Source organism: Bombina bombina, chromosome 1 (assembly GCF_027579735.1).
Source record: "Bombina bombina isolate aBomBom1 chromosome 1, aBomBom1.pri, whole genome shotgun sequence".
In the NCBI taxonomy this organism is placed as follows: Eukaryota; Metazoa; Chordata; class Amphibia; order Anura; family Bombinatoridae; genus Bombina; species Bombina bombina.
Window position 1 is genome coordinate 693,740,458 of NC_069499.1, and position 72,089 is coordinate 693,812,546.

Here is a 72,089-nt window from a genome sequence, read left to right on the forward strand (position 1 = left end):
TCCCTCCCCCACCCCACAATTGTCCCCGCCATCTTAAGTACTGGCAGAAAGTCTGCCAGTACTAAAATAAAAGCTATATTTTTTTTTTTGTTTTGTTTTTTAAAGCATATTTACATATGCTGCTGTGTACTATCCCCCCTTAGCCCCCAACCTCACTGATCCCCCCCAAACAGCTCTATAACCCTCCCACTCTAACTTAATGGGCGCCATCTTGGGTACTGGCAGCTGTCTGCCAGTACCCAGTTTAGAAGAAAAAATGTTTTTTGTTTTACATTTTTTAAACTTTTCTGTAGTGTAGCTTCACCCCCACACAAAAACCAACCCCCCACCCCTCCACGATCTCTTTTTGTGCTTTTTTTTTTGTGCTTAGGCCACTTTTAACTTTTTACTTTTTATTCATTTTCCGTAGTGTAGTGGTTCCCACCCGCTCCCGCCCCGTGCACGCGCCCGTCCGCCACCCTCCGTGCATGCGCGCGCGTCCGTGCACGCCCCCGACGGCCCCGCCCCCGATTCCACCCCCTCAACGTCACACGGCACACCGATGGCCGCCCACCCGCCTCCCAAGTCGGCTCCCACCCACCAACGATACTGGCCATCGATGTCCGGCGCAGAAAGGACCACAGAGTGGCTCTCTCTGCATCGGATGGCCATGTAATGTTATTGCAGGATACGTCCTCAGGCATTAACTGCCTTTTTTTTGAGGACGTACCCTGCACGTCCTCGGTAATAAAGGGGTTAAGAGAAGCCCAAACCCTAAATTACAAAAACCCCCACCCAAAAAAGTTTAAAAAATCCTAACACTAACTCCTCTTTAGGTACTCACAGTTGTTGAAGTCCCGCTTGAACGATCTTCATCCCGGCGGCTCCATCTTCATCAAGGCGGCATCTTCATTCAGGTGGGTCCATCTTCACACCTGCGGAGTTGGAGTAGCGATGCGCGGAAGCGGAGGTCCAGGCGAAGGTCCAAGGCTGAGGTCCAGGTGAAGGTCCATCAAACTGATGTGCAGGACCCCTTCATGCAATCGTCCACCGCACACTGAAGATTGAAATGTAAGTAACCCCTTTTATACTGGGGTTACCATTGCATTCCTATTGGCTGAAAATAATAAATCAGCCAATAGGAATTAGGGCTGCTAAAATCCTATTGGCTGTTCAAATCAGCCAATAGGATGTAAGCAGCTCTCATTCTATTGGATAATTCGAACCAGCCAATAGAATGAGAGCTGCTTAAATCCTATTGGCTGATTTGAACAGCCAATAGGATTTTAGCAGCCCTAATTCCTATTGGCTGATTTAAAATTTTCAGTCAATAGGAATGCAATGATACCCCCAGTATAAAAGGGGTACCTTGCATTTCAATCTTCAGTGTGCGGCGGACGATCGCATGAAGAAGACCTCCATGTTGGATCAATGGACCCCTGCCTGAACCTCTGCCTTGGACCTCTGCCTGGATCTCCACCTTGGACTTTCGCCTGGACCTCCGCCTCTGCGCATCACTGCTCCACCTCTGTAGGGATGAAGAAGATGCTGGTCCCGCTATGGATGAAGATGGAGCCGCCTTGATGAAGATGCCGCCTGGATAAATATATGGAGCCGCCAGGATGAAGATCGTTTGAGCGGGACTTCAACAACTGTGAGTACCTAAAGAGGAGTTATTGGGGTTTTTTTAGATTAGGGTGGGAACTCTTATCAGGGCAATTCCCATACAAATTCCCTTTCAAGGCAATGGGTAGATTAGTTTTTTTAGATAGTTTTTTTATTTTGTGGGTTTGGGGGGGTGGGGGTTTGTAATGTTAGTGGGTCTTTGAATTTTTTTAAGGTAAAAGAGCTGTTTAATTTAGGGCAATGCCATACAAAAGGCCCTTTAAAGGGCTATTGGTAGTTTATTCTAGATTAGGTTTCTTGTATCTTGGGGTGTTTGTTTTTTTTTTAAATGGGTATTAGAATAGGAATATTTGTTATTATTTTGAATAATTCGTTTGTTATTTTGTGTAATGTTTTCTTTTTGTTTTGGGGTGAGTTTTTATTTTTAGATTATGGGTTGGGCATTTCATAAAAGAGCTGAATGCCTTTTAAGGGAAGGAAAAAGAGCTAAATGCCCTTTTAAGGGCAATGCCCATACAAATGCCTTTTCTGGACAATGGGTAGATTAGGTTTTACTTTATTTTTATTTTGTGGGTGTTGGGGGTGGTGGGTTGTACACTGTTAGGGGGTGTTTGTTTTTAATTTGTAGGAAAATAACTGAATTCTTTAGGACAATGCACTATTTATTTATTTTGGGGTGGATTTTTTTTTTTTTTTAAAGGGTATTAGAATAGGAATAAATTTTATTATTTTGGATCATTTTGTAATGGTAGTTTTTTTTATTTTTTGCAAGGTTAGATTTTAGTTTAAGGCAGTTTAGGTTTTATTTCACAGGTAAGTGTGTATTTATTTTAACTAGGTAGTTAGTAAATAGTTAATAAATATTTACTAACTAGTCTACCTAGTTAAAATAAATACAAACTTACCTGTGAAATAAAAATAAAACCTAAGCTAGCTACAATATAACTATTAGTTATATTGTAGCTAACTTAGGTTTTATTTCACAAGTAAGTTTGTATTTAGGTTTAAATTGGTATTATTTAGTTAATAATTGTAACTTTAATTTAGCTCTATTTTAATTATGTTAAAGCTAGGGGGTGTTAGGTTTAGGGTTAGGGTTACGGTTAGGGTTAAGTTAGGGATAGGTTTTGGGGTTAGAAGTTTAATTTAGGTTGTTTTGCGATGTGGGGGGCTGGCGGTTTAGGGGTTAATAGGTTTATTTAGTGGTAGTGATGTGGGAGGCCAGAGGTTTAGGGGTTAATAACTTTATTTAGTGGCGACGATGTCGGGGAGCAGCAGAATAGGGGTTAATAGATTTATTATAGTGTTGGCGTTGTTGGGGTACGAGGAAATAGGGGTTAATAACTATAGTATAGTGATATCGGGAGTGGCAGATTAGGGGCTAATAGATTTATTTAGGTGGCAGCGATATTGGGAGCGGCAAATTAGGGGTTAAGAACATTATGTAGGTGGCACGATGTTGAGGGCAGCAGATTAGGGGTGTGTAGATGTGGGGTTTATGTTAGGGTTACTTTTTTTCCCATAGACATCAATGGGGTTGAGTTACGGAGCTTTTCATTCCGCGATTGCAGGTGTTAGTTTTTTTCTAACCCACTCTCCCCATTGATGTCTATGGGGAAAGCGTGCACGAGCACGTCAAAACAGCGCTTGTATTTTGTGCGGTATGGAGCTCAATGCAACCATATCACACGCACAAGCCAGCTGTTTCAAAACTTGTAAAGGGTGAAAATAGCAACTTTTGTTTCGTTTGTTAAATTACCTATAGCGCTCATAACTCATAATCTACCTGACTGTGCATTAGATAATAGAAGTAAATAATAAAGTTATTTGAAATTGTGTGCTGTTTCAGAATAATAAACTAAATGTTTTGGATTGTATGTCCCTTTAACGTATGTGAGGGGAAAAACACCTTTATTGGATATGCTTATTTTAGATATTCAGAAATAAATTAACCTTTATGGCTAGTAAAGCTTAAAATAAACACTCATTAGTAGAGAGGTAAACACTGGTGGAAGCCAGAAACATTCTTAATTGGTTAGGGGACATCTGGGTGGTTACCATGCCAGCTTTGAAACTTTCCTTTTATGTCTGGATTTTGGTGATGTTTGTGTACAATAGTGGTAGTCGAGTCTGCTCCAGCATACTTTTCTGTGTGGAATGAATACAATATTTTTTGTTATTAGCCCTGTTCTGGGACTTTGAGGATATTTCTAGCTTGTCTTTTTACACTCCTCCATAGACATTAAAGTCTGTACATATGGATGAAAAGATGAAGATAAGGAGAAATGGTGACAGATGCAGTTGACTAGTGTGGAGGTAAGTTGATAGATCTTGATCCAACTCCTCTGCTTTATTGGGTTTTAAATAAGTGGCGAGGGTTATTTAAAAAAATGAGACACTACAATAGCATCAGTTTGTCTGTTGTTTTTTTTTTTTTAATCCTAGGTTGTCTTACGTCCAGCAGAGAAATACTGTCAACAAGGGTGCAATGAATATGCAACTAAGAATAATAATGTAGGAGTGAGCTGACTGAACATGGTTCACCCACTGCATTGTGTGAGGAGAAGTTCCTCTTAATGGGAAGTATTGGTGTTTCCGTTGTGTGGTATTGTTCTACAACTCAAGAAGGCTTTCTGGACAGTCCTGGTCATGCATAGAAACAATGGTTGGATATGTGAGATGGTAGATAAGTTGAGTCAATCGTTAAAAGCAATCTGTTAAATGTTTGAATATACACTAAGTAGATTGCTTTCTCTTCTTAAGTTTACTGTTGAACCCTCAAGACTAGAGAAGGTTAAGCCTTTTAATATATAATATCAAAATTCACCCCACTCTGTCTTTAATTTTGTTGGTCACTGCAATGTAAAGTTCAGATTAAACATATACAGCTTGTGGGAAAATAAGGGAGCATAAAACAAAGCTTATTCCATAACAGACATTTACATTAGTCTCAGTAACTAAATATGTAACATTTCTCTATATTCCATAATTGTAAATAATTTGCTTGAAACCACAGGCATCATTTTGGGATAATAGAATATGTACTTTTAGCCTAGAAGTGACCAGGTATATTGATACATCTAAAATTCATACAGTAGTTAATAAACTTGGTTATAGAGCATGATAAAAATGTGTGTATTTTTAGACTACGTTAATGATTGGTGCACATTTTTGGGCATGGGAACTTGGCTTGCATTGCTTATATTTGATGGAATTGGTTACTAGTAGACTGTCTTGAGGTATAGCTAGAGGCACTGGTCAAGGTGTTGTGTGTCCCTTTAAGAATTAAAAAATGTAAACTCATCTTATCTAAACACAATTCTGGACACACTTAGAACAATTTGGAATTGATTTATACAACTATAGAACATGCTAAAAGATTAATGTTTAGTTTTATTTATTTCTGTAAGAATGTCTAACTGCAATTAAACCTTTTTTTTTTATTGTGCTTTCCAATGTAATCTATATTATTCAGTTGATGCTGTTTCTGTTATGTTTTGTATTGTTTTTAAACTAGATCTTACTGTCCTTAAAAAATGTAAAATCAAGTCCCTGTCCACCTTATAAACTCAGAAGCAATGAATTTGCAAAACATAACGCACACTACCTTGCTAGCTTTAATATCTCTTTATGTAGCTTTAACCCAATATTTTTAAAGAAAAACATATATAAATGTGTCAATTTGCTTCTTTTTGATATGTATCATAGTAAAAGTGTAATTTTGTAGTAGCATTAGTCAGTTCTAAACTATTACCCCAAAAATTTGAGTATACAGACAATTTTTGCATTGAAACAAATCTGCCAGCTTTAGACTGATGTTAATACATGGAATAAGAGACACCAGACATATTAATTTAAAAAAAAAACTCAAATAGATGTATGTGTATTTGCCCCTTTGCTGTTAAAGAACTCTAATAATGCTTAATGATGTGCATGCCCATGAGTGTACCTTTATATGTTGTCATGGAAAAAAGTCCTTTAAGAAAAGGATAGCATGAGAAAGAGGTAAAGTTATAAATACATTGGAAAATACACTCTGAGCCTGATGACCAACAATTTGCTGGCATGGAAAGAAATCACATGAAATCTTTTTTTTAGCATTATATTGTGATGTAGGTGTCTCACACCAAGAACCCTGTATAGAAAGATAAACAGCTCTCAGGATAAAATGTGCCTTTCTAAAATCCGTTGAGAGACTTTACAGTTCTGACAATACTTACATTATCTCTTCAGAGAGGAGAGCATTAGAAATTTGGGCTCTATATCTGAATCATGAAAGTTTAATTTTGACTTGCATGTCTCTTTAAAGTGAATGTCAATTTTCAGCAATGAGTGTCCAGTTTTTAAAAACACTTTTAAAAACAGAGGCACTTTCATTGATGAAAGTTTACATTGCACCTGATTTGAAAAAATACTTACCTTTTACTTCTGCAAAGCCGGATCAATGATCTCCCGCCTTCTTCTTCCTGTCGTACAACCACAGCAATGACGAAACTGGCTTCCTCCAATCACAGCCGGGCATCACTAGATGGATGCTCTGGGGTACAAGCCATGATTGGACGAAGTCGGTTTTGTAATTTCTGACGTCAGTACAGAGAGAAGAACTGAGGCTGAGATCGGCGATCCGGCTTCTCAGAAATAAAAGGTAAGTATTTCTACAAATCCGGTGCAATGCAAATTTTCATCAATGAAAGTGCCCCTGTTTCTCCAACATTGGTGTGTCCGGTCCACGGCGTCATCCTTACTTGTGGGAATATTCTCTTCCCCAACAGGAAATGGCAAAGAGCACAGCAAAAGCTGCCCATATAGCCCCTCCTCAGGCTCCGCCCCCCAGTCATTCTCTTTGCCGCTCTGAACAAGTAGCATCTCCACGGAGATGGTGAAGAGTATGTGGGTATGTGGTGTTTAGTTGTAGTTTTTTATTCTTCTATCAAGAGTTTGTTATTTTAAAATAGTGCCGGTTTGTACTATTTACTCTAAAACAGAAAAAGATGAAGAGTTCTGTTTAAAAGAGGAGTATGATTTTAGCAGCAGTAACTAAAATCAATTGCTGTTCCCACGCAGGACTGTTGAGCCCAGAGAACTTCAGTTGGGGGGGAACAGTTTGCAGACTTTTCTGCTCAAGGTATGACTAGTCCATTTTCTAACAAGACTGTGTAATGCTAGAAGACTGTCATTTTCCCTCTTGGGGATCGGTAAGCCATTTTCTTAGACTCTTAACAGAATGAAGGCTTATTAATGGGCTATATACTGGTTGACACTCTTATGGGCTAAATCGATTGCTTTATTCAATATTTATATGAGGTTTGAAGTGTTTTTTCAAAACTTGTGAATTGGGGAACGTTTTTAGGCGCCAGGCAGTAGTTTAGACACCTTCCCAGTCAATCCTATGGATACAAAATTGGAGGGTTTGCTTAAAAAGATTTTTGTTCAGCAAGGTTTCCTCCTCCAACCAATTTCATGCATTATTCCTGTCACTACGGCGGCGTGTTTTTGGTTCGATGAACTAGAAAAGTCGCTCAATAAGGAGACTCCATATGAGGAAGTCATGGACAGAATTCACACACTTAAGTTGGCTAATTCCTTTATCTTGGATGCCGCTTTGCAATTGGCGAGATTAGCGGCAAAAAATTCAGGGTTTGCAATTGTGGCGCACAGAGCGCTCTGGCTAAAGTCTTGGTCGGCGGATGTATCTTCCAAGACAAAATTGCTTAATATCCCTTTCAAAGGTAAGACCCTTTTTGGGTCAGAATTGAAAGAGATTATTTCAGACATCACTGGAGGGAAGGGCCATGCCCTCCCACAGGATAGGCCTTTTAAGGCTAAGAATAAGTCCAATTTTCGTTCCTTTCGTAACTTCAGGAACGGACCGTCTCCAAACGCTGTAGCCTCTAGACAAGAGGGTAATGCTTCCCAGGCTAAGCCAGCTTGGAAACCAATGCAAGGCTGGAACAAGGGTAAACAGGCCAAGAAGCCTGCTGCTGCTACCAAGACAGCATGAAGGGCTAGCCCCCGATCCGGGACCGGATCTAGTAGGGGGCAGACTCTCTCTCTTTGCTCAGGCTTGGGCAAGAGATGTTCCGGATCCCTGGGCACTAGAAATGGGGTTGCTGTGGCATAGTGCTTAAGTCTAATGCCTCTTAACCCAAAGGTTGTGAGTTCAAACCCGGCCTCAACTGCTGACAAGGTAACCAGAGAATCACTCAGTTGGTGGTTGACTCAGAATCACCTGTCCCAGGGAATGAGTTTCCGCAGACCAGAGTGGATCATTGTCACGACCGACGCCAGTCTATTAGGCTGGGGCGCGGTCTGGGACTCCCTGAAAGCTCAGGGTCTATGGTCTCGGGAGGAGTCCCTTCTTCCGATAAACATTCTGGAACTGAGAGCGATATTCAATGCGCTCCAGGCTTGGCCTCAACTAGCGAAGGGCGGATTCATAAGATTCCAGTCGGACAACATGACGACTGTAGCTTACATTAACCATCAGGGAGGAACAAAGAGTTCCTTGGCGATGAGAGAGGTATCCAAGATCATCAAATGGGCGGAGGATCACTCCTGCCACCTATCTGCAATTCACATCCCAGGAGTAGACAACTGGGAGGCAGATTATTTGAGTCGTCAGAGTTTCCATCCGGGGGAGTGGGAACTCCACCCGGAGGTCTTTGCCCAGTTAACTCAATTATGGGGCATTCCAGATATGGATCTGATGGCATCTCGTCAGAACTTCAAGGTTCCTTGCTGCGGGTCCAGATCCAGGGATCCCAAGGCGACTCTAGTGGATGCATTAGTGGCGCCTTGGTCGTTCAACCTAGCTTATGTGTTTCCACCGTTTCCTCTCCTTCCCAGGGCTCGTAGCCAGGATCAAACAGGAGAAGGCCTCAGTGATTCTGATAGCTCCTGCGTGGCCACGCAGGACTTGGTATGCAGACCTGGTGAATATGTCATCGGCTCCACCATGGAAGCTACCTTTGAGACAGGATCTTCTAGTACAAGGTCCATTCGAACATCCAAATCTAGTTTCTCTACAGCTGACTGCTTGGAAATTGAACGCTTGATTTTATCCAAGTGTGGGTTTTCAAATTCAGTGATAGATACTCTGGTTCAAGCCAGAAAACCTGTGACTAGAAAGATTTACCATAAAATATGGAAAAAAAATATATCTGTTGGTGTGAATCCAAGGCATTCTCCTGGAGTTTCTGAATTATCTGCTTTGCAGTGTGATCCACCCTATCTGGTGTTCCATTCAGATAAGGTCGTTTTGCGTACCAAGCCTGGTTTTCTTCCAAAAGTTTTTTCCAACAAGAATATTAACCAGGAAATAGTTGTTCCTTCTCTGTGTCCGAAACCAGTTTCAAAGAAGGAACGTTTGTTACACAATTTAGATGTAGTCCGTGCTTTAAAGTTCTATTTAGAAGCAACAAAGGTTTTTAGACAAACCTCATCTTTGTTTGTCGTTTACTCTGGTAAGAGGAGAGGACAAAAAGCTACTGCTACCTCTCTTTCTTTCTGGCTGAAAAGCATTATCAGATTGGCTTATGAGACTGCCGGACAGCAGCCTCCTGAACGAATCACAGCTCACTCCACTAGGGCTGTGGCTTCCACATGGGCCTTCAAGAACGAGGCTTCTGTTGATCAGATATGTAAGGCAGCGACTTGGTCTTCTCTGCACACTTTTGCCAAATTTTACAAATTTGATACTTATGCTTCTTCGGAGGCTATTTTTGGGAGAAAGGTTTTGCAAGCCGTGGTGCCTTCCGTTTAGGTAACCTGATTTGCTCCCTCCCTTCATCCGTGTCCTAAAGCTTTGGTATTGGTTCCCACAAGTAAGGATGACGCTGTGGACCGGACACACCAATGTTGGAGAAAACAGAATTTATGCTTACCTGATAAATTTCTTTCTCCAACGGTGTGTCCGGTCCACGGCCCGCCCTGGTTTTTTAATCAGGTTGGAAAAATTTCTTTCTCTATACACTACAGTCACCACGGCACCATATAGTTTCTCCTTTTTTTCTCCTAACCGTCGGTCGAATGACTGGGGGGCGGAGCCTGAGGAGGGGCTATATGGGCAGCTTTTGCTGTGCTCTTTGCCATTTCCTGTTGGGGAAGAGAATATTCCCACAAGTAAGGATGACGCTATGGACCGGACACACCGTTGGAGAAAGAAATTTATCAGGTAAGCATAAATTCTGTTTTTTAAAAGTATTTTTAAAAACTGGGCACTCATTGCTGAAAATTGACATTCACTTTAAGAGCAACAAATAACATATTTTTTGTCTTTATATAAACTATATCAGTTATCTTTAATGCACATCTCAATTTTTTCAGCAACCAGCAATTATTTCTAGGTGCTTATTCAGTTTTTTACTTCAAAATTATCCTAAAATATAAAAAGTATTTGTTCTTATATTGCAGTCATATTTTTAAAAACCCCTAGAATGAATTAATGATAACAATCATTGTTCAACATAAGATAAGGTTGTCAAAATCTATATAGGCATTTATATAATAGTATTGTAAGATCCAATTTAGGTACTCAGAACATGAATTGGCTTGTTAGAGATTTAGACAATGTTGTATTTTTAGGAATTTGTGTAACTTTTTTTTTTTTTTTTTTTTTACCTATCATTACTTCCCCATAGTATTTCAATGTCCTTGCATGTACCTCATATGGCATCTGTTTGGCAACTCAGGGAAAAATAAACAGAACTTTATCATTTATATAAGACAGCATTGTGCTATAAATTAGTCCATGATAGCCCATCCTCTGCAGAGAAGATTCGGGAGAATTACTGTAATATGTCTCACATTATGCTGACAGCTTCTGAGTGCAAGATTGAGTCATTATCTTGGGAACTATGTAAAATGTTGCTGCCAAAGTAATTAGGTGTTCTGGAATATTTTCCAGAAATCAGAATTTAACTCATTGTATACATTTCACATATGCTAGTGTTGAACTATTTAAGATATAGCACATGCCCTTTTAACATGGTTTTAGGTAAACTAAATAAATATTTATAAGATAAACTAAATACATATTTATGGATGTAAACTTATTGATTTCTCTAGGTTGGACAAAAGGTGTACATACACAAAAGATCTCATCTTGTCAATGGTGTGAATATGCTCCAGAATTATTTATTGGCAGGTTTTCTTGTAAGTTAATCATTAATACACTTTTCAATGTATGTTTTAGTTGCTGGACTGCAATATGGAGTCTATTCTAAATTTCTAAAGAGCTTAAATGACATGGAACCCAAACCCTTTTTTTTCATGATTCAGAGAGAGCATACAGTATCAGAAAAAATGTGCAAAAATTGTACCTTTAGGGATACAACAGCTTGTCACTGGGGCAGTACCCTCAAAGGTACTCCCGCTGTCAGGGCCACCACTAGAAATTTTGGGGCCCCTGACTCAACCATTGATCAGGCCCCCCCCCCCCCCCCTCCTTTGACATGTGCAATTTTTGACCAAGTGACTAAAATGTATATGCACTTAATTCTTAATTGTCTATTTAAACTTGGAAATGTTGTAAAGGTAGTAACATACACACACACACAGACACACTCATACACTGAAACACACAAACACACTCAAACATAAGGATTCACATATAGACACTCTAGCAGACACGCAAAGAAACACACTCAGACACAGAAACCCAAACAGACACTTAGCACTTGTTTACATTGACCTGACAAGTAATGAGGTAAACTACAGTTTTGTAAAAAAAGGAGATTTAGAAAACAAAATATGGAGTTCTGATTATCTTTTTGTAAAGGAAGATGACAACGAAATTATGACAACGAAATTATTACAACAGCATGCAGTGGCTGAAAGGAAGGGCCCTGAACTGCCTAAACAATAATTTAAAGGTTAAATGGTGGAGTGGTTACTTCTGGAATGGTCTTGTTAGTCTCAAAGTCTGTAGAAAGATGTGAATAATTAGTAGTAAGGTCAAAATGTCCTAAAAAGGAACAGACAATGGACACACACACACAAACTCAAACTTGCACATACACCCAAGGAAACACCGACAGAGACAGCCTCAGAAAACACACAAAGACATATACACACATACACACACAGAGACACCCACAGAAAACACACAAAGACACACACACACACACAGAGACAACCACATGAAAAACACAGAAAGACATACGTACACACACCCTCACTGAGACATCCACAGAAAACACACAAAGACATACACACACCCTCACAGAGACACCCACAGAAAACACAGACATACATACATACATACACACAAAGACCCTCACAGAAACACCCATAGAAAAAGCTCAAAGACATATGCACACACCCTCACAGACATCCACAGAAAATGCACAAAGACATACACACGGTAACACCCACCCTCACAGAGAGACCCACAGATAAAAAATACATACACATAGAGACACAAACCAAAGCACAAAGACATAAACACATACACCCACAGAAACACTCACAGGAGGAAACATTTATGCACCTTGCATCCCCTAAATCAACAGTGTGTGACATGCATGATAAAAAAAAAAATGCAGAAATTAAGAGATCACTTTTTAAAGAATCATATTTGTAAATGTGCAAACAAAACTAATTCTGTGAATTTAAAATTGTACATTAATGAGCTGGGTAGATGGCTAGATGAAGAAAAGTACCTTTAAAAGGTTGACATATGTTTGTTTGTTTTTTTCCCATTTTCCCCAACTAAGAGCATCACTTCAAATATAGTGTACAAATGTTCCCATCTGTCAGCTGTACTTATGGATTTTGAAAATGCTGTACTCTATATGGTCTTGGTGGGACCATAAGCTGTGGTACTCATACCATTAGATCTGGTTAAATGCAGGATTTAGGCTTGTTGGTATGTATTTCAAAACTAAGTCAGCTGTAGTGTAAACTGAACAGTTTTAAGTTAACCTGTCTCATTTCAAACACTGAGCAATCTTTGTCTGAGAGTATAAAATTTTATGCAGATGTAAAAATCTTAGATAAAATGCCTCCTTGCATCTGGAAAGTCCTTGCATAAAGGGGCAGTAAACTGGAATGTAATATATATAATAATATATAATAATATATACAGCATTGTCAAATAATCATAAATACACTGCTGCTAAAGAAATGTGTTTTTATGGACCCCTAGCCCCACCATACAACTACTACCACACTGAAGTTACAATCCAAAATTGCACAAATAAATAAAAAACATTTGCTAAGTAAGTCCTATCTCCTCTTCAAATGAAAGTGATCTGCCGTATGACTCAGGCACACACTGTACAAAGTGCCAAGTCTGTCTCACACTGAGCATAGGGGTTTAGTGCACACTAAGAAATCCTCTCAAATGCTAATACTTTACTCCTTGTAATAACATTTCCCATGCTCAATTAGCACTCTGCTATAGTACCCACTGGTGGCTGCCAAAATTAAAAAAAAAAATATATATATTTTTTTTAAATTCTTGCCTCATGGGGCCCCCCTAACTCAATGGGCCCCTGACAGGAGTCACCCCTGTCACCCCCTGATGGTGGCCCTGCCCGCTGTACCCTTTAACATGGGAACATATTATTAACCTTGCAGATTGTACCTTCCAAAGGCAAATATGTACCTTTGGTGAGTAAATCGGCCCTCAGTACTATGGTACCATAATATACCCTTACAAATGGTACAAATTTGGCCTTTTAAAGGTACTGCTCCAGTGACAAACCCTTTGTATCTTGTGGTGGCAAATTTTTACTCAACACAGCTTATTAAAAATGCCAAAAAGCTGATCCAGCAAATGTTTTAAATGACATTCAAAAATACATTCATCTGCTGTGCTCTTGCTCAGAAAGATAAGTATATATCTAGCTTTAAATAACAATAATAATAAAAAAAAAACGTACAGTAACCGCACTAAAGTTTAATCAATTTAGATATTGTAGCCAGAAACCAGGTGCTAAGACTCTGCCACTGGAACAAAGCAAGACCAACCTTTCAAAAATAACTACTTATAATGCCTTATGTCTAACAACACACCATTTAACTTATGGTGACACACTCCAGATAAACATTAACATCGAGAAAACATATAGACAACAAATTATTAATAAAATATAACTTGGTATCCTTTGTTGGAAAGCATATCTAGATAGACTCAGGTGCTTGGAGCTAGCTGCTGATTGGTGGCTGAATTTGTATGCCCATTTTTATTGGCTTACAAATGTGTTCAGCTAGTTTATAGGAGTGCATTGCTGCTTCATCAATAAAAGATACCAAGAAAATGAATCAACATTGAAAACAGAAGTAAATTGGAAAGTTGTGTAAAAATGTATAATCTATCTGAATCATGAAAGAAAGATTTTGAGTTTCATGTCCTTTTAAGTACACCGACAATAATGTTTGTATTTGCACCAGCTATGAAGTGCTGTTATTCTATACCACTAGTCACAAGGCAAGTTAATGTTATACAATTATGGATGGAATTAAAAATGATCAGCTACAGAAAGTTAATGAGGGCACCTATGATATATGATAATCATGTTATTTCTGCATAGAGAGGGCTTTACCAGAAAGAGTTAATGTAAGCAAAGGATTTTATATATTTGGGGTATTTGTGACACTGTAAGGGATTATGTGTAGGGGGGCTTTGTTAACCAGTGATCATGAAGGAAGTGTTTGCAGTCAAGACATTTTGTTGAGTGTTGGGGTATTGTTCTTGGATAGAGTCATAATTAGGATTGTCTGTTATAGAATGGAGTCATGGTTAAAGGGACAGTCTACTCCAGAAGTGTTATTGTTTAAAAAGATAGATAATCCCTTCATTACCAGTTCCCCAGTTTTGCACAACCAACATGGTTATATTAATATGCTTTTTAACTCTGTGATTAAGTTGTACCTAAGCCTTTTTTAACAGCCCCCTTATCACATGGCTATTTATTTATTATCTATTAACGTGCATTTTAGCCAATTAGTGTTATGTCCTGCACAACTCCATGGGAGAGAGCACAATGTTAACTATATGGCACACATGAGTTAGCAGTCTCTTGTTGTGAAAAGCTAATACAAAAGCATACGATAAGAGGCTGTCTGTAGTGCCTTAGAAACAGGCAGAAATGTAAAAGTTTAAATGTTATAAGTATATTATTATAACAATGTTGGTTGTACAAAGCTTGGGAATGGGTAGTATCTTTCTTTTTAAACAATTACAATTTTGGTGTAGACTTTACCTTTAATGTTAATATACTGTTCCATGGTAACAGTTAGGGATAGGAGCTGAAATAGTCAAAATTGAGCTTATTTGAGATGGGGTAAAATTTTGTTTATGGTTAAAAGTTATTACAGTGGTATGTGTATGATACTGGTATAAATATTGTAGTGGTTTGTGTCTTAAACTTGCTGGTTTCTCCTAACAAACTGTAAGAAGCCACAATTATTTGGTTACCTACATATAGGGTCTTATGATTTGTTTAAAATGTTTAAGTATGTGTCTCTCCCTCATAGTCCTGCATACAAAAATAAACAGCTCTCAATTTCTTTCATTTCTTTCATGGTTCAGATAGAGCATGCAATTTTAAGCAACTTTCTAATTTACACCTATTATCAATTTTTATTCATCCTCTTGCTATCTTTATTTGAAAAAGCAGAAATTTAAGCTTAAGAGCCGGCCCATTTTTGGTTCAGTGCCGCTCCCACCAACTTTAACCCAAAATACTGCCTAGGGCAGTAATTTTATAAAAAAAATAAGATGCTGCCATCTTTATTTTTTAATAAAATACACTACACCGTATTTTGGGAGCATTTGGGGCAGATTTATAAATGTAACCAGAGATCTGACCTCTGGTTAACTTTATAAGCACTAATTTCTACTGCAAGCTCGTAGTAACAAAAACAAGCCACTTGTAATGGCTGATTCATTATTGCGCGCCCGCAAACGGGCAAATGTGCCTGTTTGTGGGGGCGAGATAATTTAGTGCTCCACTTGTAATCTATCCCATAATATATTATTTAACAGTAGAATACATATATGTGTATATATAATATACTGTACATGTATAATACACCCACAATACCCCAGATCACATAGTTTTATTATTCATCTACTAGTTTCACTACTGTGTTGTAACAAAAAAGGTTAAGTTTAAGTTCAGACATATAAACAGAATAGTGATTCAATGTTTAACGGGATAATTTACATTACAACTTTACTGTAGATCGTGATACTGCTTTTTAGCATTCTGCCAGTGTCAGAGAACTCTAATCTCCCACAGTAAAGTATAGTAAAATGCCTCTGGGTGAGACTGCCTTTTCATCACTTTAGAACATTTCACTTGCAATCGTGATTGCCATACGGATATCTTTATAACATTAACGTTTGTTTATATTGATATCTGAAACATCTAAAAAGAAATGTCTGTTTTTGTGTGTATGTAGCCAATAAAATATCTAGTTATGTTTTAGTTTAATTAACATAAACCACAGAATAAAGCTTCTTGCTTGGGATAATACTTCGCTTTTTTTTTCACTCATATTGGGATTAGATATAGAAAAAGGCTTACAAGTATTTCAATATACAGTATGCAAAAACTGTTCCAAAACTCTTGGCTATTTATTAAGCCTTGGGGATGTTATATACTTATTTAAGTTTTGTACTTCTTTAGTTTAGTAAACCACTTACTTAAGCCATTTCAACTCCTGTATTCTTGCTAAAGAACAAATAGTGGTTTTATTGTACTAGCATGATTTAAATACAATTTCAAGGTTATGTTGTATGTGTTTAATGATGTCCAACTATAGTTCTACAGCCTTAAAGGGACACTCAAGTCAAAATTAAACTATCATGATTCAGATAGCGCATGGGATTTTAAACAACTTTCCAATTTACCTCCATTAACGAAATTTGCAGGTTTTTTTTATAATTACAATTTTTGAGTCACCAAATATATATATATATATGCATTTGTGATTGGCTGATGGCTGTCACATGATAAAGGAAGAATGGAAATAGACATAACTTTGAAATTTGTCAGAAAACAATCTACTACTCACTTGAAGTTTGGACTATTGCATTGTCTTGTTTTAATGCATGTATTGATTATGTAAATCAACTGTTACTGGTCCTTTAAGGATATTTCTTAAACTAAATCACATATTCACTATGGTATCACCAGTTAGCTACTTGTAGCTCAATTCAAAGTCCTAAACAGTCTGCATGCAGCCATTAGGTGAAGTGAATCTATTCCTTGTATAAATTCAAACTTATGCTGGAATTATTGACAGAATACTCTTTGTACAATTCAAGACAAAAAATATAGTAACTAGGCTATTGTGTAAGGAACACATGGTCAACGTATATAAATAAAACAGTGTTTAATAATGCCATTGATTTTACTCTGTGATTAATCAAGAATGTTTCTTGCAAGCTTTGTTCTGTATAGTCACTGTAGTTCTTGAGCTAAACTATGCGGAAGAAATAATAAATTAAGCACTTTCAGTTGATTGTTTTGACAAATGCAGCAAATGTTTTAATTACAGGTTAATCAGATGGCTCAATTAATTCAAGTTCTGCTTGTGTACTTCTAACTATATTCAGCACAGTGTTAAATCTGCTAATTAATTTTAATATACAGGTCCCTTTTAAAAGGCAGTTCTCTCACAACCATACATAGCAATACATTTAAAGCCAAGGAGATATAAACATTTCTTGAAATTGTATTGTGAATAAAAATACTTCATTACCAATGAGATGGATATATCAGTTTTCTTTTCTTCCAAAACCCTTATGGAACACATCAATTTTCTTACGGCTAGATTACGAGTTGTGCGTTAGAATGAAAAAGCAGCGTTAACAGGTCATAACGCTGCTTTTTCACTACCGCTGCTATTATGAGTCTTGCAGGTTTAGGGGCCCGCACACACTTATTTAGCCTTACTGCAAAATGACTTACGTAAACTTCGTAAAAACCTTTTTTCTATGGGACTTCCATAGCGCCGTTATTATGAGTCTGTCATGGGAGGCCAAAAACTGAGCGGTACACCCTCTACCTCCAAGATCCCTAACGCATTTTAAAGTCAGTAATTAAGAGTTTTATGGTACAACGCAGTAACGTAAAACTCATAGCTAAAGTGCTAAAAATTACACTAACACCCATAATCTACCTATTAATCCCTAAACCAAGGCCCTCCCGCATCGCAAACACTAAATACAATTTGTAACCCCTAATCTGCTGCTCCAGACATCACCGTCACCAGAATAAACATATTAACCCCTAAACCACCGCACTCCCACTCGCAAGCACTAGTTAAATATTATTAACCCCTAATCTGCCGTCCCTAACATCGCCGCCACCTACATTATACTTATTAACCCCTAATCTGCCACTCCGGACATTGCCGCCATCTACATTATACTTATTGACACCTAATCTGCTGCCCCAACATTGCAGACACCTACATTATTTTTATTAACCCCTAATCTGCCGTCCCCAATGTCGCTGCAACCTACCTACACTTATTACCCCCTAATCTGCCGCCCCCAACGTCGCTGCCACTATTCTAAATGTATTAACCCCTAAACCTAAGTCTAACCCTAACACCCACTAACTTAAACATAATTTAAATAAATCTAAATAAAATTACTATCATTATCTAAATAATTCATATTTAAAACTAAATACTTACCTATACAATAAACCCTAAGCTAGCTACAATATAACTAATAGTTACATTGTATCTAGCTAAGGATTTATTTTTGTTTTACAGGCAAGTTTGTATTTATTTTAACTAGGTAGAATAGTTATTAAATAGTTATTATCTATTTATTAACTAGAGCAAATGTAAGGAAAATAGTTAGAGGGAGAGTAACCTCTTGTGCGGCGTGCTCCACAGGGCAATTTATAACAAACTGTGGTACTGTGATTCAAGCAGCCCGCCTATACTCGGTGCACTAAACATAAACCAAGATCACTGGTTCTAGAGGAGTGATGTCCTGTGAGTTTTCCTTCCCAAACAGGTCAAAATTGCTACTGCCCCACCGTTTGTATTCGGTAAATCCCAGGAGGTATAAAACAGACAAACTGTACAGTGTTCAGGGCAAACAGGCACATACCTCCTATCCGTGAGACATCCACCAGGAGCGATCCTCTGTGCACCAATCTCCACCGTGTGGCCAGTGTCTCCGTCCGTGAAGAGGTTCAGTGTGGCTCCCAAACAACCTCCACTACCGGTGCGGTACGTAGCTCCTCCTCTCAAGGCGTCCCTAGCAACGAGCTGGTTTAGCGGTCAGGACCTTGTACGCACCCGACTCCTGTGCTCACTCAAGAGCTGGCCTCAAAAAGCAAATATAGAAGAGAATGCGAGGAGCACAGGCGTGGGTGTTATTGCAGATAAAAATTTATTAGATAGACAAGTTGCGCTGTAGCGCAAATGAGTGAAAAATAGACACAAAGTGGTACAGTGTGAGGGGGGGACAAAAATTACCTCCCCGGGGTAAGAACTGAACAAAAAATCTACTGTATTAGCAGACTGCAGACAAACAGGTATACGCGTTTCAGCAGGTTGCCTTACTCATTACCTGATTAAAACATTTGTGCATGCTCCTTAAAAAGCTATCAGTCTGCTTTCCCATAGGCTTAAAGGGACCCACCCCTCTACAAAATCACCAATGGGAACAAACTACAGTTTTGATATTTGCATCCCAATACTCCTAAAGTGAAACATTAACAACAACTCATTAACAATAGTAATAAAATTAATTTTCTATAATCACAATGTGATGAAATAGAGAAATAGTATTACTGCTGTCACAAAATATAACAAATTATAAATTATAGTAGACATGCTCAGACGTAACGTTTGAGGAAAGTGCTCAATTCACCGGTCCCATTGCTGCTCAAAAGAGGCTTCTGCTTCCACACACTCTGAAACATAACATAATACAGCATACTGTGAGAGTGATAATGATAAGAGCAAATTAGACCAAAGTTTGCACAATATATAAATTCAATACATGAAGATTTATGCTACGTGTGTCCTAATGCACAATAACTGACAGGTAGAGACTGTGTTAACGGGCACACTGTCCCATGGTAACTGAGGGTAGTATCTATTCATAATATATGCTGGCTAGGTACTTGACAATGTGTTCAGCATTCATTAGGACTCCAAAAAGACACTATAAAACAATACAGTGCGGTTGGTTGTATATTAAAGGCTACCAAAATAGGTGGAACATGATAATGTTGCTAGTAGACATAAATGGAGGGCTAAGTCATAGAAATCATAACTAACATAATACAATGTGGTCACTTATCCAGACTGCTAAGTATATCCACTATTAGCAATATGTGTGTGATTAGTGATAAAAAATGTGTCCAGAGGCCAGAGGCAGAGGGAGGAATGCCTGAAGGACTCAAAGAATTGGAGTCCCAACAGAGGGCTCACCAAAAATTAATTGTCATACTCAGAATTGAGACCCTCTGGGACCCTTCCTCAGTTTAAACTCCAACGTCCTCCATTTATGTCTACTAGCAACATTCTCATGTTCCACCTATTTTGGTAGCCTTTAATATACAACCAATAGTACTGTATTGTTTTATAGTGTCTTTTTGGAGTCCTAATGAATGCTGAACACATTGTCAAGTACCTAGCCAGCAAATATTATGAATAGATACTACCCTCAGTTAGCACGGGACAGTGTGCCCGTTAACACAGTCTCTACCTGTCAGTTATTGTGCATTAGGACACACGTAGCATAAATCTTCATGTATTGAATTTATATATTGTGCAAACTTTGGTCCAATTTGCTCTTATCATTATCATTCTCACAGTATGCTGTATTATGTTATGTTTCAGAGTGTGCGGAAGCAGAAGCCTCTTTTGAGCAACAATGGGACCGGTGAATTGAGCACTTTCCTCGAACGTTAAGTCTGAGCATGTCTAATATAATTTATAATTTGTTATATTTTGTGACAGCAGTAATACTATTTCTCTGTTTCATCACATTGTGATTATAGAAAATTAATTTTATTACTATTGTTAATGAGTTGTCGTTAATGTTTCACTTTAGGAGTATTGGGATGCAAATATCAAAACTGTAATATAATTGAAATCTCTGTTTGTTTTGTATTGTGTTCCCATTGGTGATTTTGTAGAGGGGTGGGTCCCTTTAAGCCTATGGGAAAGCAGACTGATAGCTTTTTAAGGAGCATGCACAAATGTTTTAATCAGGTAATGAGTAAGGCAACCTGCTGAAATGCGTATACCTGTTTGTCTGCAGTCTGCTAATACAGTAGATTTTTTGTTCAGTTCTTACCCCGGGGAGGTTATTTTTGTCCCCCCCTCACACTGTACCGCTTTGTGTGTATTTTCACTCATTTGCGCTACGGCGCAACTTGTCTATCTAATAAATTTTTATCTGCAATTACACCCACTTCTGTGCTCCTCGCATTCTCTTCTATATTTATTAACTACCTAGCTAAAATAAATACAAAAGTACCTGTAAAATAAAACCTAACCTAAGTTATACTAACACCTAATACTACACTACAATTAAATAAATTAACTAAATTAAATACAATTAAATAAATTAAATACAATTAGCCAAAGTACAAAAACCCCCACTAAATTACAGAAAATAAAAAACAAATTACAGATCTTTAAACTAATTACACCAAATAAAAATAAAAAAGCCCTCCAAAAGAAAAGAAAAAAAAACACTAGCCTAAACTAAACTATCAATTGCCCTTAAAAGGGCCTTTTGTGAGTCATTGCCCTAAAGTAATCAGCTCTTTTACCTGTAAAAAAAAAATACAAACACACCCCAACAGTAAAACCCACCACCCACACAACAACCCCCCCCCCAATAAAAAGCTAACTAAAAAAACCTAAGCTCCCAATTGCCCTGAAAAGGGCATTTGAATGGGCATTGCCCTTAAAAGGGCAGTTAGCTCTTTTGCTTCCCAAAGCCCTAACCTAAAAATAATACCCACCCAATACACCCTTAAAGAAACCTAACACTAACCCCCAGAAGATAGACTTACTGTTCTGAAGACCAGACATCCATCCTCAAGGAAGCGGCAGATATCTTCATCCAACCGGGTCAAAGTCCTCAAAGAACCCGGGAAAAATCTTCATCCAAGCCGGGCGAAGTGGTCCTCCAGATGGGCAGAAGTCTTCATCCAGACAGCATCTTCTATCTTCATCCATCATACGCTGAGCAGCTCCATCTTCAAGACATCCGACGCAGAGCATCATCCAAGATGGCGTCCCTTAGATTCCAATTGGCTGATAGAATTCTTTCAGCCAATCGGAATTAAGGTAGAAAAAATCCTATTGGCTGATGCAATTAGCCAATAGGATTGAGCTAGCTAATAGGATTGAACTTAGATCCTATTGGCTGATTGCCTCAGAAAATAGGATGTTATCTACCTTAATTCCGATTGTCTGATAGAATTCTACCAGCCAATCGGAATCTAAAGAACGCCATCTTGGATGACATAATTTAAAGGAACCGTCATTCAGTAAGAAGACTCCGGATGAAGAGGATGCTTCGCGTCGGATGTCTTCAAGATGGACCCGCTCCACGTCGGATGGATGAAGATAGAAGATGCCATCTGGATGAAGACTTCTGCCCATCTGGAGGACCACTTCGCCTAGCTTGGATGAAGACTTCTCCCGGACTTCGGCCCGGTTGGATGAAGACTTCTGCTGCTTCCTTGAGGATGGATGTCCGGTCTTCAGAACAGTAAGTCGATCTTCAGGGGGTTAGTGTTAGGTTTTTTTAAGGGTGTATTGGGTGGGTTTTATTTTTAGGTTAGGGCTTTGTGCCACAAAAGAGCTAACTGCCCTTTTAAGGGCAATGCCCCAAATGCCCCTTTCAGGGCAATGGGGAGCTTAGGTTATTTTAGTTTTCTTTTTATTTGGGGTTTTGTTGTGTTGGTTGTAGGTTTTACTGTTGGGGGGGTTGTTTGTAAAAAAATGTTAACAGGTAAAAGAGCTGATTTCTTTGGGGCAATGCCCCGCAAAAGGCTCTTTTAAGGGCTATTGGTAGGTTAGGCTAGGTTTTTTTTATTTTGGGGGGGGTTTATTTTGATGGGGCTATTAGATTAGGTGTAATTAGTTTAAAGATCTGTAATTTGTTTATTATTTTCTGTAATTTAGTGTTTGTTTGTTTTTGTACTTGTACAAAATTGTAATTGTATTTAATTTAGTTAATTTATTTAATTGTAGTGTAGTGTTAGGTGTTAGTGTAACCTGGGTTAGGTTTTATTTTACAGGTACTTTTGTATTTATTTTAGCTAGGTAGTTATTAAATAGTTAAAATAAATACAAACTTGCCTGTAAAATAAAAATAAACCCTGAACTAGTTACAATGTAACTATTAGTTATATTGTAGCTAGCTTAGGGTTTATTTTACAGGTAAGTATTTATTTTTAAATAGGAATTATTTAGGTAATAATTTTAATTTTTATTTAGATTTATTGTAATTATATTTAAGTTAGGGAGTGCTGGATTAGGGTTAGACTTAGGTTTAGGGGTTAATACATTTAGTATAGTGGCAGCAACGTTGGGGGCGGCTGATTAGGGGTTAATAAATGTAGGTAGGTGGCGGTGATGTTAGGGATGGCAGATTAGGGTTTAATAATATTTAACTAATGTTTGAGAGATGGGAGTGCGGCAGTTTAGGGGTTAATATGTTTATTATAGTGGCGGCATGTCCGGAGCGGTAGATTTGGGGTTAAAAAATATAATGTAGGTGGCAACGATGTCGGGGCAGCAGATTAGGGGTTAATAAGTGTAACATTAGGGGTGTTTAGCATCGGGGTTAATGTTAGGGTGTTAGGTGTAAACAACTTTTATTTCCCCATAGGAATCAATGGGGCTGCATTACTGAGTTTTACGCTGCTTTTTTGAAGGTCAAAAGATGAGAGCAAATCCGAGAGTCATGTTAAAAACTATTTCTTTTAATCCAAAGTTGCATTAAAATCGGTACAACATGGGAACAACTTAGTGGGTTGAAAAAAAACGCCTAATAATGAAGCTTACGCGTTTCGGCTGTAGCGTTAGTTACTTCTCATGCTACACACACTCAGCTGTGAGTTTAAAAAGACCTTATTGGGCTGTGATTGGTGTAAAACTTAGTAGGCGTATTTTGACCCTTTACTGTGAAAAACAGTATGTAAATATACATGTACTTATTACATTGTTAATCTACCTGGATACTGAGGATACTACTGAACTGAAGGCTGTACTAGGCAAGTGACAATATGAGATCACCTGGAGAAGATCAACATTATAGTAAAAAAATCTATATTACTCTGTGACTTAACTACCCTCTCTGGGGGCTGTAGAGCATACACCACACATAGTGGTAGATGATATTAATCAGTGTTATATCATAATAGCATATAGGTAACGAATTACATTTACCATAGTCCAACTATCCTGAGAACATGGAACAACCAATACTACTATATGTAATTCCTATTTCATAAATGGAATAAATTTAAGTAGATGATGAATGAATAAATAACAAATAAATAAATAATAAAAATGAAAAATAAATATATAAATAAATATATAAATAAATTGAGGAGGTAGACAAATGCGTGGATAAGCAACTCTCACTATGTGTATCTGCATGTGTAAGTGTATGCTATGTAGTGTGTGTGTATCTGCATGTATAAGTGTATGCTATGTAGTGTGTGTGTATCTGCATGTATAAGTGTATGCTATGTAGTGTGTGTGTATCTGCATGTATAAGTGTATGCTATGTAGTGTGTGTGTATCTGCATGTGTAAGTGTATGCTATGTAGTGTGTGTTTCTGTATATATGAGTGTGTGTACATGTATATGTGTAGCTTGTGCTACTGTGCATTTTTGCTGACTTTAAAGGCCAGAATCTAGAATATTAATGGGGAATGCAGAGAGCAGTTTTAAAGAATTTATTATTAAATGTCCAATTAAGATAAAAATATTTAGCAATGTCTTTGCAAAGGCTAATTAAATACAGAGCTCACATAGCCATACCAGTAGTTTGAGCTGGTGTTTGATTTGCTGTCTAAGTGTATTAAAATATATGACTTCATTTAGAATTTTATTTATAGTACTTTAATCTTATGATTTTTTAAGCCCCGCCCACCACATTTAAAAAAAAATGTCGCGGGGGGGGGGGGTGTTTCCCTCTTTGGAATTTTGAAATGTTGGGAGGTATGAGATGGTACTCATGCCACATTTACCTTTTAGGGTTTAAGTAAATATTTAATTTTTTAAAAAATGGGTGTTGAGTATGATGCATATATGACTGAGTATATGGTAATGCTAGCCTGGAAAATTAATTATATCTTTATTGATTCCAGAGAGAAAAGTCTACTAGCTTGTGAGGCCTTTTAATGGATTAATATATTCAAAATTTTAAGTTATTTAAAGGGAGAGTGCACACCATAGGAATCAATGGGGCTGCATTACTGAGTTTTACGCTGCTTTTTTGAAGGTCAAAAGATGAGAGCAAATCCGAGAGTCATGTTAAAAACTATTTCTTTTAATCCAAAGTTGCATTAAAATCGGTACAACATGGGAACAACTTAGTGGGTTGAAAAAAAAGCCTAATAATGAAGCTTACGCGTTTCGGCTGTAGCGTTAGTTACTTCTCATGCTACACACACTCAGCTGTGAGTTTAAAAAGACCTTATTGGGCTGTGATTGGTGTAAAACTTAGTAGGCGTATTTTGACCCTTTACTGTGAAAAACAGTATGTAAATATACATGTACTTATTACATTGTTAATCTACCTGGATACTGAGGATACTACTGAACTGAAGGCTGTACTAGGCAAGTGACAATATGAGATCACCTGGAGAAGATCAACATTATAGTAAAAAAATCTATATTACTCTGTGACTTAACTACCCTCTCTGGGGGCTGTAGAGCATACACCACACATAGTGGTAGATGATATTAATCAGTGTTATATCATAATAGCATATAGGTAACGAATTACATTTACCATAGTCCAACTATCCTGAGAACATGGAACAACCAATACTACTATATGTAATTCCTATTTCATAAATGGAATAAATTTAAGTAGATGATGAATGAATAAATAACAAATAAATAAATAATAAAAATGAAAAATAAATATATAAATAAATATATAAATAAATTGAGGAGGTAGACAAATGCGTGGATAAGCAACTCTCACTATGTGTATCTGCATGTGTAAGTGTATGCTATGTAGTGTGTGTGTATCTGCATGTATAAGTGTATGCTATGTAGTGTGTGTGTATCTGCATGTATAAGTGTATGCTATGTAGTGTGTGTGTATCTGCATGTATAAGTGTATGCTATGTAGTGTGTGTGTATCTGCATGTGTAAGTGTATGCTATGTAGTGTGTGTTTCTGTATATATGAGTGTGTGTACATGTATATGTGTAGCTTGTGCTACTGTGCATTTTTGCTGACTTTAAAGGCCAGAATCTAGAATATTAATGGGGAATGCAGAGAGCAGTTTTAAAGAATTTATTATTAAATGTCCAATTAAGATAAAAATATTTAGCAATGTCTTTGCAAAGGCTAATTAAATACAGAGCTCACATAGCCATACCAGTAGTTTGAGCTGGTGTTTGATTTGCTGTCTAAGTGTATTAAAATATATGACTTCATTTAGAATTTTATTTATAGTACTTTAATCTTATGATTTTTTAAGCCCCGCCCACCACATTTAAAAAAAAAATGTCGCGGGGGGGGGGTGTTTCCCTCTTTGGAATTTTGAAATGTTGGGAGGTATGAGATGGTACTCATGCCACATTTACCTTTTAGGGTTTAAGTAAATATTTAATTTTTTAAAAAATGGGTGTTGAGTATGATGCATATATGACTGAGTATATGGTAATGCTAGCCTGGAAAATTAATTATATCTTTATTGATTCCAGAGAGAAAAGTCTACTAGCTTGTGAGGCCTTTTAATGGATTAATATATTCAAAATTTTAAGTTATTTAAAGGGAGAGTGCACACCAATTATAATATAGCTATTCATTTTAGAATAATGTTTTTTACCATTCCTGCTGCATAATATAGAAAATGTACAGGAGGCTATTTGCATCTTATCTAAGGAAAGATTTTAAGATGACTAAGGTGTAGATTATGCCTTAAAAAAAAAATCTGTATTTTAAATTCAGTTGCTCAGACATTATTCCACTGTATGTACGAATCTTTCATTTAACTTTGGTGCAATGCACTTTTCCAAGGTTTGTAACCTTGAATATACTAAGGGCATTGCTAATATTTTAGTCAGATGAGTTAATCAAAATTAAATTACAAAAGGGGAGATTGGGGACAAGAAGAAAACACAAATTAGTGAATTATTTTTGACTTGCCTGATTTGAGAGTGCTGGAATTAACTGACAGTAGCTTGCAGACAGAGTTGTCAGAGAGAGGAAGATATGACATATTTGTTGTTAGCCCACTAGCAAAATACAATATAATCATAAAAGTGACATATACAGTGAAGAGAAAGTGAAGCATTGGATTTGAGAAATATAAAGAAAATGCTTTAAAACTCTGATTTTACAAATACAGCAAACAGAAAAGCATACAGACAATCTGAACTTTCTATATTAGCATAATGTACAATGTGTAGAGTATTTAAAGGGACATTCAAGACAAAATTAAACTTTCATGATTCAGATAGAGCACCAACTTTAAACAACTTTCCATTTTACTCCCATTAACAAACTGTGCACAGCCTTTTTATATTTACATTTTTGAGTCACCAGTTCCTACTGAGCATGTGCTAGAATTCACAGAATATATATATACATTTTTGATTGGCTGATGGCAGTGGCTATAGATATAAGTTTAAAATTTGTCAGAAAAAAAATCTACTACTCATTTGAAGTTTAAACTAAGTGCTATTACATTGTCTTTTTGTTATGCATTTGTTGATTATGCAAATCTACTGTATTTACTGGTTCTTTTTTTTTCACTCATTTTAGTCTAGTCATTTTCTGGTGTTTCTAATAAAATGTCTCAGTCTTACTTTTTACTTAGACATACAAAATCTAGAAAATGTGCAGGTTTTATTTTCTGAAATGATCAGCAGAAGAAATTAACTGGCTTATGTTTAATGCAACCAAATCATTTGATATTAATTATCAACATATCTTTTTTAAAAAATAGAGGCAAAAAAAAGAACAGAAAAAAAAAGAAAAAATAATTTAAAAAGTATGTTAATTGAACATTGCAGTTAGTTATACTACATTGAATTTAAATATGCTGCATCTCTGTAAACTAATGTATTTTTACTGCATGTTCACTTAGCCGATCATTGAAATCACCTGCATAATTATACAAAGCATAAAAATAAGCTATAATACAACACAATTATCATACATATAAAACCTTGCACCTGCATGGATCACCCCATTTAAATATACTGAACAGCAATAACTAGTTATTAGGATGTTCATAGCAGGTGTAACACGATTTTGTACATTTTTAACTTCTGATCACTGCAAATATTTAGCTATTTGTTTATTGTTAACTGTTATTACTAGCTGATACTTTTGAGGTAAGGGACATGATTCATTATTCTGTATTTTTTTTCCTTCTAATAGTTAGTTTGATGTGTGATTGTACCTGCAGTCTCCTACATAGTTTAGAACCTGCCCAGTGCCCAGGCTTAAAGGGACATGAAACCCAGAAATTTTTCTTTCAAGATTTAGAAAGAGAGTACAATTTTAAACAACTTTCTAATTTACTTCTATTATCTAATTTACTTAATTACCTTGATATACTTTGCTGAAAAGCATATCTAGATAGGCTCAGTGGCCGCTGATTGGTTGCTGAACATAGATGCCTCATGTGATTGGCTCACACATGTGAATTGCTATTTCTTCAGCAAACGATATCTAAGGAATGAATCAAATTAGATAATACAAGTATATTGGAATGTTGTTTAAAATTGTATTCTCTGCTTGAATCATGAGATAATTTTTTGGGGTTTAGTGTCCCTTTAATCTCTGTGTATAACACTCCTTTGTCAGAAGCAGTTTCTTATAATCTGTATGCAAAAAAAAAAGTGTTTATCTTAAATAAACACAAATATCTAATAATTCTTTAACTCTTAATAGGTGACGGTCAAGTAGAAGCATTGCACCAAATACCAAAGGCTACCCCAAATCTAGTGATAATTAACAAAACACTACAATCACTCATTAACTATATTAGAGGAGCTCACAATTTTTAAAAAAAGGAGCAATATTGATTATGTATTTATTGTGTTTCTTTTTTCATTTGAGACAGAGAGAGGTGAGAAAAGGGGCCTGCTTTTTGGAAAAAACTGGTCCATTGAGTGTTAGTGGAGGAATAATGTGTGTGAATGGGTGTTTAAAAAGAGAAGTATAGGTACTTGGGGCGTGATTAAATATAAGGCGCAGGCTTCGACGCAAGCGTGGAAACCCACGCCGCCCGTAATTTTACCTTGCACATCGGGGTATTACATATACTGTTCAGGTAGATGCTAAACTGGCGTAAGTAGGACAAACTGGCACTCTTCTCAAATGTGCGCAAATTCACATTTTAGTCGTCGTAAGTAACTTACGCCAGAATTATGTCCACGGAAAGTGTCAATAAAGAGTAGTTTTATGCAAATTAGGTTAACACTCGTAAAAATGAAACCGGAATTCAGATAAAATGCAACACGTAATTGTGCTATTCAAATTCATATATATAAACCCATGTGCAGCCGCCATTTTCTTCAGTGTGTATGGATTGTTCATTGAGCTACAACACACTACACTGGAATGGAGGATTAGTCAGAGTAGAGAGAGAGGCACAAACAGAGGAGTTAGTTAGGTCGTATTGTTGTTGAGTAAGCTTGTACACATATTCTTACATATTGCACACATTGCATACATACATACATATACAAATACACCACACTTTTTTTTTCTAACACCTCATACATATGTTATTTGATTTTTACAGTGTGATAGGCTAAGTGTTTGATTGAGATTGTGTGTGATTGAACTGGGAGTGTGAGTGTGTGTAGTGTGATTTAGTGTGAGGATGGCAGGGAGAGGTAGGGCAGAGGGGAGGAGGGGAGACGGGAGGAGGGGAGAGGAGTGGCAGGGAGAGGAGTATTGGAGAGGGCAGGAGGAGCAGTGAGGTCCCCGTCAGGGAGTAAGTGAAGTGAGGAGAGGGAGAGCCAGTAGGGATGATGGGAGGGGAGATGCCCGAGATCCCCAGAGAGCAGGCACATCTAGGAGAGGGACAGAGGGTGCACATGAGGACAGAAGCCAATAGATCAGCCAATAGAATGAGAGCTCAATCTGATTGGCTGATTGGATCAGCCAATCGGATTGAACTTGAATCTGATTGGCTGATTCAATCAGCCAATCAGATGTTTCCTACCTTAATTCCGATTGGCTGATAGAATCCTATCAGCCATTCGGAATTGAAGGGACGCCATCTTGGATGACGTCCCTTAAAGGAGCCTTCATTCGTCGGTAGTCCGTCGGTAAAGAAGGATGTTCCGCGTCAGCGGGATGAAGATTCAAGACCCGGCTTGTAAGATGACATCGCCCGGATAGAAGACTTCTTCAGCGCCTCTTGGAAGATGACATCGCCTGGATGGAAGACTTTTTCAGCGCCGCTTGGAGGATCACTTCATCGGATGGAAGATTTCTTCAGCGCCGCTTGGAGGATCACTTCTGCCGGTCCGGGTCTCCTCTTCAGTTCCATCGGTGGCTCGGCTGAGTGAAGATGACTAAAGGTAGGATGATCTTCAGGGGATTAGTGTTAGGTTATTTTAAGGGGGGTTTGGGTTAGATTAGGGGTATGTGGGTGGTGGGTTTTAATGTTGAGGGGGGTTGTATTTTTCTTTTACAGGCAAAAGAGCTGAATTCTTTGGGGCATGCCCCACAAATGGCCCTTTTAAGGCCTGGTAAGGTAAAAGAGCTTTGAACTTTTTTTAATTTAGAATAGGGTAGGGCATTTTTTTATTTTGGGGGGGTTTGTTATTTTATTAGGGGGCTTAGATTAGGTGTAAGTAGCTTAAAATTGTTGTAATATTTTTAAAATGTTTGTAACCTATTTTTTTTATTTTTTTGTAACTTAGCTTTTTTTATTTTTTGTACTTTAGTTAGTTTATGTAATTTTATTTTATTGTAGTTATTTGTAGGTAATTTATTTAATTTATTTAATGATAGTGTAGTGTTAGGTTTAATTGTAACTTAGGTTAGGATTTATTTTACAGGTAATTTTGTATTTATTTTAGCTAGGTAGTTATTAAATAGTTAATAACTATTTAATAACTATTCTAACTAGCTAAAATAACTAAAAAGTTACCTGTAAAATAAAAATAAATCCTAAGATAGCTACAATATAATTATTATTTATATTGTAGCTATATAAGGGTTTATTTTAAAGGTAAGTATTTAGTTTTAAATAGGAATAATTTATTAAAGTATAGTGTAGTGTTAGGTGTAATTGTAACTTAGGTTAGTTTTTATTTTACAGGTAAATTTCTCTTTATTTTAGCTAGGTAGCTATTAAATAGTTAATAACTATTTAATAGCTATTGTACCTAGTTAAAATAAATTGAAATTTGCCTGTAAAATAAAAATAAATCCTAAGATAGCTACAATATAATTATTATTTATATTGTAGCTATCTTAGGGTTTATTTTACAGGTAAGTATTTAGTTTTAAATAGGATTAATTTAGTTCATAATAGAAATATTATTTAGATTTATTTAATTAATATTTAAGTTAGGGGGGTGTTAGGGTTAGTGTTAGACTTAGGTTTAGGGGTTAATAAATTTATTACAGTTGCGGCGGTGTAGTGGGGGGCAGGATAGGGGTTAATAAATTTAATATAGGTTGCGGTGGGCTCCGGGAGCGGCGGTTTAGGGGTTAATATGTATAGAGTAGCTTGCGGTGGGCTCCGGGAGCGGCGGTTTAGGGGTTAATACATTTATTATAGTTGCGGCAGGGTCAAGGAGCGGCGGTTTAGGGGTTAATATGTATAGAGTAGCTTGCGGTGGGCTCCGGGAGCGGCGGTTTAGGGGGTAATAACTTTATTTAGTTGCGGCGGTGTAGTGGGGACAGATTAGTGGTGTTTAGACTCGGGGTACATGTTTGGGTGTTAGGTGTAGACAGTTCCCATAGGAATCAATGGATGTCTGGCAGCAGCGAACTTGTACTTTCGCTATGGTCAGACTCCCATTGATTCCTATGGGATCCGCCGCCTCCAGGGTGGCGGTTTGAAAACCAGGTACGCTGGGCCAGAAAAGTGCAGAGCGTACCTGTTAGTTTTTTGATAACTAGCAAAAGTAGTCAGATTGTGCCGCACTTGTGTGCAGAACATCTGTAGTGACGTAAGAATCGATCTGTGTCGGACTGAGTCCGGCGGATCGAAGTTTACGTCACAAAATTCTACTTTTGCCGGTCTCTAGCCTTTGATAACTAAGGCGAATCAGCCTCGCCACAAATATGCTGCGGAATTCCAGCGTATTTGAGGTTGACGGCTTGATAACTAGGCCCAATCATACCACTCACGTTGTCTGCAGGACGACATAGGGAAATGTCTGGGGTCGATATATTCAAGGACATGTGACCCATGTGGGAAAATATGGTAGTGTTTAAACAAGTTTTGGGAAGGGGTATCGTATGTACCGGTACAATAGTATGTATTGTAAACGGATTACAAAATTGTACAAAACCACCATGGCCAAATGTAGCAAACTTGAGGTTAGGCCTATATCGTGTTCTCCTAAGTACAAGGAATGTATTGTGGGGCCATGTAATCACAGTAGTTTGATTTCCACCATATGGTATGGTGGTTCTGTTAGGTGTTGTTAGATTGTTATGGCTAAGGAAAAATATAAAATATTGTATATCACCAAATATTCTATTCTCCTCTTCAATTGTACTTGATTTATTTATTATTTGGAAATTTCATCTATTCCGTAGGCCAATAAATCGGGAAGGAAGGTCTGACAAGAGATAGGTTGTATAGTTAACATAAGAAGTAACTTGCACACTACATTGTTGTGTATCCTCGTGTGGGGTTAAAGTCAATATTTTCGAAATGTTATTATAACATAAATTCTTGGATGTCGAATCAAAAATAAATATTTCACACGTTTGACCAGCATTACACCATTTTGGATCCTTACCTTCTAGGTGTATACCATAACTGTGTGTAGCAAACCCATACAAAGAGAACAAATCATAACATTTTACAGATACCCGGGGTGTCCTATGTAATGGTATAGACCTTTTTAATCTCTCTAATGGAGGTACCGATGATTGTACATCTAACAGCAATGTTTTAGACTTATCTTCAACAAATTGAATAGGGTCAGCATTTTTAAAATCTGTAAAGTTAAAAATTCCCCAAACATGTAAGGTTGCGATGTATGTTGCTAGGTTATTATTTAAATCTTTATAACCGGCCCATCCAAAAAATGGGGATAGAAAATACATAGGTAACCGATATTGTGGGTTATACAATTGCAAGGATATACTGTAATATAAATCAGAAATACCAACTTTTGCTCTGTTACGATTTCTTAAAGGTGTAAACAGAGTTGGATCCATATCCAAATAGATAGTATTAAAGAGTTCTGGGTCACGAGTGTCAGGAGCTGTTATAAGGATTTCCAAATAGTGTGTTAACAGTTCTCCTAGAGGTGTCTTACAATATTGTGTATTCTTTATGGAGGAAAAAGTAACCCACAAAAATGTTTCATTATTTGCAAATGTTATACCTGGTATTCCTTTCTGTAAATTATAACTAACTTAAAAACACAGGGTGTTATTTACTGAAATATTAACTGATATCACCTCAGCCTTGATTATCTCAATATGTAGGTTCGTCACAAGTCAGTATACAACTAATGCTACCGTAATGTCTACAGTTAGTTCCAACCTTGATACAGGAAGCATGAATATTTGGTTTAGTTAGTGACATATTTGTAACAGCAAATAGATCTCTGAGCCTATCCATAGTTGTAACAGATACCGTTTGTTTCCCATTTGAGTATGCACAACTAGGTGGGACAACACATGGAGGCAAACATTGTACATTTTGATGTTGTAATTTTACAATATCTCTGCTGATGCGTTGTAATATGTATGGGTTGTGTAATGGTTCAGATGAACCAAACGTTACATTGTCATGTGGAAACAGTATAGTACAGACAGGTTCCCTATTAAACCAACAAGAGAGGTACATTGTAGGAAGGAAAACAAAGCAAGTGATTACTTACAGTAGCAGAACTAAACGGCCTGGGTTGTCATATAAAGGGTTCATGATTATGAGCAACTGGGAGGAAATACCAATATGATTTGTACAATCAAAATTACTTGCAATTTCTGATGACAAGTTTGGTGGGTTCCAAGAGCAGTGTGTTAAATGATATGATATATCTTTTTGTAAAAGTTAATTTTAAGTGTCTCAGAGATGCTAATTGTTCACCTAACTCCTTATTCTGCCGCTCTAAGTGCTGCTGTATTTCCCAACCCCGTGCAACGGCTGCTATCTTCTTCCTTCTGTGTTTCTGAGCTGCTAGTCTATTATGCTCCCTTATCTGACATAATTCCTCCTCTTTCTTAGTTGTTGCAAGGACGTCTGCAAAGAGTGGAAGGAGGTTCCCTATTTCCCCTTAACCCAAAACCAGTTCCTGCCAACCCTATTTCTGCACACTGTGGTACTTCTGAAGGGGAAAGTATTTGTATGGAGGAAAGGGAAGGAAAGGAAAGGGTAACAATGTCAGTCTCATTGGGTGTGGATGTATGTAGAAAATATGTGTCTGGCAGGGGATTGTATTGTATTGAAAGGGAGGGAGTTTCCTTTTCTATCGGGGAGAGGGAATGTATATAGGTGCACTTAGAAGTATGTGACGCATTAGGTTTATAAAACGCCCTGAAATTCCTATAGAGAAGTGTTTATGTAGTGTAGCTGTGTTAACCATTTCCTTCCTGTATTTAGGAGGGCCTAAAGATCAACATAACCCAAGGACTTGGGGGTGGGTACACTGTCAGATATTTTAGGGGCAACCTGAGCTATCGGGTGTGGATAAGAGGTTGAAAGCTGGGCTAAAGGACAAAAAATGATCATTGAGTGTATTCTGAAGAGCTTTATTAAGATCTGTGAGTTCCTCCAACTCCTTTACTAGTGAGGCCCTTTCTTTTTCTAAAAGTAACAAGTATGGCAGATATGCTCTGCCTTTTCCTTTTGTTTATCATGGTATTGTTTATTATCATGAGACTTTTGTTCTCTGTACAGGGAGTGCATAATTATTAGGCAAATGAGTATTTTGACCACATCATCCTCTTTATGCATGTTGTCTTACTCCAAGCTGTATAGGCTCGAAAGCCTACTACCAATTAAGCATATTAGGTGATGTGCATCTCTGTAATGAGAAGGGGTGTGGTCTAATGACATCAACACCCTATATCAGGTGTGCATAATTATTAGGCAACTTCCTTTCCTTTGGCAAAATGGGTCAAAAGAAGGACTTGACAGGCTCAGAAAAGTCAAAAATAGTGAGATATCTTGCAGAGGGATGCAGCACTCTTAAAATTGCAAAGCTTCTGAAGCGTGATCATCGAACAATCAAGCGTTTCATTCAAAATAGTCAACAGGGTCGCAAGAAGCGTGTGGAAAAACCAAGGCGCAAAATAACTGCCCATAAACTGAGAAAAGTCATTTGTGCAGCTGCCAAGATGCCACTTGCCACCAGTTTGGCCATAGTTCAGAGCTGCAACATCACTGGAGTGCCAAAAAGCACAAGGTGTGCAATACTCAGAGACATGGCCAAGGTAAGAAAGGCTGAAAGACGACCACCACTGAACAAGACACACAAGCTGAAATGTCAAGACTGGGCCAAGAAATATCTCAAGACTGATTTTTCTAAGGTTTTATGGACTGATGAAATGAGAGTGAGTCTTGATGGGCCAGATGGATGGGCCCGTGGCTGGATTTATAAAGGGCAGAGAGCTCCAGTCCGACTCAGACGCCAGCAAGGTGGAGGTGGAGTACTGGTTTGGGCTGGTATCATCAAAGATGAGCTTGTGGGCCTTTTCGGGTTGAGGATGGAGTCAAGCTCAACTCCCAGTCCTACTGCCAGTTTCTGGAAGACACCTTCTTCAAGCAGTGGTACAGGAAAAAGTCTGCATCCTTCAAGAAAAACATGATTTTCATGCAGGACAGTGCTCCATCACACGCGTCCAAGTACTTCACAGCGTGGCTGGCAAGAAAGGGTATAAAAGAAGAAATCTAATGACATGGCCTCCTTGTTCACCTGATCTGAACCCCATTGAGAACCTGTGGTCCATCATCAAATGTGAGATTTACAAGGAGGGAAAACAGTACACCTCTCTGAACAGTGTCTGGGAGGCTGTGGCTGCTGCTGCACGCAATGTTGATGGTGAACAGATCAAAACACTGACAGAATCCATGAATGGCAGGCTTTTGAGTGTCCTTGCAAAGAAAGGTGGCTATATTGGTCACTGATTTGTTTTTGTTTTGTTTTTGAATGTCAGAAATGTATATTTGTGAGATGTTATATTGGTTTCACTGGTAAAAATAAATAATTGAAATGGGTATATATTTGTTTTTTGTTAAGTTGCCTAATAATTATGCACAGTAATAGTCACCTGCACACACAGATATCCCCCTAAAATAGCTAAAACTAAAAACTACTTCCAAAAATATTCAGCTTTGATATTAATGAGTTTTCTGGGTTCATTGAGAACATGGTTGTTGTTCAATAATAAAATTAATCCTCAAAAATACAACTTGCCTAATAATTCTGCACTCCCTGTATACCTGGTGTCTGAGCTTCTCCTCAGCAGGATTTGTAACAATCCATTCACTCTTTCTTTTCCTTCTTAATAATAAGGAAACAAGGGCAGCTGAAGTACTAGGTTCTACAGTCTTTGAAGTAGTAGAAGGTTCAGAGGTCATTGGATAAAAGGGATGATATGGTAGATGATGGGACAGTATTGCTATCAATATGACCGGGAGAGGTGGGAGCACTGGAAGTAGTAGGTGGTGGGGGTGCTGGAGGGGAAACTGGGGCAACCTGCCGGGATGTAGATAGGTCGAGAGCAGTAAGTTCTGGACACTGGATTAGGGGAAAAACCAAAGAGTGCTCGTGCAAATTTTGTATAAGTACTCTATTAAAGGTCTGGACCTGTCCTAACTCCTGTAGCAGCCAGTCCCTGTGTCCCTTAAAAATGGAACTATTATATTGGGCCTGGTTAAAAAGTTCCTTTACTCTACGACAACCCCTGTGATCATCAACGTTATCTTTCTCTACACTCAACTTACATTTAACCTCTTCTGTAGCAGAGCTTGATAACCTTTTTGTTCCTTTCTCCCTACTTTTTAGGCACTTTGTAAGTGTAGCTTAAGTAGCGGCTAATATAGGTTGTGCTGAGGCCCCTAGGGGAGGAGTTTTAGGGACTAAAAATATGTGGGGGAAGTTAGCAGAATTTGTCAAACTAGATCCGTTAGACAAGACAGTCGAAGTAGGGGATGGAAGTTTGTTAGGTAAGGTAGTCGAAGTAGGGGATGATAATTCGTTAGATAAGGTAGTCGAAGTAGGGGATGACAGTTCGCTAGATAAGGTAGTTGAAGTAGGGGATGATAGTTCGTTAGATAAGGTAGTCGAAGAGGGTTCAGAGTTCATTGAAAGAATACAAGTAGCTAAATAGGCAGTTTTTATAAGGCAGTTTTGTAAGGTTTATTTTAAGGAATGAGACTTATTAAGTAAACAAAAATCCCTATAGAAGCATGTCTGTGTGGTGTATTTGGTGTCTTCCCCCCTGTGTCTTTACTTAATAACAATCTCTAATCACTTAACATTGGTACCAATATAAAATATCATAAAAATCACAGGTACTATAAATGCTTAGAGGAGTGCTGAGTGAAGGGTTTAAAAAAAAAATAATAACACCAATCAACTCACCTCACAGGATCTTGTTATCCTATCCCACCGCTGCGGCCAAGTTGTAGGGGTCTTTTTAGGGGTCTTTGTCTCTGGCCGGAGAGAGTCCCTGACTGAGAGTTGCTGATACCTTCTTCCACAGAGCTCTGGAGAATCGCAAGAAAACTGACACAGACACAATATGGTTTCTTGGCAATTCTGATTTACTTGTAGCAACAACATAGTTTTTTAGGGTTACAAAAAGTTTACAAAAAGCAGAAGTAACTATGATTTTGCCATATATGGGTGTATCACATTTGGATATATCCTGTGAGTCTATCAGTAATACATAATATCATTGTCAGCGTTAAAAGAATATTATTAATATTCTTCTCATCAGTAAACAATATACTCTTTTCATCAGCATCTGACATAAGATTGGTAATATGTGGATGTCAGCAGAAAAGAACATTTAGCAGTACATGCAAAGCAAGACAAAGGGAAATAATAGGGAAATAAGCCAATTTAGGCCTATAACAGTGTACAATAATATAGCATAGAGTCAGGCACAGTACAAGGCCTAAATAATATAACTCTACAAACCATAAACCTTGTCCTTTGTTATTTACCATGTAATTGTCATACACATCCATGTAAGCTGTATTCTATTACACTAATATTGTTAAAACATATAATATGACCTGTGTGGAAATGGCAATAAAAACAGGTAATATTATAATGTTTATGACATATTCTTGTACTATAACTCACATCGACAATAGTTGTTTATGAAGGGTACATATAGTAATATTCACTTCTAAGATGTAAATCAATGTATCTCACATCCAATATAAATTGACACATGGGTATATATAATACTGATGATACTGATAGGTGTGCATTATCAGGTATTTTAAGGCTGCAGGTGAGAGGTTGTGTTGGTTGTGATTGGTTTGACACAATTGCAAAGAGGGGGCCTTCAAGGTCCTAGAAATTATCATATGAGCCATCCTAGATTTAGCTTTCAACTAAGAATACCGAGAGAACAAAGCAAAATTGATGTTAGAATTAAATTGGAAAGTTGTTTGAAATGACATGCCCTAACCAATTGGTTAAAGCAGAAATGGAAGGATTACGTGACTATCAATATAAGGCAATTCAGCAAGCCGGAGGTTTTCTGGGAGGCGGCGAAAGCTGTATTAAGGGGGGAAATTAAATTATACTTGAGTACTTGGAAGAAGAAAGCTCTGGCCCAAGAATCTCAATTATCCGCACATGTAAGGAATGCACTTAGGAAGTTCTATATTGATAAGACTAAGGATAATTGGGACAGGTACTGCAAATCTAAACGGGAAAGAGATATTTACTTGAAACAAAGATCTCAAGAAGAAGAATTAAAAATCAATTATCAATTCAGGGGACATTACGGGAATTCGGCTAAATTTCTGGCTAAGGTAGTTAAGGTGAGGAATAGTAAGAATCTTATTTCCTCGATTAAATATGAGAATCAAAAACATACTAATGCAGATGATATTACTCAAGTATTTTTTAAGGTGTTTCAACGTCTATATTCAGATTCAGAGATTAATACAGATAATGCATTGAATTTTTGGGCCAGTGTTAAGGTACCTAGTATTTCTGAGGAAGAGTTGTCAGCTCTTAATAGTCCTATTTCGGAGGAAGAAGTCTTAGAAGCCATTCAGGTAGCTAAAATCAATAAATCACCTGGTCCAGACTTCATCCCAGTGGAATTCTATAAAATTCTGAAGGAAGAAATCAAACTAACATTAGTCAACTTTTTTAACTTCTATTTCTCTTCTAGCAATTCAATATCAAATTATTTCTCGGTGGCCCGTATTTCTCTAATTTTGAAGAAAGGTAAGGACCCGGAGGATCCTGGGTCTTATAGACCCATCTCTGTTCTAAATGCAGACTATAAATTATTGACCGCCCATTGTTGCATCCAGAGTGGCCAAATTACTGGATGGAGTTATCCATCCAGACCAAACTGGATTTATGAAGGATAGAAATTATCTTAAGAATATTCACAAAGTAACCTCTTTTTTGGACTTTGCTTGGAACTTAGACCCCAAGAGTAATGTCTTTAAGAAGATCAGCTCTGCAGCAATTCTCACGGTTGATGCGGAAAAGGCCTTTGATGCAGTGAACTGGAATTATTTATTTTCAGCATTAGGACGATTTGGATTCAAGAATCAGTTCTTGGAATTTATCAAGAACTTATATAAAAATCCTATTTCATTTCTCTGCATCAATGGCCACTCTTCTCCATATATTTCACTTAAAAGGGGGACTCGGCAAGGATGCCCCCTTTCTCCGCTGCTCTTCAACTTGGCATTAGAACCGTTTGCCATTTTATTAAGGGATTACTTACCCGGAATCTCCTTGGGTTCTTCTAAGTTAAAAACTCTTCTCTATGCAGACGACCTTTTGATTTTTTTGGACAATGCAAAAGATACTATCCCCTTAGTGTTGCAATTATTTAAAACCTTTTCTTCTTTCTCGGGGTACAAAATTAATTATGACAAGAGTGAACTCCTTTGGTTACATAGGAGTGGCTCTAAATGGGTAGATCACCCCTTTAAAGTGGTGGAGTCTTTCCGGTATTTAGGTATCATCTTGCATAGAAACCCTGCGAAATGGTATGAATTAAATTTTCGCCTGATTTTGTTGAAAATTAAAAATGATCTTCAAAATTGGTCTTCTCTTCCAATTTCCTTATCAGCAAGAGTTAATTTAATTAAAATGATTATTCTTCCAAAGATTTTATATCTCTTACAAAATCTCCCGTTATTATTGATCAATAGAGATATCCATGACTTACAGTCTTGGCAATCCAAATTTATTTGGGGCAATAAAAAACCAAGGATTAGCCTGAGCAGACTGACACAAAAACGGTCACATGCAGGTTTAGCCTTGCCAGATTTTAGATTATATAACTGGGCATGTTTAGCCAAGTTAGCTTTTGATTGGATTACGGAGTCAAATAAGTTTGTTGCACTGGAGTTAGAATCATTTCTGATTTCTCCTTTTGCATTAAAAGCTATCCTTCACTGTTCTTTGAAAAGTTTGCCGTTAAATGTTTGTAAATTGATCTCCTTTAAAAATGTCATTGTGGCATGGCATAAAATCGGTCGGGTTTTAAAAAGTTTCTCCCGATAGTAGGTAATCCTGAATTTATGCCTAGTATTAATCAGCGAGCTTTTAGGCTTTGGGCAGAAACAGGATTGGTCTATATCCATCAGTTATTTGACTCTAATCAATTGCTTACATCAGAGTTACTGTTTCGGAAATTCGATTTACCTAGTTCAAATTTGTATGTTTATTTTCAGCTACGACATTATATATTTAATCAGAGGTGGGACACAGTAGTATTCCTTGACTGGATAGACATTAAGAGTATAATTCGCCAGTTCTCGCTAGGTCTTTCTTCAATATCTTTGATCTATGACATTCTCTTGGCTAAACAGGGGGAATTATGTACAGATAAATTATATAATTTCTGGAAAAGGTATTTCCCGCAATTAGAGGAGAACAGAATTGAGCGAAGTTTTTTGGAACTAGATAAGTTACAGATTTCGGCTTCATGGAAAGAAGCCCATTTTAAATTAATTAACAGCTATTATGTCGCCCCTGATAAAATGGTCAGATTTTACCCGACTCAAGCTTTTTGTTGTCCGCGCTGCTCCCTTGATAAGGCTGACTTTTTTCATATGTTCTGGTCGTGTCCTAAAGTACATCAGTTTTGGCAAAAGATCAGGTTTTGGTATGGCAAGTTGTACAAAGATTTAAGCCAGTTCTCGGCTGAGGAGATATTTCTTTTATCGAACCCGGATCTCCGACCGAATTGTCCGGTAAAGATATTCAATACAATAATTTTGACAGCAAGACAGTTAATAGCTAAAAGTTGGAGGAGTCACGCAGCTCCGAGTTTTTCTTCCTTCCTTAAAGAAATTTAATTTCAGATTCTATTCGAATCTTTCCACACTAGATTTTTAGTTGATAGTAGGGTAGGAATTTTCCTCCGGGATTGGCTACCATTAATTAGGTCATACCCTCTTCCTATTCAAAGACTCATTTTATTGCCTTTCTTAAATTCTATACCCTTCCTAGAATTGGTAATACTTGAGCTATTCCCTCCAGCTTGGGTAACTGGTTATCGTGAAATAATTATGTGAGACGCAAGATGGGGGTTATGAATATTTTGTAGTAATACCTACATGCGTACAGGTGTATATGTCCTATGGGGGAAGGAGGATCGGACGATAAAATAATAATAGAGGGAGGGAGGAGGGAGAGGGGAGGAATTTAATTTTGAAGGAGAGGGGAAAGGGGAAGGACCAGGAAGACAATTTCCCCCAATTTTTTCTTTTCTTTTTTTTTTTTTCCCTTTTTCTCTCGTTGTTGTGTTTTGTTTTGTTTTATTGCCATAGTGGGAAAAAAAAAACCAACAGTGAATACACTAAGCTTTTATTTTTGGCTAAAAAAGAATTATTTCAGAGTAAATTTAGCCCAAGAGTTATGCTAGGATATGCAACTAGTTTTATTTTGCTCAACGTAGATGGATATATGCTTGATATACTACGTTTATTATATGGGCACTTTTTTCGTTCTGCATTTGTTTTTGTTTTTTTCCTTTCTTGTTCTGTATGGCCATCTTGTTTATTCTGCAATTCTGTACTCTCTGTTGGATTAATAAAATATTATAAAAAAAAAAAAAAAAAAAAGAAATGACATGCCCTATTTGAAACAAGGTTTTCTTTGGACTTGATTGTCCCATTATATATTTAGCATCAATGCCAAGCTGTGTTAACAGTAAAATAAATTACACTCTCAGTGAGTTCTAAAGAGATAAAGGTAAGACAAATAAGATTTGCCATTGTTCTCTCCAAGTATTGGTGATTGTTTTAAGAACAAATATAAAGTAAAGAAGCAAGCATATGTACACAATGTGATAAAGTAATGAGATCTGATTATACCTACAAGCTCAATGCATTTGATTAGGTTGTGGCTTCCAAATACAAAATCAGCTATTTCACATACACAAATAAAGCTTAAAAAACACATCTCATAGTATACTGTCCCTTCAACTATTTGAGATGCTGCTTAAAGGTATGTGTTTGTTAAGGCTTCCAGGGATCTATGTTGTTTTTTAGTCAGTGCAAGGGTTGCAATTTGTGGCGAGATGAAAATGGAATAGATTTTCTGAATTCTGCGCGCGTAAGTCCTTACGCTGTATATTGGATACCAAATTGTGCGGCTGTTCTATGTTACTCTATGGGAGATAAAAATACGTCCCTTTCAGAAGTAACTCCACGGGAGTAAGCACAATGTTATCAATATGGCACACATGAACTAGCACTGTCTAACTGGAAAAACTGTCAAATAGACTGAGATAAAAGGCGGCCTTCAACGTTTTAAAAAATAGCATATGAGCCTACCTAGGTTTAGCTTTTCAAACATCAACAAATGTCCACAGCGCTTCTCAGGTTACTTAAGATTCTTTATTGATTACTCAGACATCCAAATGATAAGCGACGTTTCGGGTAACAACCCTTACTCATGCTTTACATATGTGCTTATTACCTTCACCTTTTATACATTTTAAAACAGTCACAATTCGCGCCAACCACCATTATAGTAGCTCTGCTGCCCTCTTGTGGTGAAAAACATCATTACACCTTTTATTATTCAAAAACACACAAAGATTAAAAACATGCTGACTATAACATAGCAACAATGAACATCACACGTTTGCCTATTGCTGTTTAACCTTTTTCATATATTATTTGTTATTGTTTCTTTCATTTTTTCAAATATTAGTAGATTTCTATTCATTCTTAAAGGGAGACTGCCCAATCATATTCTCTGTTCATACCTTTTGGTACCAAGCTTTCTAATTCCCTGATCCAGAACATTTCTTTTTGTTTTAACAGTCTCTCTCTATTGCTGCCGTTCCTTTGAGGGCCTACACTGTCTATGATCTGCCATCTAAGTTGACTTATTTGGTGGCCACATTTTAAAAAATGATGTGATACTGGTGCTTCTGTGTTGTTATTCCTAATATTGGACCTATGTTGTGACATCCTATCTCTGGCCATGCGTATGGACTTGCCTATGTAAATTAGCGAGCATGGGCATTTTATTAAATAGACTATATGTGTAGATTCACATGTGTAGTAATCTCTTATAAAGTATTTTTTACCTTTCCTTGGGTGAAAGAAACTATTGCCCTTTATCATGGAACTGCAACTCATGCATCCCAAACACGGGGAGCATCCCAATTTTTTCTTGTTTACAAATGTTTGTCCATCTTTCTTTTTGGATCCTACATCAGTTTTTATTAGATGATCCCCTAGATTTTCACTCTTTTGTAGGCCATAAGAGATACTTCTTTGAATTCATTAATCTCTTTATTACAATCTTTTAGAATATGCCAATGTTTCCTCACTATAATGCTAATCTTATTGCTTAGTGAGTTGTATTGTGTCACTAGTACTAGCCTGTTCTGTTTTCCCCCTTTGGGTTCTTTTTTACCTTCATAGATAGCCTTAATTTGATCATTAATGAGTGTTTCTGGATACCCTCTTTCTTTAAATTTATCTTTCATTTCCTGTATTCTTTGTTTTTTCACATTCTCCTTACTTACTATTCTGTCAACTCTTAACAGTTGGCTTTTGGGAAGGGATTCTATTAGATTTTTTGGGTGGAAACTGTCATATCTCAGCAGTGTATTGCGATCAGTACTTTTCTTATACATATCAAATGTTAATTTGTTACCTTCTTTAATAACTCTTGTGTCAAGAAAAGTAACAGACTCTTCGCTGTACTCTACTGAGAATTGCAGACCCCTTACTGCAGAGTTAATTTCTTTAGTAAATTGTAGCAGGGACTCAATGCTACCCCACCATATGCCAAACACGTCATCTATGAAGCGCCACCATGTGGCTCCATACTTGATAAACATGCTATTCTCATAGATGACCTTTCAGGTCATTTCAGTCAGCATGTTTTTAATCTTTGTGTGTTTTTTAATAATAAAAGGTGTAATGATGTTTTTCACCACAAGAGGGCAGCAGAGCCACTATAATGGTGGTTGGCGCGAATTGTGACTGTTTTAAAATGTATAAAAGGTGAAGGTAATAAGCACATATGTAAAGCATGAGTAAGGGTTGCTACCCGAAACGTCGCTTATCATTTGGATGTCTGAGTAATCAATAAAGAATCTTAAGTAACCTGAGAAGAGCTGTGGACATTTGTTGATGTTTGTGGATCTAATGGATTGTTGCAGAGTCCCTGCCCTACGTGCGCAGATTAAAGAGGTTGCTGTCTCATTACTTGTACATTTTGTAGGTTTAGCTTAAGATAACTAAGCAAATTTGATGATAAAAGTAAAATGGAAAGTTGTTTAAAATTGCGTGCCCTATCTGAATCATGAAAGTTTAATTTTGGCTAGACTGTCCATTCAACTGCTGAGCCAATCCCACCCCTGTGCTGAGCTGTTTTTAAATCACCCAGCAGATTCAAACGAAACCTGCAACATAAAGTGTGAACACATGCATTTGTAATTACATTTTAATAAACAAGGTTATAAACAATAGTGTGAGTGTGTTTCCCTAAACTCTACATTTTAAATGGGTTATCCTCACTTAAAGAGACAGTATACTTGAATATCTTTATTGTTTAAAAAGATAGATAATCCCTTTATTAACCAGCCTCAGTTTTGCATAACCAGCACTGTTATATTAATACCCTTTTTACCTAAGTGATTACCTTGTATCTTAGCCTCTGCATTTTAACCAATCAATGCAGACTCAGAAATAACTCTACAGGAGTGAGCACAATGTTATCTATATGGCACATACAAACTAGCAATGTCTAGCTGTGAAAAACTGTCAAAATGTGCTGAGATAACAAGCGGCCTTCAAGGGCTTAGGAATTAGCATAGCACAAAGAATTGGAAAGTTTAAAATTGGATGCCCTATATCTGAATCATGAAAGTTTCATTTTGCCTTGACTGTCCCTTTAAACAGCCTTCATAATAATTATGTAACTTTGTTCTGCACATAGGGGCTCTAATGAACCTCTATTCAAATATATGGATATTTATGTATACTAGGTGATCACTATTACCATAGTGATTACCTGGCTATTTAAACTTATATAAGGCTTTATTTTAATGAGAGGTTTTGGGCTTTAAAACAAGTGATTTCTACACATTTTTGATGAGCATTCATTAGTGCTTAGAAACCTCCTCATTAAAAAAGTGTTCTTTAAAATGTATTTTTTTAAAATGTGTGCTCACATTGTATAATGCCAAGGAACACACAGTTAGAAAGAGCAGGCAAGGAGTTTTAGCACTTTAAGGTCAATTTATCATATGCTGGGCTGATATGATTTGATGTAGCGAATCATGTCCGTTCGGCATATGCTGTCTGCATTTAACATTGTACAAGCATTTCTGGTGAAATGCTTGTGCAATGCCGCCCCCTGCACCTTCACTGGCAATAGGCCGCTAGCAGGGCTTGTCAATCATCCCGATTGCATCTAAAATGTGGTGGACAAGTTAAGGAGCAGTGGCCTTATGACCACTGTTTCTTAACTTATGTTCCCAGTGACCCAGAAACTACAGGCGTAGAAAGCAGCATCCACTGCTTATTAAATCTACCCCTTTGTCCCCATCCAGCTCTCTTAATGGGATATGAAAACCAAAAATATTGTGATTCAGAAAGAGCATGCAATTTTAAACAACTTTCTAACTTACATTTATTTAATTTTTTTCTTTAAACTCTTGGTATCTTTTATTGAAAAGCATGGACATATGCACATGAGCTGGCTCATTTCTGGAGGTATCACACAGGCCCTTTAATCTGTCATCTGATTGGTAAACCCCCAAATCTCAACTTTTTTATATAGTTAATTCTAGCATTTTTATTACTTTGTTACCAAATCACAATAGAGGCAAATCGTATTTTTTTATTGTTTTTGGGAGGTAAACATTTTGTACTTGAGGTGTTTTAACAGTAAAGGCATTTTGTGATTGTGATTACTGGAAAAACATGTTGTGATTGGGTTTACTTGTAACTTGAACAGGTAATATTTACTTGAAAAGGTGTTTGTACCATTTATATAATAGAGGTAACTTGCTAGTATTGTGCAGGACTTACTGTGATACAAGTAGAAACTTTTTCTTATCAAATTGTTCTTACCAAAGTTCACTTGCTGAGAAGTTCAATACCTATAGTCAACAGACAGAGAACACTCATCTAAATCATAAGAAATGTCTGGTTTTCTCAAGGCCAGGCACATTTATTTAAAAATAAAGAAACTGCAATACTTTTTGAAATGATCCTTTTTAGATGAAACAAAAAGTACATTTTAAATGAATGCATACATTATTTACTTAGATATATACTTCTCTACTGCACCCTTTCCCACACTCATTTTATAATGACTAGTTAAAGGGACATAAAACAAGTTGGGATAGAGACAAAATATAATAATATGTACTTTAATTACTTTACCTACAAATTTATACTGCAGTGCCTCACCATTAACCCTTTATTTTTAGTTTCTGAATTGTAAAGCTCTAACTCCCCCCACACAATTCCTTTTATGGCTGTATCTATATCTATTGTTGCTTTGGTAGTATACAATAGTGCATAGGGATTATCTGCTGGAGCAAGCCTAGAAGCTGTGAACTCAGTTGAAATACAATGCCTGTGTCTGAACACTGATTGGGAGGGTGAGTTGGCTGCCCCAGGCAGCTTAGCTATGTAATTAATTTTGCTTATTTTTTTTTTAATTATTTTTTAAAAAAGTAAAGGATCCCTTTTACATATATCACACAACCAAATAAATTCACAGCAACCTACAAGAATTAAAATAATAAAGAAATAACGTATTAGTTTAGTTCTTATTTTTTTTATGTAAATGCAGCACACCAATAAATATGTTACACAGCCCACAATATTAAGCCCTTTCATGCCCTTACCACCAGCACATCCGAACTCTACTACATTATTAATCCCTTACATGACCACGGGGCCACTGTGCCCTAATCCCTCTACAATATTTACCCATTACACAACCTCATGCTCACTGAACCCTAACCCCTCTAGGCTATTAATCCCTTACATGACCTAAAGCCCCGCACACCATAACCCCCTATGCAATTAACCCCTTACATGGCCCTATCCCCAGCAGACCCTAACCCCACTACACTATTAATCCATAAACTAACCTAAAAAAACAACACACAAAAAACACAATAAAAAAAAACACAACCACAAAAACCTTACTAAAAAATCTCAACTACAAAATCATACTAAAAAAAAGACACAACACCACCCTAAAAAGTGTGAAATATGCCAAGCGCTGCCCTGCAGGTCAGGTACAGGTTTTCAGCCATATTTGTCTTGCCACCTTTTCAGTTGCAATATTTACCAGTGTGTTAAATCTAGTGACTGTACTGTAAAACTAAGGTTACAAGTGCATTATTTGAAGTGTTCCTACACAGAAAACCTGTTTTTATTTCAGTGAATGGTGTGTCCATTTTGTGTAGGAACACTTTAAATACAGAACCCCCCCCCCACCACCACTGATATCCCAGATGAGTGGCGATGTTGGTGGACTTTTGCTGAAGCTGCAATACTTATTTTTTGTTATGGTAGACACATCACCACACATCCTCACAGGGAGGGTCGGCCCACTTTTTAAGAATATATCACCATATAATGTTTTGAACATTGGAGCCAGAGTCAGATGTCATAAGTGCATATAAAATAAATCTGAGGGTCATTTTTGAGAGATGGTTAAGCCACACAGTTAAAATTGGAAGTTTTACAGAAGTTATACACAATCTTTTTAAAAAAGTATTTGAACTGATTGGGTACCAGCAGTTATTTATCCCTTGGTTTTCTGCAACTGCAGTTCCCTTAAATGACATTGAAAAGATAGGGCTTCATTAAGGGTAAAGTGGTCCCCGTAAGCTGAACAGACCTTTGTACAATATTAAGACATTGTGTATACTCAACCAGTCCAAATGATCACTGAGTTTAAAAATGGTTGCAGAGGAGAGAACATGAAGACTTAGATGGCATATCTGTGTATTTGTTGGTAAGTAGAAAGTTACTAAACAGTAGAGTCCCCACAATCTCTTAAATATTTTTTATACTTGAGGTTCTATTTCTCTGATTTACAGCAAAATAGGATATGAAGCAGACCCTCTGGTCTATTAAGAGTAAAGTAAAGTCTCTTTGATGACTGATTTTGAAAATACTGTTTTGGAGTTATCTTCATCCAAAGAAGCGTGCCCTAGTCCCATTTTTGAAGCTTACTAAAATTGCAAAACATCCAGTTATGATAGTAAATAATATACTAGATTAAATTAGTTCCACATGTACAAAAAGATGTTTTAGAATTGGAAGAATTAGGTAATTTCAACTAAGATTTAAGTAACCAAAAGCTTATATATTGTCAGCAATACAATGAGTTAAAATATTCTTTTTTAGGACAATTCTTTATTTTATAAACATATTATGCTTATATTTCGGACTTGCTTCCAATGAAAACATATTTATTACTGGAAAAAATAATTAGTAAGGATAGATAGAACACCTCATGTGATACCTTATTTGGTCCATGCATGGTACATATCCTTGTTTGAAAATGTGCACAGTGTATTGGGATAATTAAAGAATTTACGATCAGAGATGTTTTTACCTGTGAATCAACTCTTGCTGTATATGCATTAAAATGCTTCTATGGGCTGTAACTTCTAGGCAAGACCACCCAGCCAGCAGAATCAAACATTATGAATCCCTCAATAGCTCTTTATGGTTCCCTCTCACTTTCGTGTGCCTGGGTGTCAGGTTAAACAACTATGTTTTTTGATATTAGATAAAGCAGTAAGAGACCAATAAGGGGCAAAAATGTAAGGAAGTTTTTATATTAGGAAGCTAAAATGATTTGGAAGTTAAATTCTATGTACATAATTATTTTAATATATTTTGGATATGTTATTTTTGTGACAACAAAAAGGTGTGATGTTTCAACATTGAATTAATACAATTTTGAATATTTGTTTTAATCTGTATGTTTGAATTTATATGCACGCCTATTGTTTTTCCTCAGTTTGTTTTTATTTTGGTTTGATCAGAAATCCTTAGAAAGATGTTAGTAATATTGTTAGTAGCTAGCTTTTAGCCTCTCATTTTTTTAACTGTAAGGTAGAGACCTATGATTGGCTAATTTAAATTTTTCTGGGGTATGATATGAGACTTTTGGTATACATACATGTTGTGCTTTGTATTTTATATATTTATTTTTTATTGGGTTTTATACAACATAAAAAATCATACAATAGCATTAAACCAGTTGTTAAGGATGACAAGTATTGCATGGTAATAAACAGTGCTGATAGATAAAGAAAACTCCAATACTTCTGTAATCAAGTAAACAGTCCATATGAGGTTTAGTCCATTAATCCGAGCTAAAGTTTTGGCAATCTGGGAAAATATAGTTCCATAGATAGCGATCATCTCCTGTTGCCTGAGCTCATGAATGCTAGACTTCTACTTGTAGTAACAACAACGAGGGTATGGCTGACCAAAACCTCTGTTTGGCAGCCTTGGCTAAGGTAAACATAGATTAGATATAAAACCAAGAAACGTAATACACATAGATCCTAATAAAAACAACAAAGGAAAAACAAAAACAATAACAAAATAGATTACAATATCGATGAATAGACCTTGTGCACTCGGGTGTGAAGATGGGTTCTACAATGACTCTGGATAAGCTTATACAGGAAGGCAATGTGGAGGTGCTATTATGGTTATTATATAGCGAGCTTAACTAGACGTGGACAGTTTGGGCTTACTTGGGTTTATATTTATCTAACTCCCAAAGGAGTAACATATTCTCAAAGAAATCTAATTTACCTGCTTGGAGGTAATAGAATCTTTCTAATGTCATGTCTTAGTTGACCAATTTCTTCCATTCACTGACAGTGGGGATTTTAGTGGGGATTTTAGTGGTTTTCCAGCATCTGGGTATCATTTGTTTTGCAGCATTTACCATTATGTGGAACAGCTGTCTACGGATTTTACATGTTATTTGAGGAGTGTCATGGAGAAGGACCGCTTCTATGCTTGGGTTGAGTTGCGTGTTGAGAACTGCGTTAATTTCTCGGAAAACTGCTGACCAGAAGTTACTGATAGGCACACAATTCCACCATATATGGTCCATGTTTCCAGGCTGGCCACAACCCCTCCAACAAGCATCTGAACTGCCTCTGAAAATACGCTTAATTTTGGTTGGGGTTAGGTACCAGCGCATACAAATTTTTTTGTTTGTTTCCTTCGCTCCTGAGGAATGTGCAGAACGTGATAAATTTTCGAATCTGGTATGCCAATCCCCAGTGGAGGTAGTCATGTCTAGCTCCTTGTCCCACCCCGCAGTGCACGAGGGCAGCTTCAGGAACCTATTTTCCAACACCAGTCTATATAAAGTGGAAACAGATCTGAGAGCTTTCAGATCACTCAGGCATTATTGCTCGAATTTTGTTAAGGGTCGCAAAAAGTCTGCTTTATGTTTGTGTGTGAGTATGAAATGTTTCGCTTGATGATAATTGAACCAGAAGGTGAAAAAGGGTAGTGAAAGTGAATCAATTTGTTGTTTTGACATTATCTTATTGTTATCTAGCAAGGTGTGTATCCATATTAGAGGATCTTGAGGTGCGTGTACGCTCCTCTCCTGCTTGAGTCCCAGTGGGAATTCCGGGTTGGATAACAGGCTTGTAAGTGGAGAATGTTTTGAAGAGATTTTTGGAAGTGCCTTAAGAACATATCGCCAATTGCTCCATGTCTTGTTAGAGATGGAAGATGTTGAGATTGTGGGGTTCCCCAATGCTTGAATGTTCCAGCACTTGCTACTTAGGTGGTTTGTGTCTGCCATACATGTTTCTATCTGCGCCCATCCCTTAGATTGGTCCCCTTTATAGTTGCACCATTCTAGAACTCGCTGGAGCAATATCGTAAGCTTATATGAATGGAGGTGAGGCACCCCCAAGCCGCCTAGATCTGCGGCTTTATAGATTGTGCTTTTATTAATGCGTGGTGGCCTACGTCTCCATATATAGTCATTCAATATTTTTTGCAAAATGTCTATTTCTCTAGAGATGTGATGTACTGGTACAGTCTGGAGTATGTATAATGCTTTTGGTAGCAGGACCATCTTTGCCGCTTGTATTCTCCCCAACCATGAAATATTCTTTAAGAGCCAAGAGGAGGTCAGGGATTAGAACTCATTAATGAGTTCCTCATAGTTATGTTTACGCGTTAGTTGACTGTCTGGGGTCAGATATATTCCCAAGTATTTAAGGCAACTGATTTGCACTTTTAGGGGACAGAGGGCTCTAATATCCTCTAGCATCCATTGGGGGATCATAACTGGTAAAAATTCTGATTTTGTCATGTTAACGGAAAAATTGGAAACCCCACCAAAGGTGGAGAGTTCTGACATTACATGTGTGATAGAATTAAGGGGGTTTGTCAGTGTCAATAAAAGGTCATCTGCATAAATCGCTGTTTTGTGTTGTCTAGATCCTACTGTTATTCCTCAAAGGTCTCAGAGAGTGTCCCATTTACCCTGACCTGCACTGTTGGATGAGTGTAGAGGGCCATTATTTTTTGAATGAACTGATTTGGGAAATTGAATCGTCCTAGAGTCGTCTGTAAGTAAGTCCAGTCAAGTCTGTTGAATGCCTTTTCGGCGTCAGTGGAGAGAAAGAGGGCTGGTGTTTTGGTCTTAGATACAAGTTCTATGAGGTTAAGTACTTTCACGGTATTGTCTTTAGCCTCTCAATTGGGCACAAATCCTGACTGATCCTGATGGATGAGTTGTGGGAGAATTTGGTTTATGCGCAAGGCTAAGATTTTAGCATACAATTTCAAATCAGTGTTAAGGAGAGAGATGGGTCTAAAATTGGCAGGATTTTATTACAAGGACAGAGACTCCTATTTTGCATAAACCTTTCACTTTACTACTCAGGCAGCATTTAAAAGAAAAAACATTTGAATATTAACAGAAAAAATATGATAACAGAGATGACATGTAAGAGACCAATGAGAACAGTCCTTTAGTGGTCAGAGATAACAAGGACCAATCATATGCATCATAGTAACCATATAATGTCCAGAAAGTAGCAAACCCTCCTCTTTTCTCTTTGCTGCTCAGGAGTTAAGTACAAAAGTTATTTATCAACATAAATAATTTTATCATATTAATTCGTTTTTGTTCTAATTTTTATTGTTATTATTGTTATTTTATTCCCTGTATACTAATTTTGTTTATTCTTTTATTCTATTATTCCTTTTTCTTTATTTCTGTAAATTCTTTTCTTTTCTCTTGTTCATATCTATTTTATGATTTTCATGTTTCATTCCGTTTTTGGGAATTAGCTTTCTTATGTTATAATTGCGTTTTATTATTTTTTCTCTTTTACTTCGTTTTTTCCGTTTTATATCTAAATCTTTTCATTTCTTTTTCGTTTATTGATTATGTTAATTATATTTTTATGTCTCAATCTTACTGTTGTCTATTACCTTTCGGTTAATCTTTGTCTCCCTTCTTATCCTTATTCTCTTGGTTTAATCTCCCTGGAGTGTCTGAGCTCCGTGCTGTGCAGGCATCCATCTTGTCCGTGTTGATTCCTTTCAGCCACGCCTCCATTTTATGACTCATCACGCAGTCATAATTTTCTTCCCGCCCTCACTCGGTACTTGCTCTGCTGCCAGTCAGACAAGTATTGCTTTGACCGCTCAGCTGGGAATCTTGCAATAGTAGTAACATTGTTATATTACATGTAACATTACATTGCTTTCTTCATTGCATTATTATTCAACATATTACTTAGGCTTTTACCTGTATTATTTGTAATCGTTTTGTTCACTCAACAATCAAATAATTTACAGATATTTGCAATAGTTATAATATTCTCTACTTGAAAAAACTCTTTGTTTTTTTATTAGTTTATAGCATATTTAAATTAATTAGTTTAATAATATTTGTATTATCCTAGTTTTAAAAACTTTTTACTTCATTTACTCAGAAAATGTCAGAGGACCCTAAACAAATGTCAGAGAAGTTTGTACAGAACCTTATTAATAATTAATTTGAGCCTTTGAAACTACAGATGGACCAGCTCCAATCTGTGATTTGTAACTTTAATGAATTACATGGTCATATACTTAAAAAGACTTCAAGTAAATCTAAACAGACAAGCTCTGAGGGAAAACTTTCTTCTGAAAGGAAATGTATGAAAGACATATCACGTCAGCTTAGTTCTGACATTTCCATACCTGCCCAAAAAGGCAGAAGTGAAAATATTTCTAGTTCGGATGCAGATTCAGAGATAATTGGTCCACAAAGACATAAAATATCCCGAAAAAGAAAATTTAAAATTGTCTCTGATTCCTCAGAAAATAATGATGATGAGGATAATTTTAAAATGGATGTTAATTTTGTGAATTCTGACAATGATTCATCTGAATCTTACAAATCTAATGCTACTGAACTTAATGTTTTTTCCCCTTCTTCCTCTGATGAGTCTCCCAAACCCAAAAGAAGGAAAAAAGTTTTAATAAAATAAAAAACCTCTTTTGGTTGATAATATGGGACTCCCATATACTGATCCTAATGACCTTCATCACCCAAGATCCTCTCAATGGAGACCTTCAAAGAGAGTCTCAAAATTTATTGATTTTTATATCAGAAGGCCACTATCTAAGAAAACTAAGAATACCCTTAAAGCTGAATGCCCTAGGCCCGAGTTGCCTTACAACACCCATTTAACCCCTGAAATTGACCAAAATCTCTTAAAATTTATTGGCACAAAAAAGTCCAATCTTAGATCTGGCCCAGACAGATAATCTTTTAGACACCTTAGGACCTGTAACCAAATTGTTTGAACTGTCCGAAAATGCCATTTCGGAAAATTATTTATTAGATCCTATCACAGTAAGAGAATGGTTACAAAGAACCATCTATTTTTTCGGAGATGCTAATACTTCTCTTGCTTCACAATGTAGAAGATTAGTCTTACGTTGTATAGATCCAAAAATAACAGATTCTGCCTCTACTGAGATGGGTCTATTTGGAGACTCTGGTCTAAAACAACTCAGTAGTTGCGTTAATACTTTTAACTCTCTGAATAAGATAAAAAATAATACAAAGAAATTTTTTTTACCAAAACCAACCTCAAAGAGTTTTTTCAAGGGCTGGAAAAGGCAGAGACCGCTTTTGCAGCCACTATTCAGCCTTATCAAGGTCTCAATTCCACAATTCAGCTCCGCTCTCCACCTCCCATCAAAACTTTTTTCCCTCACGCTCAAGGCAGAGATTTAACAGGGGTTTCAGATCCAGGATCTTCAGAAGACCCTTCCAAGGTAAGTTTAATCACTTTTTCCTCCATTCCTTTTTTCCAACAAAAAATAGGAGGCAGGTTAGCTTTTTTCCTTGTAGAATGGCAAAAAATATCCTCAGACCCATGGATTTTACAGACAGTCACAGGTCTTCATTTAGAATTCTTAGAAGTTCCCTTCCAAGTTTCTTTACCCAATCCAATAAAATTTTGTCAAAAAGACCATTTACTCCTAGACAAAGAGATCTCTGACCTAATATCAAAAAATGCGGTAGAACCTGCTCACAATTCTACAAACTCATTCATAAGCAACATGTTTCTCGTACAAAAGAAAGAAGGCAGTTACCGCCCGGTTATAAATTTAAGAGATCTAAATTATTTTCTAGTTTACAATCACTTCAAAATGGAAGGCATTAATCTCCTCAGAGACTGCCTTTACAACAACGACTGGTTGGTAAGGTTAGATCTCAAAGATGCTTACCTTACAATTCCAATTCATCTACATTTCAGAAACTATCTCAGATTCCTTTGGAAAGAAAATTTATGGCAATTTACATGTCTTCCTTTCGGCCTTTCCTCGGCTCCATGGGTTTTCACAAAAATTTTAAAACCTGTAGTAGCCTGGCTTCGGAAAAGAGGAATTCGTCTTATCATTTATTTAGACGACATTCTTCTCATCCACCAATCTCCCTCTACTCTACAAGAACATCTTTCTCTAACTATTTCACTTCTTCAGAATTTAGGATTCATTATCAACTTCAAGAAATCAGCCTTAGTTCCATCTCAGAATCTGACTTTCTTAGGCTTCAACATAGACACCATCTCAGCATTTTTAAGTCTTCCATTAGACAAAATAAAAAGAATAAAGAAAGAGATTTCTTATGCATTGAACAAGAAATATTTCCCACTTCGTCTTCTAGCCAGAATTATTGGTCTCCTTTCCTTGTCTATCCAAGCAATCTTTCCGGCTCCCTTACACTACAGAGCTCTACAGAGGTTAAAAATGTTCTACCTCAGGAAAGGTTTTTCTTATCAACATATGATTCATCTTTCAGAAGAAGCTATAGAAGAACTGAACTGGTGGCTTATCAATATAGAAGCTTGGAATGGCAAAGCTATTTTTGGAAGCTCACCAGATATAATCATAGAATCAGATGCGAGCAATTCTGGTTGGGGAGCAAGATGTGGTTCACAAATTTCAGGAGGAAAATGGTCCACTATGGAGAAAAATCTTCATATAAACTGTCGGGAACTTTTGGCGGGAGCCTTCGCTGTCAAGTGTTTCATCAAACATTCTCATCCTATTACAGTTCTTCTCCGAATGGACAACATTTCGGCCGTACGATATATCAATCGTTTAGGTGGAACAACTTCAAAAATGTTATCGATTCTAACAAAAGACTTTATTCATTTTTGCCTTTCCCAGAACATATCTATACAAGCAGAATATCTGCCGGGTCTCAACAATCAAATGGCAGACTGGGGTTCCAGATACCTTACGGATTTCAGCGACTGGATGTTGAATCCTTCTCTTTTTCAACAAATTCTACAGATCAGAGGTCCATTCATAATAGACCTTTTTGCCTCTCGACTAAATCGTCAGATTCTTCCTTTTTTCAGTTGGAAGCCAGATCCAGAGGCTCTAGCAATAGATGCTTTCCTACAACTGTGGCCCCCTCAGGGAGCTTATGCATTTCCCCCATTTTCCATGATCCTCCGGACTCTCCTCTTTGTCAAGAGACATCAAATTTCCCTTCTGATCATGACTCCGTTGTGGCCGAATCAAGTTTGGTATCCATACCTTCTGGAAATGTCTTTCCTTCCTCCTATTCTTCTTCCCAATATTCCAGATCTTCTTACAGACCCAGGAGGAGAATATCACACCCTTGTGCTTCAAGGCAACCTTCAACTAGTAGCCTGGATGATTTCAGGGGATCCTGGTCTTGCAATGGACTTTCGGAGCACGCTAAACTCCTCCTTCAAGACTCTTGGGCCCCTGGAACCAAAAAGTGTTATATATCCGCTTGGACTAAGTGGTCTAGCTGGTGCTGTAACAAACACTTGGATCCCGTTTCAGCACCTTTAAATGAAATAATCAATTATTTATCATCTCTTTTTATGGAAGGTTTAGCTTATAGATCTGTTAATGTTGCTAGATCAGCCATTTCAGCTAACCATGAATTTTTTAATAATCTTCCAATTGGTCAAAACCCTATTATTTGCAGGTTATTAAAATCTATTCATCTTAAAAGACCTCCTTCTTCCAAATACTCCTCCTTTTGGGATGTAGATTTAGTCATTTCTCTTTTTCAGAAATGGCCAAATAACGACAAATTATCCCTTAAACAACTTTCTTTCAAACTTGCAACTCTTTTATGTTTATTATCTTGTAAAAGAGTTTCAGATGTTAGGGCCATTGATTATAATTCGAAAATGTTCTCCCCTCAAGGTGTAATTTTTACCATTACTCGTAGAACTAAAACTCTTTCTTCTACTATATTTTATCCATATTTCTTTGAACAACCGAAACTATGTATAGTTCTTTGTCTTAAAGAATACGAATCAAGAACTTCTCATCTTAGATCCCCATCATCTAAACAACTTTTAATTTCTTTTGTTTCTCCTCACTTACCAGTTTCTTCACCTACTATTAGTAGATGGGTAAAAACTATTATGTTAGAAGCTGGTGTAGACAATGTTTTTTCTTCACATTCTATCCGTGGAGCGTCAGCTTCTAAAGCCTTTTCTAAATCTGTTTCCCTACAAGATATTTTAAATGCAGCGGATTGGTCTGATGATAAAACTTTCAGACAATTTTATTTTAAACCTATTAATTCTATCCCTCAACAGTTGGTTTTATAATTATTTGTTATGTTAATATTTTGTTTATTGTATTATTTTGCTTTAAACTTGCAAAATAGGAGTCTCTGTCCTTGTAATAAAATTCCGATTATCCTATTTTATGACAGAATAATCTAGATTTTATTAAAGAGACAGAGACGAGTATTTTCCCACCACTGTTTGTTCATGTGTTTCCCTCCCTTGATATATTTATTTAACTTACTTATGTTATTCTAATGACTTTTGTTTGTCTTTCAGTTCCAAATCCTTCCTCAACAGGATTTTAAAAATTCGTCTACAAGTTTGAGTTCATTGAATGGTTCTCTTCAATCAAGTTTGATTTTATCTTCTAGCAAGTTTTTCGTTTCTTCTTTCCGGAAGAAGTTGACAAGTTTCTACAATCAACTGTTTGGTCTATCAAGACTTCTGTTTCCTTTATGGATTATTATCTGCGGACTGTTCCTGATTCTTTACTTATCTAATGGTTTATATCTCCTTCGCTTCTCTGAGAAAAGAGGAGGGTTTGCTACTTTCTGGACATTATATGGTTACTATGATGCATATGATTGGTCCTTGTTATCTCTGACCACTAAAGGACTGTTCTCATTGGTCTCTTACATGTCATCTCTGTTATCATATTTTTTCTGTTAATATTCAAATGTTTTTTCTTTTAAATGCTGCCTGAGTAGTAAAGTGAAAGGTTTATGCAAAATACTCGTCTCTGTCTCTTTAATAAAATCTAGATTATTCCGTCATAAAATAGGATAATCGGAATTATCAGGCAACTTATCCAGTTTCTCTAACACTGAGATATGTGCTTGTAACATGGTGTCAGGGAATTTAAATCCGTCCGCTATATGGTTAAATAAGGAGGTTAAGTGTGGGGCCAAGTATTTTGAAAAGGTTTTATAGTATAGGCCTGAGAACCCGTCCGGGCCTGGTGCTTTATTAGATTTTAAAGTATGTATTGCATCCAGCACATCTTTAATAGAGATGGGTTTATCCAAGGACTCTCTTTGCTCATCACTTAGCTGTGGCAGTTGTATACTGGAGAGGTACTGATGACATACTTGGCTATGGGAAGTATCTTTCCTGTCTGGGAATAGGTTGTATAGCTTATGATAGAAAGATTGGAACGCTTCAGCAATTTTATGGGTGTCTTCAATGTGTTTCCCTGATTTGCTTTTTATTGAATGTATATAGGTCCGTTGTTGTCTGTGTTTTAAGGCTCTTGCAAGCCATTTCCCTGCCTTGGTGCTTTGTATTTTAAATGACTTCACATTGGGTCCTTTCAGTATTATTACATTTAAGATTTTCAATTTAAAATGTATACATTTAGATTTAGATCCAGAAGGGATTTTGCAAGTTTTGATTATGTTTTAAAAGTTTCTGTGCTACTTTAACAAGTTAGGATCATTCTTTGCATATGTATGTGTATCTTTTAAAAAATTACTATGTCATTTGTATGTTTTCTATTCTAAAATAAAACAGAGATTCAGAAAGTGTGAGGAACAGGGGTGTTCCATAGGCTGCACAGGGTAGTTTCAAGGGTATGTATGAGGCTCTAACACAATTCTTGTGAAATACTGTAAGCATTTAAAACAAGTTGGTCTCACTGAATTATCTCGCCAGCTGTATGCAGCTGAAGTTTGCTCAAAATTCATAATACACTTATTTAACTGTCAGAAAAGCTATATATAATAAAATAATGGCAAAAAAGTTAAATTGTAGTGAATACATGTCAAATTAATTTGTATTTGCTGCAAAATGAGACTTTATATTATCCCAAGGTGTTGTCCTGTTCCCTTCTCTCTCCACTGTAAAATTCTATATCCCAGAGAGCCTCATTACTTTCTATGGAAGGCATCTCTCATCTCTCGGGTACTTCCAGGTTCCGTACTTTTTCTTATAGAATTTAGTGTGTTCAGCCCCCGTGGAGTCTGCACCATAATTTCTCTCCAAATTAGAGTATCTTTGCTTATAAGGCCTATAGAAATTAATGAAGCTCTCTGGGAAATTGAAGCTGCAGTTTTCAGTCTTATTTTAAATAAAAGAAATACAAAGTTTAATGTAATTTGTAAAAGATACACATAAATATACAAAGTATGAATGCAAAGTTTAAATGTAGTGAAACGTAACCTGAAATCAAAAGTAATATAAAATATACGGCACAAAGTGTAAATGCAGAAGAAATCCCATGTCATGCTATTCTGTATTGAATTGGGTGTGTCTCTCCTTCACATATTGAAAAGCAGGGAACACCCCTTGGAGAAGTAAAGCAAAATCTTCTTTCTTTCCTATGGCATGGAGAGTCCACAAAGTCATTCCAATTACTAGTGGGATATTCAACTTCTGGCCAGCAAGAGGAGGCAAAGAGCACAACAGTAAAGCTGTTAAGTATAACTTCCCTTACCCATAATTCCCATTCTCTTTGCCTTTGTCAATGGAGGATGTGCAAAGTTGGTGTCTGAAAATATTTAATCCTTTTATGGGTACTTTTCCCTGCAAGGAAGGATTGGGGTCTAGCTGTGTCCATGTCAATCTCTTTAGTAAGAGTAGTGATGGCTTTTAGCAGTTAAAAGGCGGCAAGGTAGTCTTTGCTTTACTTTTAACATTTTGCTACCCCTTTGCAGAAAGCCAGAGTTAGTTACTCTGTTCTTTCTTTTACTATAGGTCCATGACAGGGAGCAAAGTGCATGTCACACCTATGTAGCAGCATCTGTCCTGAAGCTGCATCTAAGGTAAGTGCCTTTATCTTCCAGGTTTTGAAGTACAGCAGCCTTGAGAAGTTAATCCTCATACGGATCCAAATTGGGAGATAGATATCCTTTTTAATTAAGGATACTTATTCTGGACAGATTATGGCAAATGGGACATAGGTATCCTTATTAGTTAAGGATACTTTCTTTGGAGGATATGACATTGTATGGGTTAAATGTGAGATGTTTATTGTGATTCAATTAGCAGGCTTCAGGGCACTTTAATAGTGTATTCATGTGTCTGACATATTCAGAGGTTACAGTTGGAGAGGCTTTATTAATATAAAACGGTCGCGCTCTTTCAAGTGGCGAAGTTAGTTATTCAACCCGCTCACGTGAAACTTGCACTTCTGGTATATCAGAACAAAGCTTAGTAAGCTTGCATTGCGTTGAGATATGTCACATTGCAGGGCTCTGTCGGATGTTAATTTTTGTCATATTTCTCATCAACAGATCGTTTTTCTGAAAGGTTGCTTTTAAGGATCTTTTTATTGCTCTCTAAATTTCTAATACAATTTGAAAGACATCTTTCTTTTACAATATTATTAACAGCTGAATTCTGTAAAATGGATTCAGAGTTAGATCAGTCTATGTCTGTTGATAAATGTTTACTATGTTTAGAGGCTCAAATTGTTTTGCCAATGCAATTTTGTTCCTCATGCTTATCTAAAACTTTAAAGTTTAAAGACAAATTACTCCCTTCTGAGCCAAATGTTTCTCTGAATAATGCTGTGTGTGGCATGCCTCAGCTTTCTCCTCAAACATCCCAAGCCTTAATGGTTTCCCCTCCTGGGGGTGTTTATTTACTTGGGGATTTTGCCATTCAGATTACTTCTGCAGTATCGGTGGCTTTGTAAGCTTTCCCTTCTTCGGGTAAGCGTAAGAGAAAATCTAAACATTTGTCCTCTATTAGGGCTTTTGACCCCTCTAAATCTGCGCTGGTCAACCTTTCTCAATTGTCTGATGAAGAGAATACTTCAGCTTCAGAAGTTGAAATTTCAGACTCTGACACTTTGGCGGAGAAATCTTCAGAATCTAAAGAGGTTAATTTTAGATTTAAGCTTTAACATCTTCAGGTTACTACTGAAGGAGTTTTTAGCTAATTTGGACGACTCTGAACCTTTGGTTGCTGCCAAACCTAAGACGTCTTCTAAATTGGATAGAGTTTATGATTCTCCTTTTCTGATGATGTTTTTCCTGTTCCTAGGAAAATATCTGAAATTATAGCTGAGGAATGGAATAAGTCAGGGGTTCCTTTTTCCCCTTTCCCTGTTTTTTTAAAAATAGTTTCCTATTGCTGACTATATTTGAGACACATGGCGAAACATACCTAAAGTAGAAGGAGCTATATCTACTCTAGCTAAAAGATCTACCATTACTATAGAGGATAGTTGTTCTTTTAAAGTTCCAATGGATAAAAAGCTGAAGGCTTATTTAAAAAAGATGTATATCCATCAGGGTTTACAGTGAAAACCTGTGGTGAGTATTGCCACAGCTGTGGGAGCAGCATCTTATTGAAGTGATGCCCTGTCTGATCTTATTTCAGAAAAGACTACAGTAGAGGAGATCCAAGATAGGATCAAATCTCTTAAACTGGTCAATATCTTTATCTGTGATGCCAACATGCAGGTAATTAGACTGGGAGCTAAAATATCTAGCTTCACTGTGCTAGCTCGCAGAGCTCTATGGGTACAATCTTGGCCGGGTGATGTTTCTTCAAAGGCCAAACTTTTGGCTTTACCTTAAAAGAGTAAGACTTTGTTTGGACCCGGTCTGGCAGAGATCATTTCAGAGATTACGGGTGGAAAGAGATCTTTCCTACCTCAGGACAAGAAGAATAGACCTAAGGGTCGACAGATTTCTAATTTTCATTCCTTTCAAAACTTTAAAGGCACTGTTTTCACCCTTGTGCTTGTTCTATTTCAATTTTCCTTCAACTGAATGACTGGGGATTATGGGTTAGGGAAGTTACACTTAACAGCTTTGCTGGGGTTCTCTTTGCCTCCTCCTGCTGGCCAGGAGTTGAATATCCCACTAGTAATTGGAATGACGTCGAGGACTCTCCATGCACGGAAAGAAAGAAATTTATCAGGTAGGCATACATTTTTTATTTTTTTATTTCACTAGGATCTTGTAGTGCTGGAGGTTCATTTTGTATCATCTCATTTAAGCGGAGATGTCTTTATTATCAGGCCCATAGTGTGAAAAGGGCAGATGGTCTTAAATATGTGTGTATAACTGCATTTCGATAAATTAAAAAAAGAATGCATCACATTTTTTTTGTAATAAACTAAAATAGTTGTAGTCATTGTAACATGCCATTTTCACACTAAAATTCTGAAATGCTAAGTGAGTCATATTCACATTGAAATACTTAAGTACCAAGTGAGAGTGACAATGACATCTAATGACTCATGTATAACACGTTCAATTACATGTCCTGTTCACAAAAACATACTAAATACATGCTAATATATAACATCTGATTACTCATTTAGCAAAGTCAGAATCATAGATTGTTTTCAAAATGAAATACTAAAATGACAAGATGAAAAAGTCAGTCATATCCACAACAAAACAGTAAAATGTCCATTGATATAAATGATTAAAGTAATTTTTTACAGTAATAAATTAACGTAATTTGAAGAGTAATTTATATGTACAAACAATGTACTTTTCAAAATTAAATACTAAAATGACAAGATGCAATATAAAAGTCAGTCACATTATATCCACAATAAAACAGTAAAATGTCCATTGACATAAATTATTGAAGTAATTTTTTACTGTAATTTATATGTACAAACAATGTACAGTAGTCACATGATGTGTGATATTATGACATTTGATATTGCTTATATAATAAAATAAAAGATTTTTATTTTCCGTAACATTCAATGTTATATACAGTAACGTGCAAATGTTATTTACAAAGTATATCTAAGTACACACACACACATATATATATATATATATATATATATATATATATATATATATATATATATATATATATCATGCTTGGTATTTCAGCTATACTAGTTGAGATGTCTGAAATGTTTATATATATATTAATGTTATATATAACAGAGACAATTTCTTTATTCCTTGGTTACCATAGGTTACAATTGCTAGGAAACCGATGTATCAAAAAATTCCATTTTACTTCACCATAATAATATTAATAAAATATTTTGAATGTGTAACAAAACAAACACTGTGTTTTTGTATATTTAGGGCTAAATTACAAGTGGAGCGCTAATTTATCACGTACGCACAAACAGGGAAATTTGCTGCTTAACAGGCCCGAGATAAATAATCTACCATTACAAGTAGCTGGTTATTGCTACTGTGAGCTTGTGGTATCAATTAGTGCTTAAAAAAAAAAAAGAAAACAGAGATCTAATCTCTGTTAAAATTTATAAATGACCCCCAATCTTAAGTGTTTTCTTTCTTTTTTTTTTTTTTTAAGTAGCATTTAAAAACAAACAAACCTGCACTGACCAGTTTTTGGGGGCTAAAGCTGGTGGCACTGAAAAGTGCCTTTACATTGTGGTCTATGGAAATTGTGTGTTCCCTGTAATTATATATGCATATGAATATATACATATATACTTATGTGTTAATATGTGTATATACACATTTTAACAAATAAATATATATTTGTATATAGTCATATCCTAAGGTCAAGTGTGTTTGTCCGAAGCTGTCATGCGCAATAGAGACAGCACGAGGACAAACACACCTGGCCTTACCTGACAATCCATGCTGTTTGGCGTGGTCGACTGGAAAGTGGGCATGGCCGGGTGGGAGTGTGGGCATTGTCGGTTGTAATAGAGGTGTGGCCGAGTGCGGTCGGCACAACAGAGAGGGGGGAGAGACAAAAAGAGATAGGAAAGAGCTAAAGAGAGGGGGAAGAGCAGAAGAGAGGAACAGTGCAGAAGAGAGGGGGGATAGAGAGCAAAATAGAGGAGAAAGAGCAAGAGAGAGGGGAAAGAGCAGAATAGAGGGAAGAGAGAGAAAAAAGAGAGGGGGGGAGAGAGCAAAAGAGAGGGGGAGAGAGAGCAAAAGAGAGGGGGAGAGAGAGAGCAAAAGAGAGGGATGGAGAGAGAGAGCAAAAGAGAGGAGAGAGAGACAGAGCAAAAGAGAGGGGGAGAGGGGGAGAGAGAGAGCAAAAGAGAGGGATGGAGAATAAAAGCAAAAGAGAGGGATGGAGAGAGAGAGCAAAAAAAAGGAGAGAGAGAGATAGAGCAAAAGAGAGGGGGGAGAGAGAGAGCGCAAAAGAGAGGGGGAGAGAGAGCGCAAAAGAGAGGGGAGAGAGAGCAAAAGAGAGGGGGAGAGAGAGAGCGCAAAATAGATGGGGGAGAGAGCACAAAAGAGAGGGGGAGAGAGAGAGAGCGCGGGAGAGAGAGCAAAAGAGAGGGGGATAGAGAGAGCGCAAAAGAGAGGGGGAGAGAGAGAGCGCAAAAGAGGGGGGAGAGAGAGAGCGCAAAATAGAGAGAGAACGCAAAAGAGAGGGGGAGAAAGCGTAAAAAAAAGAGAGAAGGGAGAGAGAGAGCTAAAGAGAGGGGGGAGAGAGACCAAAAGAGAGGGGGGAGAGAAAGCAAAAGAAAGGGGAGAGAGGGAGCAAAAGAGAGGGGGGAGAGAGGGAGCAAAAGAGAGGGAGGAGAGAGGGAGCAAAAGAGAGGGGGAGAGAGCACAAAAGAGAGGGGGAGAGAGCGCAAAAGAGAGGGGGAGAGAGCACAAAAGAGAGGGGGAGAGAGCACAGAAGAGAGGGGGAGCGAGAGCAAAAGAGAGGTGGAGTGAGAGAGAGCGCAAAAGAGAGGTGGAGAGAGCGCAAAAGAGAGGGGGAGAGAGCATAAAAGAGAGGGGGAGAGAGCATAAAAGAGAGGGGGAGAGCACAAAAATGGCCCGTGTGAATGGGCTTTAGGACTAGTCCATATATATTTACATTTGCTGCCCAGTAGTAGTGCAGATATCGGTTTAGCGAAAGCAATATTTTGAACTCCACTTATAATCTGGCACTTAGTCTATATTGTGCAGAACTTTTGTCAAGTATAACATTCTATAATATATATATATATATATATATATATATATATATATATTAACTTAACTAGACATGTGCAGCAGAGAATAATCTGTTTTTCGGACAAATCATTCAAAATGAATATTCTGGAGGAACTTCCGGGAGGCGGCCATGATAGGTCGCACAACACCACTCTGCTCCAGTCTTCTAATCAATTTTGCTTGCTATTAGATTCCAGATGGCTCATCTATCTGCCACACAGCAAGAATCTTGAAAGTTTAAAGATCCTGCACCAGATAAACCTAGCGATATTGAGATTAACAAGACTTTGAGCACCCGGAGCAAATTAGTAAGGTTAAGGCCTTTCGCTTACCCCCCGGCGAGGCACACTTGGGCCTTGTCGTTAGGCAGCATAACATGCTCAATTCAAAGTGCCAAGAGAGCGCTAGCACTAACATATTATAAAACATAGGTAGCGGATCTACCAATAGAAGTGACATGCCGCAATTATACCATGAACGGATGTTTTTCTGCTGACCATTTTACTCTGAAGCCTGTCTGCATAACTAAGCGAGATGGAAATGGCGTCAGTTAACCTTTTCATGGCTGAGCTAAGTAAACTTTTAGGTGTTTACCAGGTCAAATTTATAGAGGATCTGCGGGTTGCATTTACCTTACCAGTGACAAACAGTATTGAAGACCATGCTCTATCAGCTCCTACATCTGTGACAGAGGGGGGTTGCGCCGCTCTGGGGCCCCAGTGGCAGTTGCCTGCCCTTTTGAGCAGCGATCGGGCACAAGAACAGGGAGATCTGCATTTGCTGCAGTTGACTGCTTCCCCTGTGTTTGCTGTCCTAGCAAGGGACGATGCGGCGGACAGACGCCGTTTAGCGGTCAGTGCTGGTCGTGGCATGCTGGATGGCGATTGGCCGTTGTCAGGCAACAGTGTGACCGGACATTACAACCGAATGCCTATCTCTACAACTCTGGAAACTACGTCTCCACAAGTACAGCTCCGTGACTTACTCTCTAACCTTAAAGCTTCAAGCAATGTTTTGGAACTCAGATCACTCATCTCTATTACACAAAGGAGTCACCCATTACCTTTGTTTGCCTGCGTACAGTCCTCACAATATCTACACATAGGGCTTCATACTCAAAAAGCAGCTGCCGGGAGTCATCTATCCTGGATATTTGGGAGGGGGAGAACCACATTATAATGACCTCATCATCTAAATGGATAGATGTGTTTGAACTATAGCTGTATGCCTTCGGTAGATCATTGTAAATACTGGACTCTATGATGGTTGCTAGCCTGATGATCTAGTCTAATTTTGAGTATCTGTATATCTCTGTGTTTGCCGTTTCACTTTAACTCTCTCTTCCTATTTGGTTAAGGATTAACCCAAGATAAGTAACTATAGCTTCTCTGTTCCCAACAATTAGCTATCCTGTAGAATATAGTTACTCATAAGCCCAACAGCTTCTAATTAAGTTTAGTTAACACACAGGTTTTGACCCTTACATATTTAAGTGCATTTAATAGTATAACTGCAGGCTGTGCCCACTTAAGGTTTTATTATATAAGTCTCAGCGTCAGACTAAAACTTAACCAGCTTCCTCCTTTTTTTCCTTTTAGCAAATTTTCAATTATATGTTCACTAGACCATAGCCATATTACTTTGTACTGTTAAAACTTCTTTTTTATTTTGAGTTAGGACATCATAGTCTATTTTGCTCTTAATGACCAGCTGATATGCAGAGTTATTCATATGTAAGTTTGATTTGTTCTAATTTTCTGCAATAGGTTATAGTTTGAGGCACATTGCAATGACTTACTTTGTATTCGATGACTGGTTGATATGTAAATCATCCCTAGCTGTAAATGGGATATACCCTAATACTTCCTATATCCAGCAGAGGCAAGGTGTATCGCTGTATGAGGGCTATAGTGACAACATCAGCCCATATAACTCTTGGGGGTTTGCACAGGCACAAATATATGCTTGGGTACATTTTGGGTCCTCTTACTTACTAGAAACTAAGCTTAATAGTTTGACCACAGTTTAATTACCCTCAAGGTTATATACATCTCAGCAAAGTATTATATGTTAATGCTATAACTTTATAAACTACGCTACATATAAGATTTTTTTCTACTAAAATAGCTACCCTTCCCAATTACCTATTATTCCTGACCAGGCTTATACTGATACATGATATTAGTAAGAAGACAGAAGAGCTCAGTACCTCTTAGTACACTGTATCTAAATCAGTCATATAAAGGTGTAATTTTTAGTATCCGCTACCCATCACATTTCAATTTAGCACTACAAAAAATAAATGATAAAATTTGGGGTCATAACTCTGAGATCCAAGAGTGGTCTCTCTATTTCACTTTACCTACCCGTACTTTCATATATGTTCCCTTGTTCTAGGTCCAAGAGTGACCTTTTGTGTTGACTAGGGAAGGTTCCCTTTTTCTGTTCCTAACAATTAGCTACCCTGTAGAATATAGTTACTCATAAGCCCAACAGATTCTAATAATTGCTAAGTTTAGCTAGCACACAGGTTTTGACCCTTACATATTACATATTTCAGTGCATTTAATTGTATAACTGCAGGCTGTGCCCACTTAAGGCTTTATTATATAAGTCTCAGCATCAGACCAATACTTAACCAGATTCCCCCTATTTTTCTTATAAGCAAATTTTCAATGACTTGTATGTTCACTAGACAATGAATATATTACTTTGTACTGTTAAAACTTCTTTTTTGTTTTGAGTTAAGACGTCATAGTCTATTTTGCTCTTAATGACCAGTCGATATACAGAGTTATTCATCTGTAAGTTTGATTTGTTCTAATTTTCTGCAATAGGTCATAGCTTGAGGCACATTGCAATGGCTTACTTTGTATTCAATGACTAGTTGATATGTAAATCATCCCTAGCTGTAAATGGGATATACCCTAATACTTCTTATATCCAGTAGAGGCAAGGCTTATCACTGTATGAGGGACACAGTAACGACATCAGCCCATATAACTCTTGGGGGTTTGCACAGGCACAAATATCTGCTTGGGTTCATTTTGGGTCCTCTTACTTACTAGATACTAAGCTTGATAGTTCGACCACAGTTTAATTACCCTCAAGGCTTTATACATCTCAGCAAAGTATTATGTGTTAATGCTATAACCTTATAAACTACACTACATATAGGATTTTTCTACTAAAATAGCTACCCTCCCCAATCACCTATTATTCCTTGCCAGGCTTATACCGATACATATGATCAGTAAGAAGGCAGAAGAGTTCAGTACTTCTCAGCACACTGTATCTAAATCAGTCATATAAAGGTGTAATTTTTAGTATCTGCTACCCATCACATTTAAATCTAGCATTACAGAGAAATAAATGATAAAATTCGAGGTCATAACTCTGAGACCCAAGAGTGGTCTCTCTATTCCACTTTACCTACCCGTACTTTAAGATATGTTCCCTTGTTTTAGGTCCAAGAGTGACCTTTTGTGTTGGCTAGGGAAGGTTCCCTTTTGTATAGGCACTACTTATTAACTTTGATGTCCCTAATTGTGTATTATTTCGCTACCGAGCTGTATGGAAGGTTTATCACAGTGTTGTTAAACTAAGCTGGATTGCATATTTTTCCTTGAATATTCTGTAGCAACTAACTGTATTATATCTTTTCTTTTTGTATACTTATACTGTTTGTAAGCCTATTTTGAGTACCTCAATAAAAATATAAAAAAAAATAAATACAAAAAAAATGAATATTCTGAAAAAGTAGTTTTTCAAAATATTCACTTGCTGATCTATTCGTTAACAATTACACTTGATTTTGTTAAAATGAGTGTACATATAACTTTGCAACCGGTGACTCATTGTCACCTGTAGGACTTATACTTACCTTTAACCCTCTGTTGAGCCCGGGCCGTACTAATCTGATATTTCTTCACAAAGTCCAGGGCTGATCTTATGAGAGGATTAGCCTGTGCTAATTGATTATTATTAAATTAATTTTATTTGTCACGAAACAAAGGAACATCCCTACATATAACTAAGTCATTTAGTCTCTGTATAGAGATGTCTATATTGTAACAGGAACATTATTTTAATAAGGAGAAAAGAGCACAATATCTGATTACAGGGGGAATAAACGTAAGAAAATAGCTAAGAAAATTATCCTCAGTTTATAAAAATTTGGATTTTTTTATATATTTTTATACAATTAAAATGTAGATTGTTTATAAATAAAAACACCTTCTGGTTGGTGAAGCTTTTTTTAGGAAAAAAATAAATAAACATGTCTTAACATGGTTGTTCCCTAATTAAATGTAGCGAGCTCTGGGTTGGGTAATCTCAGGCTAATTTAGAATGTGTTTTGATAAACACATTCTAAATATAAATAATGAGCCTTATCTACACAAATTTGACAAAACTTAAACAACTATTCTCATTTAAAGGGATGCTGAACCCAATTTTTTTCTTTCATGATTCAGAAAGAGCTTGCAATTTTAAGCAACTTTCTAATTTACTCCTATTATCAATTTTTCTTAATTCTCATGGTATCGTTTTTTGAAAAGCAGAACTGTAAGCTTACGAGCTTACATCCTTGCTTTTTCAAATAAAGATACCAAGAGAACAAAGAAAAAATTGGGTTCAGTATCCCTTTAATAGCTATGGGCTAGATTATGAGTAGAGAGCTATTTATCCCTCCCACTTGCACGCTAACTCTGCTTGACTCATACTCTTTCTGCACATCAGGTAAGGCTCGTATTATAAGTTGCAAGTAATTTTTTTTCACTAATGCACTAACCCGGTGCACCCAAAGTTAGAATATTGTGTCTGGGTTAATGTACTCCCCATAGACTTCAATCAAGCGAGAAAAGCAGAAAAAACTATCACTCATACTTTCGAGCTAGCTCACATCCCCATAAATTCCCTAGTCTAATAACCCCGAAACTGCCACATAGACCAGTGCAAAGTACCCCACTACACTAATAACCGCTAAACTGCTACACCCCCACTTCAAAAATTACCACTCTACACTATTAACCCTTAAACCACCACACCTGCACATTGCAAACTACTCATCTACACAATTAACCATTAAACAACCACATAGCACACGGCGCATAGTACCCCACAACACTATTAACCCCTAACCTGCCACAAGAGGTCAAGATTGTTGAATTAGAAAATACCAAAAAGTTTTACTCTGTCAGAGTACAGGGGGTAATTTTTGTCCTGACTGGATTCCCTAAAGTGTATAGCACTCCTAACAAAATACAGTTTCTTTCAAATACTATATTGTGTTTATGTATAGCATGTATGCTGAATTTCAGCATAGTGTTATCATTAAAAATAACCTGCATGGATACTGTATCTCATTAACCTGTAGCAAAACTCAGAGATGTCAAAATTTTCTGGATGTCTTAGGATGTTTTGTTCCAATCTTTTTTCTTCACAGATTTGAACGCTTGAGTGAATATTCCTAACTTCAGACAGACACAAAATTTAATTAGTTTCTCACATTTTTTTACACTAAATATAATATATTGGCAATTACACAACACACGGAATAACCATAAAATGAAGAATGTTTGATGCAATTATAGTTAAAGTCCATTGAAATATTTTTTTAAAGTGTTTTTAAATTCACCTATTACGATCAAAGGAAAATAATTGTTTTTTTTTATCATCAGTGTAATGCCATTCAAGTTTATCTGCAATGTAAGTTCTTTACATTTAAGGCATTCAATTTGTAGATTATTTTACTGAGTGACAGTTTAATGGCAAGTTCATTAGTCAATTTGAAACAAGTTTGAATCAACTTTTTAAAGGAAGAGTTATACTGAATGTTAACTACAAAAATTATGAATATCAAATTGAAATCAGCTATTTTGATAACAGAGATAGATGTTAAGGCAGTAATCCTAATATATGTAAAGTAAAAGAAATATTAAGTTGTCAAATGAAAGCAAATAATAATAATATTTATATGATTAGATTGATTATGCCTATAAAATTAATTTAAGGCTAGATTACGAGTGGAGCTATATTTATCAATCCCATTTGTGCTCTTACTGCGCTCGCCTTTGGCTTTTTGTGCTTGTCAGATACCGTGCATATTACAACTTGGAAATAAAAAGTTTTTGCTTACGCGCTAACCTGATCGGCACAAAAATACGGTTACAATATTGCGATAGCATTAATGTATTCCCCTTAAAAGTCAATTTGAATGTTTTTCACATAGCAGAATGTGTTCTATTTATTCATACATATACAGGTATATTTATATATACAAAACTTCAAAACAGAACAAACTACTAGCTAAAGGGTAGGGGGAGTGACCAGGGCTGCCATCAGGGGGTGACAGGGGTGACTCCTGTCAGGGGCCCAATGGGCCAGGGGGGCCCAATGATGAAAGAACAAAAAAAATGTTTTTTTTTTTTTTTTTACATTTTGGAAGCC